At 42.4% G+C, this 72,089-nt stretch overlaps 1 long non-coding RNA gene across 1 annotated transcript; it reads right to left on the reverse strand.

Annotated features, from left to right (window-relative positions):
* Positions 1 to 19,375: 19,375 nt before the first annotated feature.
* On the reverse strand, positions 19,376 to 47,052 carry 4930401O12Rik (RIKEN cDNA 4930401O12 gene). The gene is made up of 3 exons (NR_045957.1): positions 46,966 to 47,052; positions 27,856 to 28,062; positions 19,376 to 19,922 (listed from the first exon to the last, which is right to left on the reverse strand). It is a non-coding gene; the product is annotated as an RIKEN cDNA 4930401O12 gene (long non-coding RNA).
* Between the last annotated feature and the right edge of the window lie 25,037 nt (positions 47,053 to 72,089).

Consider the following 72,089-nt stretch of genomic DNA (forward strand, 5'->3'; position numbering starts at 1 on the left):
GGAAACAAAATATGTTGCATGAAAATACACATTAAAAACTTAAAACAAGAGAAAAATGTGTGAAGCATTTGAGGTTTCTTCTGTTATGGGAGAAGAACAGCTCACAGACATACAATGGTAGCAATCATTTTGGTGGATCCTTGGACTCTGACACTCTTCTCTCTCTCTCTCTCTCTCTCTCTCTCTCTCTCTCTCTCTCTCTCTCTCTCTCCCTCCCTCCCCCCCTCTCTCTCCCACACATAGAGAGAGAGAACACTACAAGAGCTTTAATCAAAATCCTATTACTGTAATGAAACTCACTCAAGGTCTACCCGACCCAGAGTGTTACACTTGCAGTGATCATACTTGGATGAGAAGTAAGGCCAGTACCGAGTGGGTGGTCCACCCGCTGGGATGCCCCTCTCTGCTCTTCAAAGAACGAGAGCTGCCTTCAGATCTTGGCTGGAGCCATGGAGGAAGTTTGGAGGGTGAAGATGAAAGCCGTTGTGCTGAATATTAGACAGGTTTGAGTTCTACCGTGCTCAGTCTACTTTACATCTTTCCTCACCTGCTTTCTAGGGGGCCTCTCATGCTATCCCCCATCCCAAACCCCTCCACCCTCATCATAGAGGGGACTGGGTTGTACTTTCTTGGGGGACACAGAAAACACAAATGCTGACTGTCACTTTTTCTCTTGGGGCAGGCATTTTGTGGGCGAATAGTCTAGCCATGGATGTTTCTGCATTTCGGAATTTCTCTGCAAAGATGTTTGGAGGTGTTTATGGCGAGTTGTCTGAGGAAAGCACTTGGGGGCCGCACTGCCGGAATCTGGTGTTATTTTACTCTAATGTATGTCCTGGCAAAGGATGTGGTGACGTGAGCTGGCCTAGGCCTACTTCATTTCCTCCCAGATCACATGATTTTACTATGCCATGCTTCCCTTCTTTGCACCCCAAGACTCACTCGTCCTGGTTGGGGCATATGGCTGAGGCATGGGGGTTGCATTTCTAGTCTCTGACCTTTCTCCTCACATCAATTCCCAACAGCCCACTCTGAAGTGTGCTGGGAACTGACCTTCCTGGGCTACCTTGTTCCCAGGGTGTCAGGTGACTATCAGGTAGCCGGTATGCAGGAGCAGGGCAGAGCAGAGCCATGATGCCTAGCCACCAGCTGCATAGGTTCGGCTCCACCCCCTTCATGTAAATCCTTCTGTGGTGGTGTTCTTGCAATCCCCAGCTCCTGGAGTCTGGAAGACTACTGCCCCTCCAGTCTCAGGGCTGGTGGCAACTTCCAGCTTTTGGCATATGGTTAGTTTCATCACTCCAATTTTGAATTAAAAAAAATATTTGCTTATTTGTGGGGTGGTCTGTAGACCAGCTGCATGTGTGAGAGTCATAAGACAGCTTTCTGAAGTTCCCTTCCTTCTACCATGGATATCCCAGGGATTGACCCAAGGTGGTAAGACCCAGTGTCGAACACCTTTGCTGGTTCTGGCATGACATTATTATTATTATTATTATTATTATTATTATTATTATTATTATTATTATTACTCCTACCAACTTTACCCCAATTTTACGTTTTTCTAAATTGGAGCCTCACAAGGCACAAGGGTTTGTTTTACTGGCTTCCTTTCCTGACAATATCTCCTGCATTTGAGAGTGCCACCCACGACAGAGGTCTATCATATGACTCTTGCTTGGAGATTGGATAGCCTTAACTAGACTGTCAGACAGTGTCTTTGCCAAGCATCTGGGGCTGGTAGCACTTTCATCTAGTAAGTGCTACACGTGTTAATGAGAGGTGGGACCTGAAGGCAGCTGATATATAGCAGGCTTGTTACATCAGCCATTAGCTTTCCTCCCACACCTGTCCCCAAACTGGTCCAATCTGTTCCCTTTTCACCTAGAGGTAGAAAAGAAAGAAAAGACCACATAAAAGATCAGGATGGCCATAGATGTGCAGAAACAGGACCTTACCTTCCCCCACAGGGCAGATGCACACGGGACCAAGGGCAAGGGCCCATTAGCTACTGCTCAGGTCAGATGGCACGAGCAGGTGACCTGAGCAGGTGGCTCCTGGCATCTGGGTGTGGTGCAGAGATCCACAGAGGAGAGTGTATTTAAAAAAAAAACAAACAAACCAATTTATCTTTCTCTACTTGCCCCATTTTGATCTCTGCAATTTTATTTCTTCTTTAAATGATATACAGTTATTGCAAGAACATTTATATTTTCCCTAAAAAGCTATCCCTGGTATGACTTACAACCCAATACCATTTAGAATCAGGAGCAACCCCCGACCCCTACCATGTATCATGCAAGTAGATAGTGCACACCCAGAAGATGTCATCATCTATGCCCCTTACCCCCACTCCTAATGATCTCTTTTCTTTTCACAGTGAAGTCTGAATAGGGGCTGTACATTCTGTTGCATTAAGAACATTCTAGCTGTGCCCCAAGCAAGCAATCAGAGATGATGACTTTTAGGATGTGAGCTGGGGCCTTTCATGGCTCTAGCACAAATCTTTTTAGGCGTGAGTCTGCTGAGCTTTATCCAGTTGTTTGGATCTTGAGACTCTGGTAGCCTCTATACCCATGAACGTATATTTAATCCTTGTTTAGGGAATTTGAAAAGTTTTGCTACTTGTGTTAATGCTTGTAGACTACAAACTATGTAAATAGAACCTTGGACTCAAACAGAGACCAGCAATTGAGCCTGGAATTAGGAGTCTGATCAATGGACCAAGCCAACCCCAGCAGTGAGCTGGAGAGTGGGAAGGGAAGCTGACTGGGCACTAACAGAGATGTAAGACCTGGGTGTCTCTGTCATGATAGAATGCTGACATTTTGCAGGTCTAAAGCCAGCATCATTAGTGAACCTGTGGCTGGGAGCTTTCTATTATAACAAGGCCCCAAGAGAGATCCACTTGAGGTGCGAACAGCTTTATTTTGATTCCCAGATTTAAAGGCTCTGGTTATCACCCTTGTTCCTTTGGGACTATGGTGGCATCGTGGGAAGTGTTTAGGACAGAGAAAACCTACCAAAGTCTTGACTGGGCATGCAAGAGAGGAAAGGAAGAGACCTCTAATCAGGTTATTTCCCCAACGGTCTCTGACCCCAGTAGTACTGTGCTTAGGAACCAAATCTTCAAAACATGCATTCTTGGAGAACATTACAGATCCAAATCATAGCATCCCCCAAATCCTTCCCCTGGTTGGATTTTAGTAAGAATTTATTGAAGAACTACCATGTTCTAGGCAATGTACCAGGTACTTGAGATTATGCTGGAACAACACACAAGGTACCTACTCCCAGGGAAGGAGAGGAGTGTGTGTGTGAGTGTGTGTGTATGAGAGAGAGATAGATAGAGAGAGAGAGAGAGAGAGAGAGAGAGAGAGAGAGAGAGAGAGAGAACAACCTGGATCCATAGGCCTTTCCTGAGGGACATCTAGTAAACACTTAAGACTTTGTAACCAACCTACACATCTCTTCCATGTAGCAGGGGCTGTAAGCACCTATGGTGGCTCCCAGTGGTCCTTTGCTTGAAGTGCCAGCTTAAGTTGGATGAATTTTCAGGTTACCTGTGGTGATGAGATCTTTATTTCAAAATCATGACAGGCTATCAGCTTTGCAAAATGTAGTACAATGAGTTACTGGAAATCAACTGAAGATCCATAGCAGAAACATCACCATTTACTGTGAGACTCAAGGCATGAACCCACTGTGTTCAGTCACTGTATGCAAGTAGCACTTGCCCTCCTTGCCCTCTCATCCCACCTTTACCCTTCTTATCTTCCTCACCCTCATCCCGTTTGTTTGTTCTTCGTGAATCATCATTGGGCTAGGAAGAAATCATTGGTATGTGAGCCTAGCTTTAGTCATTTCAATTGAGACTGGTTCTGGACATAAAATGGTGAATATAGTATAGAAGGAAGTAAAAGAAGGTGTAAGTATTTTCTGACAACATAAGGAAGGAAGGAAGAAAGGAAGGAAGGGAGGGAGGGAGGACTCAGAGTCACAGGGGATGTCAGTTCACTATGGCAAAGAAGTCCTAGGGGAGATTCTGCTCCTGGTGGTGAACATGGCCAAATGACTTCTTCAAATCTTAGTGAACCAGGAAGCAGAGAGTTCAAGACTGAGTTTAGTTGTTGGCATGTCTTTTAAGGCCCATCTGTCATGGCCTTTTTTTTTTTTTTTTTTAACCAGCTAGGTCCCTTGTCCCAAAGGTTCCATAGCCTCTCTAAAAATCCCACTAGCTGGGGAGCAAGGTTTGAATCCCATGCTGTGGGGGGGGGGGCATTTTACACTTAATAGCATTCATGAACACATCTAGTTTCTGACTATGGCCTGGACAGGTCTAGAAACCATGGTGCCCTAATGACAGTGAACAGCTCCCGTTCCTGTAGTTTGAGTCTTAGATGCTACACCTAAAACTTACAGGAACCAAGGTGTTCCTTGGAGGCATGACTGACTCCAAGAATGGATGGAGAAATACAAGATCAATCTGGAATATTAAATTTGGTTTAGAAATTATAGAGTTCTCAAAATATAAAAAGCTAGTTCAAAGGCATTCGCCTGGCCATATGGACCATTCTGCTTTGTAACCTTTTGAACACCATAGGTGCCCATACATTTATTCAGTGGAAGAGACCTATCTGCTCTCTGGCAGAGGTTCTTTTGCAAATATTCACTAATTACTTAACAATAAATAAAAATAGGGTATGAAGTGATCAGGGGTGAAACTTTGCAGCTTGTATCTTAATCAAATGACAAAGTTAATATTGCTAGTTTCAGGACTATTTAACATTGGGTTCCATGGACACAGGACATGGCACACTTGAGAATAGTCTTATTTATGAGATGTTTCTGTCCTTGGTGCCCAAATGACAAGGAAGTATAGAGCAAGACCAACCCAGGGGGCATTTGAATCAAGTACAAATTTGTTGTTCTTGGCATAGCCATTGCATGCAGTACATTGAGCTCCATAGACACAGAGGCAGGATAAGAGAGAGTCAGATGGGTACTGGGGGGAGGGGCAACTCTGAAGAAAAACACAGCTGGAGGTGAGCAAAAGAGACCCTAAGAACCGAAGAGCAAAAATGATATATTTCTTTGTGCAAACCTGCTTGGAAAAAAAAAAAACTTCTCAGTTTTCTGCAATGTTCTCAGAGAGATGGAAAACCTTGCCTGTAAAGAAAAAGGGGAATTAGAAGACATGGCAACAGTGGATGGGATTCACTATGAACAAGAAGTGGAAACCTAGATCAGTCTAAAAGAGGAAGCCAAAAAGGTATCAAAGGCATCAAAGAATCCCCGTGCTCCCTAAAGGCCTCTCCTGGCCTTCTGTCCTGAGCGCAGTTCCCATCCCTGCTTATCCACTGGTGGAGTTGCAAAGAAGCTGGGAGAGATGCAGACTGACCCTGCTGTGGATGATGAGAAGCCCCAGGAGAGGAAGGATGCAGAGCAGAAGGAAAAATACAAACAGAATGCTGCAGCCTTCAGAGCCAAAGGCAAGTCTGATGTGATGAAAGAGGAAGCTGTCAGAAGTGAGGGTCTGGGAGAGGGAAAGAAGGGGGAAATGATGTATACTATATATTAAGGCTGAAAGAGCAAGAAAAAGAAAGAAGGAAGAGGAAGACAATGGATATGTTGGCTCAGTTTCTTTCTGTCTATAACGCATTTAACCCTTCAGAGTACAACTTACTTGTTTTAAAGGAAAAAAAAAAGAAATGTAAGGTTCTGGTCTTTTTTTTTATAGTTTATAAACCACCAACTATGTCTTTAGATAGCCTCTCTTGGTGATATTTTCTTTCTTTTAAAAATTATCATCTACAGAAGTGGATGCTCATAGTCATCTATTGGATGGAACACAGGGCCCCTAGTGATGGAGCTAGAGAGAGAAAGAACCCAAGGAGCTAAAGGGGTCTGCAACCCTATAGGAGGAACAACAATATGAACTAGCCAATACCCCCACAGAGCTGTGTCTCTAGTTGCATATGTAGCAGAGGATGGCCCAGTTGGCCATCAATGGGAGGAGAGGCCCTTGGTCTTGCAAAGATCGTATGTCCCAGTGCAGGGGAATGCCAGGGCCAGGAAGCGGGAGTGGGTGGGTTGGGGAGCAGGGCAAGGGAGGGTATAGGGGACTTTGGGTTTAGCATTTGAAATGTAGGTGAAGAAAATAGCTAATAAAATAAATTTAAAAATTATCATCTAGGGACTGGAGAGATGACTCAGTGGTTAAGAGCACTGACTGCACTTCCGAAGGTCCCGAGTTCAAATCCCAGCAACCACATGGTGACTCACAACCATCTGTAATGACATTTGACGCCCTCTTCTGGTATGTCTAAAGACAGCTACAGTGTACTTACAAACAACAATAAGAAAATCTTTTTTTTAAATCCTAAAAATATTATCGATCTATCTATCTATCTATCTATCTATCTATCTATCTATCTATCTATCTATCTATCATCTATCACTTCACCTATCTATCTTCTGTCTATTTAATGTGAATGGTTATTTGGTTACATGTATGTCTATGCACATTGGATGCACACGTTACCCACAGAGGTCAGAAGAGCAGATTGGAGCTCCTGGGACTGGAGAGCTTGTAAGCCTCCAAGAGGGTGTTTGGAATCAAACCCCAGGTTCTCTGGAAGAACAAGCTGTGCTCCTAACCACTGAGCCATCTCTCCAGCTCCAGAAGTTTCAGTGGTCACTAATCTTGCCTGACATAGCATGGGGACTATAAACCAGAGTGGAAACTGAAAGCAAGCATTTGTTGGTGTAAAGCGCAGGTTTGTTATACATAGGGAAGACCAACTTTTGTCTTAGTTAGGGTTTTACTGCTATGAACAGACATCATGACCAAGGCAAGTCTTATATATATATATATATATAAAGCATTTAATTGGGGCTGGCTTACAGGTTCAGAGATTCTGTCCATTATCATCAAGGTGGGAGCATGGCAACATCCAAGCAAGCATGGCACAGGCAGAGCTGAGAGTTCTATGTCTTCATCCAAAGGCTGCTAGTGGAAGGCTGACTTCCAGGCAACTAGGTGAGGTTTTTCATCTTCAGTTGTTTCTGCTGTAGCTTATACAGAAATAATTTTTGTTCTGTTAACTAAAACCTATTCTGCAGGTGCAAACAAATGAAGCTGCTTTGTTGACATTCTGAATACTTCTAAATAAATACACTTTTATTCTATTAAGTCTGACTGTTTTCTTCTCGATGGGGAAACTAGTCTTGTGCTTCTGCCTGTTTGGGTCACGTAGATTACTGTAGTATTTACTTTTTCTTGTAGTTAACTACCACAGTGTGTTTCTTATACTCTCTGCATATTGTTATGTGGGAAATAAAGGTCCAGGCCATTTTCACTCCTAATCGAAACTCTAAAATCTTCATCAGTTGGATAAGAGATTTCACACAGGCCACTGACATTTGTGAAAGCATTAATAACTCGTTTTGTTTACAGAATGGAATTAATCAGAATCAAGCAATTTGAAGTCTCTCCTTGAAGGAGCAAAAAAAAAAAATCTTTGTTCTAATCTTTACATCCTGACTATGTGATCTTTCACTATTATTACCATGTAATGGCACTCACATTCTGTAGTTGCCTTCTTAAAGAAGACCTGAGAATGTGTTCCCCTAGGAGTGACCTTAAAATGGAAGACTGCTGTATTAAACTTTTGTTGACATCATTGCCAGAGAAGGCTAGCATAATGCCTTTGCCCATTAACCTAAACATATATTGCTCAGGAAACTCAGGAGTTTGTTGAGAAACATTCCCAGTTTGTCAGGCCAGCTTTTATTAAAATTGTATCACATTAGAGTACATTTTCTTGTATTGTGATTTGTCCCTCTATAAATAAGACACGAGGAAAGAAGATAAACTTTGCATCGTGGTACCACTTGCCAACTTATTTCTCTTTATAAAATCTAAATCCATTGATTATATTAGTGTTTACTTGCTTAGCAGTTTAGAGAAACATTTGCCTATTCTCTAAGTGTGAGACTATCACTCTCTTTAAGGGCCAGTGTTTTAAAATAGGGATCTTGTAACTTCATGTGGGTTTGTGATAGAGCAATGTTTTGTTATATAATTTTAACTAGAATTTTTTCATTTGCATTTGTCTATGCAATTTGAGGAGGAATACTGAACATATGATTCCTGTACAATACTTATAAACTAATAATTACAATTTTTTATAAATATCTTGTTTTCCACATCAAGTTTATGAAAGGAATAGAAAGGCTTAGTAAGTGTTTAAAATGGAAGGAGGCGCTTCTTCCTTCTCCTTCTCCTCCTCCCCTTCCTCCTCCTCCTCATTTCTCCTCCTCCTCCTCCTCCTCCTCCTCCTCCTCCTCCTCCTCCTTCTTCTTCTTCTTCTTCTTCTCCCTCTTTCCTTCTCTCTCTCTGTGCACACACTTTGTCTCCCTCTCTCCCATCTGTCTTCTGTCTTTGTCCCCATGGAAGCTTCACTGGCCACCTTCCTAGGGGCTAGTAAATCTGCCTGCCTGAGAGCAGCTTGCCAATAAACCTGTGTGTACATAAATATGTATGTATGTATGTATGTATGTATGTATGTATGTATATGTATATGTATATGTATATATGTGTATGTGTATGTGTATGTGTATGTGTATGTGTATGTATATATGTATATGATGTATATGTATATGTATATAAGCACGAGCTTCCATACACAGTCACACTCACTCACACACACACACACACACACACACACACACACACACACATATATATATATATATATATATATATATAGAGAGAGAGAGAGAGAGAGAGAGAGAGGCTGAGAAACTACAGTTGGCTTGAGACTAAGCCTCTTGGAGGAGATTGTTCTCGAGACAAGGAATTACAGGTGACCTTTGGTGCTAAATTGAACTGCATGGAAATGAACTGAGAAATTTGGTGGTACTAAGATCATCCTGGAAATCTTGGGTTTATGGTTATGTGCTAGCTATGTAGGTAGATGATGAAGAACTGTAAGCTAAATGAGCACTTTCCTCCCCAACATACTTTGATCGTGGTGTTTCATCACAGTAATAAAAAGCCTATGACTCACATATAAGAACATATCAATACATATACCATAAACTCTACATAGCACACACACCATATACACCAATACACCCCACATATACACACCACACATAGGCATACCACACACACACACACACACACACACCATAAACACATCACACATACTGCATACATAACATGCATACACTGCTCACATACCATATACTTGTTATAGACACCATACATATACACACTCCCCACATATCCCACACATATACATACACATTATACATACAACACACCCATACCATATGCACCAAACATCACATATATCATATATACCAAACATACAATATAGCATATATTCTTTATACACACACACATACTGTATAAATGCAACATGTATCACGCACACACACAAGCACACACCACACACCACCACACACATACAAAGAGTAGTTTCACTCTGTGATAAAATGTTAGCAAATCTGGAGTCTAGGTGAGGAATATTCAGAAGAACACCTTTTGTATACTTTTGGCAATTTGCCTATCAATTTGCCACTGTTTGAAACAAAATGTTAAAGTCATGTTAGCTAAATTTTTATATATTTACATTCAGTTTCTTTTCAAATGCTGCTGGACAGGTGGTTCATGATTTGTGGGAAGCAATGCCCATGTACCCTCCTCAATGAACGGCATCAGCATGTTTGTAACACACAGACCAATCTAGCCAGAGTACAGACTCCGCCAGCATCAGGATGGAGACCTGTGTGAGGCAGGAGAGCTTGCCCTGTCCCTCAGTCCTGCAGCTGAAGAAAACCCAGCAACACAGAGGGAATGAGAGCCAAAGACAGCTCCGTAGGAGCCCTGCGTGAGTGAGAGAGCCTAACCTCATGGGAGTGGAGAAACCTGACTGCCAGTGGAGGATGCCCTGGGCGGAGCCTAACCACATCAGGTACCTGCTCATAAAAGGCAAAAGGCAAATTGAAAAAAAAAAAAGCCTATTGTTCAAGTTGTAAGCAACCCCTTTGTTTCATTACCTGCATTCAATTTAAAGTGTTTTATGGAGTTCAGCACGGGATCCCTCTTATTACATTCTTTAGAAGGCAACTTTGCTTTATGCTGGGACACCTGTCCACATGAAAGTCCAACATCCCCCTCCCCTTTTTAACAGTCTTCAAACAACCTAGGGCACACAGCTGGCTGGCCATAGCCCGCTGGAGGGACAGCTGTGTGGCTGACAGAACTGGCACCCGCACAAGACATGTGCACGGCTGTAAACAGGAACGGATCCCCTAACCTTTATGAGTCAAATATTTATTTTTAGAATATTAACAGAATCAAAAGAATTGCAGAGGTCTTTTAATTTTAAGTCAAAACACACTGGCATGCGGCTTTTAAGGCATTTTATTTAACGGGGTAATCTTAAATTGAGGCCGAAACAAATTCAGGAACATTAAGGATTTCTTGCCCAGTATATACAGCACTGAAGGAACATTTTAAAGAAATCGTTAATGCTCTATAAAAGATGTAACAAAATCCTTCTTGCCATAAAATGTCCTCCAGATATTGATGAGTACAGTAAAAACTCTCAAGTATGTGTATGTCAAAAGCTCTGGATGTATGGTATTCTCCTCCCCCATCTCTCTGTCTCTCTGTCTCTCTGTCTCTGTCTCTCTCTGTCTGTCTTCTTTCCCCCTCTCTCCCCCTCCCTCTGTGAGCTTGTGTACATGTATAGTTTGAGTCTATAAGCCTCCTTGCATCTCCATTCCTTTCTCCCTCTCTGTCTTCCTCATCCTCCCCCTTCCCTCCTTTCCTTCTTTTCCTTCCTGTGTGGGTAGAACATATGAGCTGCTATGGCTCAGTTGGTAAGGGTACTTGCCCCCAGCTAAGTTTGGTAGCTTGTGTTCAATCCCTAAATCCACATGGTAGAGGAGAAAACCAAGTCCTCCAAGTTGTCCTCTGATCTCCATATATACACCATGGGTCAAATATGTGTCACTCTGGTCCCTACTCTCCTATCTGTAAGGTATGTGTTCTTCTGTTATGGTCACAAGGTGGGCTTGGCATTCAAGCCATCCTATCTGTGTCTCCTCATGGAAGGGATGATATTGATAGTACATGGGATAACTTAGATACGTCTGTCCACTTCACAAGAGCTTTTCTGTTTAGATCCGCTTGCCCACAAACACCCAAATGCTCACTGTGCACTGCAAGAGAGGATGAGAAAGGAAATTGGGGTTTTGCTAAGCAACAGGATAATGGATAATAGGTGATTCACAGTTGCTTCCAGGCCAATTAATTGTTTCTCAATAAGAAAGCTGAAATGCAGAGTTGATTCTGAGAAATTCAGGATTCTAATAATGAATACAGTGCCGCTGTGGTAGAACGGACAAATCTCACCACCAAGACAGACGGAGAAAGGATTCTCTCCGTCATAAGCTCCTGCACTTTAAAACCCATCTCTTTCATTTTTATGTATTTGCTGGCTTTTGACACAGCTCTTGCTATGTAGTCTGACTGCACTTGAACTTCCTGACTCTCCCTGCCCAGCTGCCTAAATGCTGGTATCACAAGAGTGTGTGGCCGTGCCTGACTGTTTTTACTTCTAAGTCACTGTTATTACAACATTACATTAACTATATTTAATCTAATCTACATCGAATATATCTGAGCTACATTCTATATTCAAGAACATCTCAATGACATGAACTATATTTGATGAGTTATCTATTATGGTTAGAATCAGCTCCTATTTATCCAGAATCAAAATGATCAAAAATCATGGCACTATTTTTATTTCTAGTCATATACCTATCTGTTATATGCTTATTGCTTTTCAATAAGAGCTCCACACATGCACCACAAGTCACGTCTGTGTCACTCTTTATTTATTTATTTACTTACTTAATTATTTATATCTCATTGGTTGCTGTATAGTTACCACACAGCTTGGGTAAATCAGAGCACTTCTTCAGAACAAGTTGCCTGGCATCTTATTGCTATGCTTGCCTTTTGTGGACTATCTTAAAAATGAGACCAGCACTGACTTCTGTTATTGAAAGCACCACAGTCCCTCCTCTTTTGGGTTCATTTGGAAGTATACAGAAAAGAATTCATAAGGAGATAATAGTTTTTCCTCTCATGAATTAGTAAAGAAAGGCTTCTTGTATCAGGAAGGGAAACAGAATTCTTACCCTTCAGGATTACTTCACAAAAGCTGGCAAATCAAAACTCCCTGGGCAATGCTGGGAATTGCACTGCAAGGTAAACAAAGATCTAACACATACCCCCTGCTGCTGGAAATGAATTCTTTCAGAAGGAAACAGACTATGCCCGTCACAATGACATCAGCTTATTGTAACCTTCCCTCGGTGTAGACAAAATAACCCATAGGCCTCTCAGATCTGCCCGTGAGTCACCTTTTCTGTACCCAGTGACTTCCTTCAGGACATCACACAGCGCTGCCTTTGAATGGTGCCTTTCAAATAGATTGTCCCCTAACTTTAGGTTCATGGGAGTGTCTCCCTGATGGGCAGCGACTGGTGGGTAGGGAACACCTGCAGTTCCCTGTGCTACCCTAGGGGTGGGGTCCAGGCCTCTGGTCTATACAAACATATGATTGTATCTATGATCTTTCTGGATATTCTTACAGTTCTTTGAAAATCTCATGTATTTCTCCTACTGATTCTACTTTTTACATATTCTTGTGGAGTCTTCAAATGGGGTTCTTATGGCATGGAGAGCATCAGCGTGTTTGTTGGATCTATCCTTCATGAGCTGCTTGCCAGGCAGACAGGACCTTGAAGCAAGGAGTTCTCTGTGGCACAAAAGACTTTGCTGTTAGACCCAGAGTTAGGCAAGTAAGCTTGCTCCCTGGATTAGAAAATGCAGAACATTTAGCTTGCTCTGTGCGCAGCACTCATTACAAGAAACTCCCCAACTGGAGTTTTTGAAACTAGAAATTAGCATCACTAAGATGACACAAATGGAAAATTCCATACTTTACCTCAAGTGATAGATGACTGTCAGACACGGGCACATTGGAAATGTTATATAAATTACCTCGGGCTGTGACACATGAATGAATTTCATATTGAAAGATGGGTCCCAACTCTGATATCTAACAACACAAGCCCTAACTCTAAGAGTGCAGGGTGGTCCTATATGATGAGTCCCTGAGGCAACCTGCATATGATTGGTACTTGATGCTGTTTGTTAAGTGAATGCATGACAAAATAAGTACATCTTTATTAAACTCAGTATAAGGGACTCACAGTCAGACAGGGTAGACTATTAGCTGCTCTGTAGTTCTGAGTTTAGAAGAAGGAAGTTTGGATCTAGACTGGTTCAGCTACTTGTTTCTATTCCATGAGATGTTAAGGTGAGACACACTATTTTCTCTAGCTTGTTCACTGACCAACAATGCCCATTACTCCCTAGTGAATACACCAGTATACACTGTGCTGTGCAAAAGGACTGAACTTAGTGCTAGTTCTACTAGCACTAAGAGGTGGGGAAATTCCACTCAAAGATGCAGCCGCCTTCCTTCTCAGGAACGGTTCTTTCCATCCACCCGTGCCCAGTCTGGGCAAGAAATACCTGCTGGGCAGTGTTCCATGCATAGATATTCTTCACTCTCAGCCCTTTGGGAAAAGAAGCCCCATTTCTTTTTCTTTTTCTTTTTTTTTTTTGAAGCCCCATTTCTAAGGCAGCTTTCTGGGCTCCAGGGAGGCCGGCGGCTTCTGGTTTCTTGAGTGGATTTGAGAGCACAGCATCTGGCAGGCCACAAGAGGACAGCAGTGTCTTGAGCTCTGGCTGCTGCTCCCTCCTCTGGCTTCTCTCCAGGAACAGAGAGAGACCTGGGTGACTTAAGACTTGGTTTCATCACTTTACTCCAGCCTAGGAATGGGGAGAGATTTTTACTGATGAACGAGTTGGAAAAAAACCAGGCGGTTTCTGCATGCCAAGTTGTTATTTTCCCTTTCTTCCAGACTGCTCTGACGTAGTTATCTCTGATATCACAGAGCCTCACTGGGGACCTAAAGGGAAGAAGCAGGCTCTACTATCTCAGAGCCTGTCTTGCTGGAAATGGGGTGATTTTTAAGACTCTTACTTTTAATGTGTTTCAGACTGCAGAGTTGTCACCTCCATGTTATAAGCTACCCCAACCTCTTTAATTCACTAAGCTCATGAAACTTTGGTTTACCCCCTCCCCTTAGATATTTTATTTGTAAAACATTTCCTGAACGCCTGATTGGAATGTGTATCATAACCGGGGAACAGAAATATAAACAAGTATCCTCTGGGTTGAAACATAGGTGAGAAGGAAACATGTGAACCAATAAATAATAATTCAATTTTTTAGCATCTAATTTCATGTCACTCAGACAGGCAAGGACTAAGCTGGGGCTTCAAAGTAGAACCCAAGTGCGGGCCACTCTAGGACTCACTACAAGTTTTCCTTATGGAAAAAAAAAGTTGTAATAGGCTCTCACTTCATAGACCTGTTCTTCAGTAAGTATATTCAATAGCTCATGGAATGTTTGCATGAGTTGGGAACTGCGTAAACTCCTTTCTATGCGTGGGACCCTTCTGTCCACTCTGATTCAAATATTTACTCTAATTAGGAAAGATTAAATCTATTTTTTATTTTTATTTTTTTAGCTGATGAATGTACTGGAAAAACCCCAGGACAGTTTCTACATGTTTTCTTATTCTCCCAGCTTCTGTTATCGCTGTGTTCTCTGTTACTGCAGAGCTTTACTGAGAGTAGTGGCCTGGTTCCTGTTCCCCACCGAGGCTCCTCCTAGGACCAGAGGGACCATCTAGCTTCCTAAGTAAGAGCACATAGATACTTGGGAAACAGATACAGTTTGAGAAAACAAACTAAGTCACCTGAAACCTCACAACTAGGCTGTAGATCCCAAAGCCAGAATATTGGTCCTGATGCTCAATGCCATGACTTTCCCCCACCATCAGACTCTTGTATGGCTTCCTGCATTTCCATCTGGACAATCTTGGACCCACGGGTCCACTTCGTCTGTGCTTTTCCTAGGCCAGACTCTGGAAACTTTCAACAGTGAAACCTTAGGAAGCCACACAATCAGGAAGCCACATAGTAGCTTCAGGGATATGGGAGGATGGGAGCATTGTCAGCCTCTGGATCTACAGCTCTGAATGAATCAAAGCCCTTTCACCAGCTTATCAATGGCCGTGGCTCCTTTGGCTCCACAACAGCTCTTATCACACAGGCTACTCTAAACAAAGCCAGAGTCTGCATTGCTGGTTGCAATAGTATTGTGCCTAGTCATAGACCTGTCCAGTAGAATTCATTATAAGTAAAAGCATAAGTGTTCACTGAAGAGTAAAGCTGCTGACTGCCACTGCCTTCCTTACCACTATGTAGTGAACAATCCTGGTGCCCACCAGAGCTGGAGCTTTATAAACATAGATGCCCTTCATAGAGCCTTAATGCCCTTGATTGCATGGACCCACAGAAATGGGCCTCATTCCTTGACCCAAAGCAGCAGCTTTAGCATTCCTTTTCCTCCTCCTTCCCCCTTTTCCTTTTCCCTTTCTGCTCTCCCTCTACCATTTCTTTTTATTCCCTTCCTCTCTACTTCTCTTCCTTTAGCCCTTCATCTCTTCCTTGTGATTCCAAGGAAGACTGATCAAACACCAGTCTTGCACAGGCTAGCTAAGATAAGGGGTCTGCCATTGACTTGTCCTCAGCCTTTCTTTTGTTCTTTATTCTTTAACTTCCACTGTCTGGACAATAAACCACAGATAGAGGCCACAGATACTATTTTATGGCTATCTTGTCTTGAAGCCATTGTTTTTCATGTGTACTTTTGAAAGAACAAAGTTCTAAGTACAAATTAAAAATACATGCACAATGACAGGTGGGTGAGTAGAATCTGGCATTTAAAATTCCAAGGCAGAATGTCTACCTGAGCCCTGAATGATGTCACGTGCCAGCCCATGGGGGTGGGGGCAGACTGGACTTCTTCTCCTCCGCACATTCCACTTGGGCAATACACCTGACTCTACTGCTTTGGGACCCATCTGTTACGCCATTAGACATTGGGAAGGGGACTCAATAGATGTCAAGGCTCTCTTACTTCTGTGTAATTCCTTTGTGTTGATAGACAAGCTAATTCTTTGGTGCAAAAGTTCTAGAAGGGGCTCAAATGGTTCGGGTTGCTGTTGTGTGTGCACTAGTGCCTCCAAATTGAGTGACCTTGCAGGAACTACATCTGTGGGTTCCCTCAAGAAGACACACTAGCCTGGATTGGATATAGAAGACCTTGCCAGTTGACTGGCTTACCCTGAGTTTTCTTGGTAACATGTATCCCTGGAAGGTTCCTTATTTGAAATTTCCACATTCCTGGCTCTCCTGAGGTCATAGTTGTGACAATTATTTTGGGGCTTTAAAGGCATAGGTAACTTGTCAGATTTGTAATTGAGCATCTGTGTGTGTTAGTCAAGAATGCTACACATCAAGAGACAGACAAGTACTCTTCTCCTCACCAAGAGATATTGACAAAGCCACTGAGGGAATGCATTAAGGTCACCTCCTAGGAGCTGGTGAGAACAACCTACCCAGGAGAGGCAGGCCAGGGGGAGCATTGTGAAGAAACAAGACTTGGTTCTTTAAACAACAACAAAACAACAACAAAACAGATGTTGTTTGAGTGGTTTACCTTCATACATGTCTATGAATCATGTATGTGCAGTGCCTGTCCAGAATGGGGCATCCGATCCACTGGAGCTGGAATCACAGACAGCTATAAGCCTCTGTATGGTTGTGCTGAGAATCAAACCTGAGTCCTCTGGACGAACAAGTGCTCTTAACCTCTGAGCCGTGCTTTTAAGCCCTGAGCCATCTCTCGAGTACCAAGTTGATTCTTTTTTTTTTTTTTCCTCGACAGTATAGCCCTGGCTGTCCTGGAACTCACTTTGTAGACCAGGCTGGCCTCGAACTCAGAAATCCGCCTGCCTCTGACTCCCAAGTGCTGGGATTAAAGGCACGCGCCACCACGCCCAGCTCCAAGTTGATTCTTGAAAGATGGTTAAAGTTCTTGAAAAATGGTTAAAATTAGGTAACTAAAGAGGAGGCAGATGTACCCTCTGGCAGAAGAAAAGCCTGGATGGTCTGAAAATTGGGGTGCTCAGCAGACAGGTCTAGGCATGCCTTGCTATGCCTTGAGAAGCAAGAATAAGTAGTGGTTGTGTAAAGTGTTGTAGGCATGAGACATAGGAGGCAGAGTGGGGAAAGAAAGAAAGAAAGAAAGAAAGAAAGAAAGAAAGAAAGAAAGAAAGAAAGAAAGAGAAAGAAAGGAAGAAGGAAAGAAAGAAAGAAAGAGAAAGAAAGGAAGAAGGAAGGAAAGAAAGAAAGAAAGAAAGAAAGAAAGAAAGAAAGAAAGAGAAAAAGAGAGAAAGAGAGAAAGGTAGGTAGGTAGGTATACCAAAACAGCCAGAGTCACAGCCTGATGGGCACAACGGGGAAAGGGGGTGGGGTATGAGAGAAGGAAAGGAAAGAAAGCAGAGACCCAAGCCAGCGGCTCTGTTATACATCCTTCAGTGGGCTGCTCTCCCCAGAAGCTTTCCTTTCAGCTTCAACAGAGATTAGGATTTCAAGATATGGTTTTGATTGCAGATTAGATGGCAAAATTTTCCCCTTTGGGTTTATCCTAGTTAAGATTTCTATTGCTGTGATAAAATACTATGGCTAAAAGCAGCTTGGGAAGGAAAGGGTTTATTCCCCTTTCTGTTCCACACCACAGTCCATCACTGAGGGAAGTCAGGCTAGGAACTCAAACAGTGAGGAAAGCTGGAGACAGGAGCTGATGCAGAGGCCATGGAAGGATGCTGCTTACTGGCTTGCTCCTCATGGCTTGCTCAGCCTGCTTTCTTATAGCCTCCAGGACCACCAGCCCAGGGATGGTAATATCTACAATGCCCAGGGTCTTCCCATTTCAGCCATTAATCAAGAAATTAACCCATACACTTGCCCACAGGCCAATATTAGGAGACATTTCTCAATAAAAACTCTCTTCTGGGGAAGGGGGGAGGGTATGGGGGGCTTTTGGGATAGCATTTGAAATGTAAATGAAGAAAATACCTAATTAAAAAAAGTTCACATGAGCACCCTGACAATAAAAACAAAAAACAAAACAAAACAAAAAAAAAAACAAACAAAAAAACCCTCTCTTCCCAGATATGTGTCACATTGGCAAAAAGCAACCAGTATAAGACTTCTGGAAAAGTTTCTGATTTTGTGAGTTTTTGGTTTTGTTTGTTTGTTTGTTTGTTTTTTAATGGAGTACTCAGGGAAATTGGAAAAGGATTCAAGCAATCCAGAGCCATCACAAGCTATATTTGCCACTTAAAAGACTATGTGGCTGTCTCCTCCCAGGGCCCTCTCTGAAGAATCTGAAAGGTTAGTCATGGGTGGGCCTAGTTAACTATGTGATAAAGTTGGTGAAGTAAGAAAAATTGCAATTGCAGAGGTTTTAGACAGAAGCTTTCTTATCTTAATTGTTGACACTTATTTATTTGTTTATTTATTTGCCTTTTGAGAGGGTTTTCCTGTGCTTCCCAGGCTGGCCTTGAACTCCTTTTATTGCTGACTCACTCTGCCAAGTGCTTGGACTGACTTTTGAACCCAAGAGCTGAAAGAAATCACTTTCAGGCCCGACTTCTAAGCATTGAGCCTCACTGATTCACTTCATGCAGGCTCTACTCACATTGTTCTAGATGGCTTTCTGCTATCTAATGACAGCCAGTGTAAGAGAAACAGTCCTCCTTGTCTGTGTGTATTCTAGCCATTTCAGGATTCATATTATCTTACATGGCTATGGTGGGATTAAATTATGCATTGGCAATGGGCAGCCTTTGACAACCTGGCAGTGGCCTTAGCAGGTTAGCCATGATCCAAGAGAGCTAGAGGTGAAGGCACACAGCCTAAGCAGGGATAATTCACATTGCTTACTGGGGCTTCCTACAGAGGCATAGGAAACTTTTTTTGTTGTTTTCCCAGAAGAGAAATCAGAAATGGGTGTAGCATTACACTCTCATCTCAGATGCAAGGGGAAGTGTCTGGCAAATCAGGATACAGTTCAGAATGAAGATGGACGTTCAGGTGGCCAAGTTCCTTGGTACCTGGAAACAACAAGGTTCTCATCATGCTGGGAGCAATGAGCTGAATAAGGGCACCTTCAAGCTGATGTTTTTTCATTATTACATCAATAAAGTTGGGGTGTGTTGGAGAGCCCCACTCACTTTCACTGGAATTAGTGACTGACTTAAAACCAGAAAACCTGCATACTGCTTTATTGTCCTTCTTAGATTATTTATTAAATTTAATTAATAGAATACGAGACTGGAGGAAGATATTCACACCCACAGAATGACTCTAGGATCAGGAGGAGGAGAAAGGTCTTGAAGCAAGCTGAAAACCAGAGGGAAAGGTTGGGGGGGGGGGTTCTGACTTTACCAGCTTTTCACAGGTGGGCAGCTTTCAAGAGCTCTTCTTTCTCTTTAAAGCAAGTTTTCTCATATGCGATGCATTTCTGTTGCACTCTGAGAAGTTCTTGACACAAAGTAAGATACAACATTGCATGGGTTGCAATAGTTTTTACACGACATTGGGTGATAATTTCTTTTCCTGAAATAGTCTGTTGACATCATGAGATTCAGAAAACTTCAGAACTTGTAGAGTTGAGCCGCTTCTCTTCTGGGGTCCCTTGCTTGCCTCTGAAGAAAACTCATAGGCTCACTGATCTGCAGAGATCAGATGTTGTAAAGAAAATAGCAAATGGCCCTGTGTTCCTGAGATCTCCTTCTTCAGCAGCTTGACCTCTTATCTTTTCTGTAGAAATGATCACTGCCAAGAAATTTTGCAAGGTAATCAACAAATGAAAATAATAGCTAAGATATTTCTAAATCTTAAATTCTAGAAAGCAGTTGCAATATTAACAAGAGTCAAAAGGACCAAACGGTGGAGATATAAAGTTTATTTTTATGTCTTATGATGGATAAAAGCAATCTTGTAAACACGGAACACATTCTGTAAAGCATTTTCTGTGGCACATTTTTGTACCTTAATGACTTAAGGACCATTACATGGTTATAGAATTACTTTCAGAGCCCCTGGCTAGACGTTTTAGAATGCACACTCATGAACAAACTTTCACTATGATGAAGCTATTTAAATGTTATCAGCTGCTTCGAGGCCACAAGTCTCAATGGAAAATTTCCAAGTATTTACTAATAATTTCCACTTCAATTGTTTCCTCAAAGGGAGGTCCAGAACTGACTGATAGTTTTAAGTTAAAGATAGAATCACCCGAAAGAGGATGATTAGTCAGAAGAAAGTGAGGTACACTGGAGTTCTCAAGACAGAATTACATAGATTACAAACGTTGGCAAAACGGCTTTGTCTGATGATGGTGACAGAGTTGGAAAACCTTCCTAATTTGTCTTCCCTTATTTTCCATATATTCCACATCTTTGTTTGGAGTCATGACAAGGGCAGGACCAGAGAGATAGAGGCAAGCTTGGAGAAGTTCTTTTACTGACTATAGGAACAGCTTTGTCCCTCTCACTGTGTTATGGTCCCAGGAGCACCAGCCTGGGCAGTGGATAGATGCTGGCCTCAGACTCTTTTCTCTCCTTCTCCAGAATCAGACTGCTTTCTTAGTGTCTAGCATAAGAGATAACTAGTGAATGTGCACAGTAGTGTGGAGTCTGAGGCAGATCAATAATCGGCACATGATCAGGATCGAGAAAGTTCTCCTATTGACTGGAGAAAGACTAGAAAAATCTCCATTATAAATGCTAGATTTATTTATTAGGACTAGGAGGCAGGGTCTCAATCTGTTGTTTAAGGTGGCAATCCTGCAACCACAGCCTCCTAAGTACGATGACTGCAAGTGTGAGCAACTGTTCTGAGAAACTAACTTCAACTGCAGAATGTATTGTGGCTCGGTGATGGAGGGCAGAGGCAATAGTGATGCTTCACCTTGGCAGCACAGTTTGATGATGTGGGCATAGCACACAGTCACAGCACACAGTAATAGCACACAGTCACAGCACACAGTCATAGCACACAGACACAGCACACAGTCACAGCACACAGTCACAGCACACAGTCACAGCACACAGTCACAGCACACAGTAATAGCACACAGTCACAGCACAAAGTCATAGCACACAGACTCAGCACAGTCATAGCACACAGTCACATCACACAGTCACAGGACACAGTCACAGCACACAGTCACAGCACACAGACACAGCACACAGTCACAGCACACAGACACAGCACAGTCACAGCACACAGTCACAGCACAGTCAGAGCACACAGTCACAGCACACAATCACAGCACACAGTCACAGCACACAATCACAGCACACAGCCACAGCACACAGCCACAGCACACAGTCACAGCACACAGTCACAGCACACAGTCACAGCACACAGACACAGCACAGTCAGAGCACACAGTCACAGCACACAATCACAGCACAGTCAGAGCACACAGTCAGAGCACACAATCACAGCACACAGTCACAGCACACAGTAATAGCACACAGTCATAGCACACAGTCACAGCACACAATCACAGCACACAGTCATAGCACATAGTCACAGCACACAGCCACAGCACACAGTCACAGCACACAGTCACAGCACACAGCCACAACACACAATCACAGCACACAGTCACGGCACACAGTCACAGCACACATCACAGCACACAGTCACAGCACACACTCACAGCACATAGACACAACACAGTCACAGCACACAGTCACAGCACATAGACACAGCACAATCATAGCACACAGTCACAGCACACACTCACAGCACACACTCACAGTCACAGCACACAGTTACAGCACACAGTCACAGTACACAGTCACAGCACACAATCTCAGCACACAGTCACAGCACACAGTCACAGCACACAATCTCAGCACACAGTCACAGCACACAATCACAGCACAGTGTAATGATATGATCACAGCACACAGCCACAGCACACAGCCACAGCACACAGTCACAGCACACAGTCACAGCACACAGCCACAGCACACAATCACAGCACACAGTCACAGCACACAGCCACAGCACACAATCACAGCACACAGTCACATCACACAGTCACAGCACACAGTCACAGCACACAATCACAGCACAGTGTAATGATATGGTGACAGCACACAGTCACAGCACATAGCCACAGCACAGTGTAATGATATCATCACAGCACACAATCACAGCACAGTGTAATGATATGATCACAGCACACAGCCACAGCACACAGCCACAGCACACAGTCACAGCACACAGCCACAGTACACAGTCACAGCACACAATCACAGCACACAATCTCAGCACACAGTCACAGCACACAGTCACAGCACACAGCCACAGTACACAGTCACAGCACACAGTCACAGCACACAATCTCAGCACACAGTCATGGCACACAGTCACAGAACAGTGTAATGATATGATCACAGCACACAGTCACAGCACACAGTCACAGCACACAATCACAGCACAGTGTAATGATATGGTGACAGCACACAGTCACAGCACACAGCCACAGCACAGTGTGATGATATATGCACTTCACCCCCTAAGATCACAAAAACCTGATCTAGTTATTGGGAACCCAGCAAACTACAGCAGCGAAGTGACAACACCTCTACCTGAGAGACATTCTACAAAGTTCTCAGAGCAGGCAATCTCAGAACTGCCCAAAGAATCTAAACTAAGAGAGGTCTGAGAAACTGCCATAGCCAAGCAAGCTTAACTTTTAACCAAGTGGGACCCTGATTGGCACCCTGGTGAAGAGTGGGCTGGGTACAGGCTAAGGAAATATGTATAAAGCATGGTCACTATCTGATGGTCACATCAACATCAGATGCTAATAGCAGCCAAGAAGCCACCCTCAACCGGAAGCCGATACAAGTGGAGAAGGGGTATGAAATACAGAAAACTCCACACTGTTTTAAAAATTCTTCTGTAACTCTCAAACTATTCTAAAGTAAACATAAAAATCAGAGTGAAAACAGATGAATTTGGACAAGATGACACAAAGCAGCATACTTGACAACAACTAATATTTGTGAAGAAGAAAAGGGATGCAGCCCTTCTTCCAAGAATGAATGTGTCTGATTCCCATGGCAATCTTATGAGGCAGATGTGTTTCTCTAGCCCAAGAAACAGAGTCTTGGCTGATACAGTGACTGAACCAGAGACACTGGTGGTAGAGCAGGCTAAGAAGGAGGTGGAGGCACTCTGCCACTGCTTGCTCTGCTTCTCAGCATGGGACTAAGTGCTTCGTGAACAGCCCAGATAAATAAGTAGGGGGATGGAATCAGACTATAGTATGGTGTGAAACCCAGGCTCAGTACACCCAGCCTTGCTCAAGTCACTGGGAACAGCCAGTCATGTACTTAGAAACTACAAAACTGGGCTAAACGTGTGAGCTGCCAAGCAGAAGGTAGGTAATGGCAGCGACCCTTAAAACAAGGTTACATGCATTGGGAGGTATGATTACCTTGGCATTCCATGTCAATTTGGTTCACATTTCTACTGCAAAATACCTGTGGTAGCGGACTTTCTCACAGATCTATCTAACTCACAGATTTGAAAACTCTAGTCAGATCAAATGGTAATAGTCAAAGTATGTCAGTTAGTGGTCACACCCTTAATAAAAGCACACACAGAGGAAGAGATGATGGGGGTACACTAGGGATGTCCCATGAACCCCACTTCCTGGGTAGCCAAGGAAGAAAGTGATTTAGAAGAGGGCCCCTTGGGGAGTGTGAACTCTAAGCTTTTGTGCTGCCTGGGTCTTTTGGAGCTTTTTCAGTTGGGAGGCAGAGACATGGATGTACAGTGTACTGTTAAACCAGTTCAGGAAGAGCTACTAGAGAGGAGGACCATGTAAAAAGGACTCAGAGGTCAGTGTGGAGGTCGCCTGCATGCCCATGGCTCAGGCTTGTTCTGTGGTTTCCAGATGATACCCCACAAGGCCTGCGAACTCTGAGAGCAAATGAAGAGCTGGTAGGATGCTGAAGTTTGTGCAATGGAGAGAAAGAAAAGGGCTTTGACCTGGATGGAAGACAGAGAGTATATGGAGCACATTGGATGCTGAAGCGAGAGCTCTGCATCAAGGACCACACCTCATAGAGAGGTTTACAGCCAGATTGAGCACACACAACAGATACATACAGCCAAGGAATAAACAAAGCATGACAAAGTCATGAGAGCTTGCGAGAAGTTTGTATTCTCTGTCAGGGTGCTTTGACACCCACCAAAGAAAGGTATCATTATCCACAATTGCCCCAGTGTATTGTCAGCTAGAGCTGTATATGCAGACAGATATTAGAACAAGAATGAAATTCCCAGAACATAAAGTACATCTGACATTTATAACACACTGAACCATTTCAGCAAACATGGACAGGATAGACAGGGGTTTAAAGTGTACATAAAGACAACCTGTGAATGTCTTCATGCAAGGCAGAAAGGATAGTGATAGAGAACACAGGAAGCCATTTCTAATGCTGGCAGTCTATCACAAATAGAGTGTGTATGCGACAGATTCACGAAAGACAGATAAGAAAGTACTTGAAGAAGTAACCTCTCAAATTGCCCCAAATGTGTGTATAGTTCAATCTTCAAAGATGCTATTTGGGATAGACCAAGTCATGAAGTATACATAAGTAAAAGAGTTGTAGATTCTTTGACACTGGTTTCAGAGAGCTGTTGAAACCAGGTGTGTGGCAGGGGAGTCCCTACATGGAGTCCCTGCATGGGGGACCTGAAAGACCATTGTGAAGATGTGAAAGTGAAGCCAGAATTGCACTGGATACCCAAAATTTTGGAGATGGCAGAGCTGTGAGCCCATCTGCCAAAGAGAGCTGCACACAAGTTGAACCAGTCCATGAGTGATGTATTTTGCAGGCAGCAAGCTGGAGGAGCAGGACCATCTAAGCCCTTTGATATCAAACATGGAGCTATAGGATTTGGAGTTTGTCTTCTGAGTTTGGGTCCTGCTTTGGTCTAGTATTTCCTCACTATGTACCCATCCCTTCCTCTTGCAATGGTAATATATATTGTGTCATTGTATGTTGGAATTGTGTAATTTGCTTTTTCATTTAAAGAAGCTTGCAATTAACAATTTGCCTTGCATCTCAGAAGAGACTTTGGACTTTTAAGCAGTGTTGTAACTGTGAAAGAGTGTATGAGCTTTTGAAGTTGTACTAAAGACATTTGCCACCAGGCAAATGCTATCATATGCTATCATATGGCCACCAGGGGATTGAACATGGTTGTTTATCTCCCATGCAATATCTCCATTAATCTTGGGCAGTTGTATGTGGTCCCAGTTGATGTTATTGTTGAAGTGGCTTAGGCTGTGTAGTTTTACTGGAGGAAGTATATCACCTGCAAAGCCACGTTCTTTCCCCAGTTCCTTCTCTGCATCCTGGTTGTGTTTCAAGACGTGAGCTCTCAGTTGCTGCTCTAGCCACCATACCTGCCTACTGCCATACTGCCTCACTATGATGGTGATGGACACTTGTCCTTCTGGAACCATAAACCCAAATAAACCTCTCATTCTTTAAATTTCCTAGGTCACAGTGTTTTATCACAGTCACAGAAAGGTAACTAACACATGGAGTTTCTCTCTTCAGTCCCTTTAAAATTTATGTAAATTGGGCTGGAGAGATGACTTAGCAGAAAAGAGGACTTGTTACTCTGGAAGAGGAACCACATTTGGTTCCCAGAATCCACATCACCTGATGGCTCATAACTATGAATAATTCCTGTTCCAGGGGAATTGACCTATCTCTTGTGAACATTGTAGACACAAGGTACGAATGTATACACACATACACATAAATATACACACAAAACATACATACATACATACATACATACATACATACAATCATGTAAAGAATAAAATAAATATTAAAATATACACATTATATTTTTGATTTGGTTACAGGACCATAGGTTTCCACACAGCTCCTCATACTCCCTTCATTTTGATCGACTCTCAACCCCTCATCTTCCCTCCTCTATTCTTCCATTCCCTTCTTGCTTAAACATTTCCATCCCCAGGATTTGCTCCTCTGTTTTCATATTATCTACATTCTAGTATCATCACCCTTTCTTAACCCATCGTCTTCCCAGTGCTTCTTTATAATTTCTTTGAAAGAGAAGCTTCATTCCTCTTGGTGGTTGCTCACCAAAGCTAGATGATGAGGCCCTACTGCTGAAGACACCACACAGCTTAGATGCATAGCATAGAGAAATGAAGCTGGGGAGGAGTAGGATGCCTAGCAGCCTGCTAACATCCACAGCCTCAGAAAGTGTTACACAGGCTTTTGCGGGGGAAAAAACATCCGTGGTCTCATCCATCTGTGAGTCTCACAGTCTTTGAGACAGACCTGTGACATAAGAAGTGTCTTACTTGTACAACAGTGGAACTCCTGCAAAGCTGCAACCAACCACTCACCTTTTGTATTTGAAACCAGCTCCACACAAGGAAATCAATGTCTGGTATATAAACAAGGTCAAAAACCCATGGCCGGAGAAATCACAGGCCTTATGGTAGAATAAGGCTGTTGTTTATTGAAATTGTCACTTTGTCAAGCTGCTTTCTGAATGCATATGTTTATATCCAGTGTCTTAGCAAAAAGTTCAGTTTGCTTCTGTTGCTGTGGTAAATAAAAGTAACTGAGAAAGAAAGGGATTATTTGGCTTACAATTCCACATCATTGTCCATGACTGAGTGAAGTCAGAGCAGAAACTCAAGAAGGAACCTGGAACAGGAATTAAATCAAGAGACCATGGAAGATTTCTGCTTTCTGCCTTGTTATCCTTGGCTTGCTCAGCCTACTTTCTTACGTACCCAAGGGCTATCAGCCCATTACTCAAGTAAATGCCCTAGAGACCATCTGATGGAGGCAATTCTTCAACAGGGGTTCCTTTTTCCCAGGGTACTGATTTTGTTAGCAAAAAGTAACTGGCATATAGGCAAACATCACTCTCAGCTTTACTTAGAAAAGTCCTCTTTCCAGGGATCAGCAGTGAATGCAGAGGCTGCACAGAGCACTGAGACGAAGTGTTCAATGTGTGCTCAGCCTCAATCAAGACATTTATACCATCTCCTCTAGGGATCAGAGGAAATTGTAGAAGATGAGGCAGAAAGAGTGAGAAAGCTGGATTATTAGGAGAAAGGCTGCTAATGTCATCTCCTCTGTAAGGCACAACTCTTGCAACCATGAACTCATAGCAGCCTTGGACCCTCCACTTGTGTCTGCATGGGAATGGGCCCTCAGCAGTCAGGAATGGATAAGGATGAGTTCAGGTGGCCTATTCCCCCCCACACACACTGAATGATTTGCTACTGACAGATTTGGAGAGAGGGAGAATCATTGCCTGCCAGCTCCCAGACCTCACCAGACTCTGATGAAAATCCCAATCCAGCCGTCACACATTAAACTAAATGAGTTGTAAAACCAAACCAGAAGACATGAAACTGAGAAAGGATGGGCAGGGATGCGGAGTGCTGATAAGAACGAGAGAGATAAGAGAAAGCTTAGGGAGTAGAATTGAAATACATTATATATGTGCATGGAACTGTCAATTAAAATTAATTTTTAGAAAGATGAACTAGAAAGAAACAAGGAGCTTGAGACTTAGTAAAGAATACACACACACACACACACACACACACACACCCACATACACATATACATCAATGTCTGGTTTATAAACTTACTTCCTCTTTGCGAGAAGCTCCTTGGTTCTACTCCTTCCCTTTTGGTGTCTCAGGGTCTTTGTGTACAGCATGAGTCCTTAGATGGCTTTGTTCATAACCTTCTTCCATCTTCCTTCCATCCTTGACTCTGATTCAGGCCAAATAATTCTTTAGTCACATTGCTATTCGGTATGCACCATCATTCTCCCAATCTCACAGATGAGGAACCTGAAAGAGAAGATTAAAGAAACGCTCTCAGGGTCACATGCCCAGAGAGAAACCAGTCAGGATCCAGTGTGTGCTCATCTTTGCTAGTGTCTGTAGATTATCCATTAAGCAAAGCCAAATAAGAAAAGGACAGTCAGGACTTACTGATTTCCAAGGCTCTAGCTTCCTCACTCTGAGCAGGATACACATTCACAGTTTCAACTCTATTAGATGTAGATTTCTTTCTACTTTCTTCCTCATCATTGGCTCAAAAAATATAAGCACAAAGGGTATTTGTGTATGTGATTTCTTTCTTTCTATCTATCTATCTAATCTATCTCTATATATACACATATGTGTGTATATGTATGTATGTATGTGTATATATACATATATATAGAGAGAGAGATAAAGAGAGACAGACAGACAGACAGAGAGACAGACAGACAGAGACAGAGAGAGACAGAGAGACAGAGACAGAGAGAGACAGAGAGACAGAGACAGAGAGAGACAGAGACAGATAAGATCATCAAGAAAGACAGAGTGAGCATGGAGTGTTAGCAATTGATGGAATATCATAGTCATGATTCCTTTCTAGATGTATCTTAGAATCATGAAAAGAAGGCTCCAGAGAAAAAAATCTGAGTTGAGCAGTTTGGGATAGAATGTAATGGCAGCACAGCTCTATGAAACTATAACAATGTATGTTGAACATACAACTTGCAAGTCAACTCTGGCTCTTTCCAAGTATGTTGGTTAAACGGAGTCCTTTAAAGCATTAGTATTGGTTCCCAGAATGAACTCATGGAGGCCCAGGAGCTGAAGCAGTGGTCCAGGAGCAACACTGGTGCCCAACATGACCCGTCTGTTCCCTACAACGTAAAAATACCAAATCTGTTTGTTTGCACTTAAAGAAACTCTAACAGGTGTCTCGTGCTTTCTCTTTTGTGTTTGCAGTTTCTGAGGACATGTCCCTAATGAGGCAACATTATACTATCACAATATCTTTGCTTACAATAATAAAATACTGTATAATACAAAAATAAATATGGTATCAAAACTCTACTTCTGTTTCACAATCAGGGTTACTCAACCCCGGGACCTGTCAGTGTCAGACTCTTCTGGGATGTTGTAAGCTTTGCTTGGCACAGTGTACTGATGGCCTTTCCAAAGATGCCCTGGGGCATCTAAGACTAACTCATCCATTAGGCTCTGCAGAAGTAGGTGTGAACGTGAAAATTGGAGCTGTCAATCATACTGAGAGAGATTACCTCAGGTAGGGCTAATGGGTGGGGCTCAAAAGATATTTATGTGCTTTGATGCCAAGGGCTCAAGCTGAAGGTTCCCATCCACAGAGCACCAGGACCCACCCATCTATACTGAGTGTCTAACTGGTACAATGTTGTCTTTGGCAATGGTGCTTCAAATGGCTGCTTGTTCAAAGGAAAACAAATATCTCAGGACCAAGGGGATTTTAGTGTATTCAGAGATAAGTTGGCTCATAACTTGTATAAAAGTATCCATTATTTAAGGATAGCTATCATGTCACCATAATGTCACTGGTTTTATATGGGCTTTCTTCCAAGTGGTTGTCACCATGGCACCATTTTGACATTTGAATTTAATCAAAACTTTTGGAGCAGGGGCATGAAATTTCTCACAATTTTTTAAAAGAGAATTTTTTTATTTTAAATTCAACAATAAGGAAAAGGTATCCTTTAGGCATAAATAATGCTTTAATATAACATTTGTATTAAAAACACATTGTTAAGCCGGTTGTGGTGGCACACGCCTTTAATCCCAGCACTCAGGTGTCAAAGGCAGGCAGCTTTCTGAGTTCGAGCCCAGCCTGGTCTACAAAGTGAGTTCCAGGACAGCCAGGGCTATACAGAGAAACCCTGTCTCAAAAAACCAAAAACCAGAAACCAACCAAACAAAAAAACATTGTTAAACCTGTTTATAGCATAAAGCATCAAGAGGTCATGTAGTGATGTGTCCAGTCTTGAGGAAAAAAAGAATTATAACCCAAAGATTCTGACCTCCATTATCACACACACACACACACACACACACACACACACACACACACACACACACACACTGCACAAAAACTAGAGTCAAACAAATGACAATCACTGTATCTTCATGCTGGAAACACATGAAGTTATTTGAAGAATGCATGTGAGAATTCAAGATCAGGAAAAGCAACATCATAAAATAAAAATAAATGACAGTGCGGGGTGAGGTGAATCAATCAAAATATATTTAATAAACACCTTTTCTAGGGTTGTTGTTATGGTTAGATTCTCAAAATTAAAAATTATACATATCATTACTGTGAGCATGTATAGGCTTATGTTCAGCGGCACCTGTAGGGACCTTGGAGGCCAACTATGTGAAGTCTGTTCTCTCCTACCACCTTTCTGTGGGTTCTGTCATCAGGCTTGTGACATCAGTGTCTTATGTACTAAGCAGTCCTGACAGCCCCTAATGTTAAAAGTTTTAAATTAATTTTTAAATCAGGGTTAAAAAAATCATGTATTTCATTATGACATTTTCGTACATGTTTATCAATATACTGTACTCATATTTAGCCAAAATTACCTCTCTTGTTCTCTTCCTACCTCTTGTTCATTCTGTTTCCCAAATATCCCCTCCTGTATTATGCTACACACACACACACACACACACACACACACACACACACACACACACCAGAGTCTACATATAAGTAAAAGCACACAATATTTGTGTTTTAGTTTGGCTTACTTTACTTGGTATAATGATTTCCAATTTGGGGTGGTGTTTTTTGTTTGTTTGTTTTTGTTTTTTGTTTTTTGTTTTTTGTTTTGGAAATGACATAATTTCTCTCTCTGGTATGACTAAACAGGACCCTGTTGTGGCTGTGTCCCACTTTTCTTTATGTAATCACCTGCTGATGAACACTTAAGCTGATTCCATACCTACTGTGAGCGATGCAGCTGTAATCATGGAGGCTCAGGCATCTGTCTGGTGCGCTGACTTAACTTCCTTAGGTAGAGGCCCATGGATCACAAAACTCGACCAGATAGTCGCTCTATTTTTAGCTTTTCGGAGGAACCTCGTATTGAGTCTACAGTGGTTGGGCTAGTTTTACCATCCCACCAGCAATGTCCGAGGGAGGGCCCTGAGGGAGGACCCCTCCCACACTTCATCACCAGTGTTTGTCCTTGTCTTTCTGGTGACAGCCATTCTGACAGGGGCGAGATGGAAAGGAATCTCAAGCAGCCTTAATTCGAGTTATCTCCGATGGCTAAGGATATCGAACACTTTTTTTTCCATATATTTACTGGCTGTTTATTTTCCTTCTGAAAATCGGCCCTTTAATTGAGGGATTGCTTCACTGTTTAGGTATTTTACATTATTCGGGAGTCTAGATCTTAACTCACCATCAGATGTACAGCTGTGAAGTGACTCCCTCTCTGCAGGTTCTTTTCGCTTAGCTGGTTTGTTTCGTTTCTGGATAGAAACGTCTATATTCATGTGACCCTGGTTGTCACTTCTTGCTGTCCTTCCCTGTGCTCTTGGAGTCTTCTTCAGAAAATCCTTGCTTACATCTGTAACTCTGAGTGCTTTTCCTATGTTTCCTCTAGAAGTCTCAAACTAAGGTACTGGTTTATTTTGATTTTTTTTTCCCAGAGTGAGAGAAAAGCGCCTAGCTTCCTTCTTCTGCACGTGGCTAGATTGAGTCAATCTTCCCTCTCTGATTTTCATTATTACTTATCTTAATTGGCCTCTTGACACCTTGTAGCCAGGTCTCATCTGTTAGAACTGCCAGCCTCAGGTTTTGACTCCAAGTTCTCCGGGATCAATGTGGGAGGAGTCATTGCACAGTGAGGAGGGCTGCAGGTTTCTTTTCACCAGGACTGGCTGGCTGGTCTGCCTTGTGGCTTAAGTATTTGCTTCCCCGCCATTGCTGGGAACTGCCTGGTGCTTCCTTTCATAGGGTGGTGCTTCTTTATATTTTCTGACACTTCCCTGATCAGTCTTTGGGTCAGAGTCTATATATGAGCTATAATCCACAGTAGCTGAGTGAGACATGAGTGGCCAAGAACCTCCAACCTCATTATTTTCATGGCGAATTTTTAATACTGTCAAAATCCTCCACTTTGTTTTTTTTTTTCAAAGCAAACAAAAAGAATAAAAAAAGCGATGCCCACTCAGTGAGGCTGATACCAGGGGCACCGTGCTTTTACGACCCCAGGCACGCTTGCGCACGGGACGCACAGCGCTTTTTATCTCGAGGTCACCAGGTCTCTTCACCACAAGCTTCTAGCCTTATACTGCTGTGAGGGAATCACAGCTCATAAAATCTGAGCTCCCAGAGTCACAGTCACCAGTTAGAAGTGTTATTAGTAATTGATAGTTTTAAAGAAATGCAAGTTGGGGACTCAAGGTCTTCTAAAAAAACAAAACCAAAAACATATTAGCATTAAAAAAGAAACTAACCAATCCAGGGCACTCTAAGCTGTGATGATTTGAAACCAGCACATTTACACACTACCCTAGGCATTCACTTTTATTCAGTCATCCATTCATAGTCTCCTGTAGTATAAAACCCATTCAGTGCCAGCCTGGAAGCACCGAAGCCACACTCCTACTAGCTCCGTAATGTCTCCTCCTGATGATGAAACTAGTCATTGCCTAGGTTTCTTCCTGCTCCTGGTGTTGCCCCTCATCCACGTGAGACTGTTCTAGGCTCTGCTGTCTCTACCCCAGGTTTAGAGCTAAGTCTTTGTCCTCTTTCCTTATACCCACCACTGGGTTATATAATACAACCTACTTTCTCAAAACTCTTCTTTTTAGAGTCTTACTTCCTCAAGGAAGAACTTCCTGTGGTTCCCTGGCTGCCTTCCTCCCAGGGCTCAGAGTCCCTGTTTCCCAGTCTAGAACCCTTTAAAGTTCATCTGCCTGATGTTCAGCAAAGAGCTCCTGCCAGCTGCTAAAGGAAGAACACCACCTCTCTCTTCTATCCCCCATCTCCTCTCTCTTTCATTGCTTTTATGCGACAGTAACTCAGACTCATGGTCCTCCCTAAAGCCAAGAAGAGTACAGGCATGCATGTTCACACCTGGCTGAATTTTACATTACTTTTGATTGACACAAACCGTTTGTGTATATTTAAGAGTTACAGTAGGTTTTTTTTTTTAAGTTTGTTTTTAACTGATAACGAGGTACCATCGCAGCAGCATGGAGGTATCATAATGATCAACTCAGGGTAGTTAGCATACTCATCATCTAAAACTCATAACACTTCTTTATGCTAAGACTTTCCAAATACTTGTCCATATTCTGATACACAACGTCCATTAGTTTTGTTCTCTCTGCTGTGCCTCAGATCTCCAGAAATTATTCCTCCTATATTAACTGAAGTATTCCCATCAATCAACTTTACCCTGTCTCCCACTGCCCTCTACTCCCCTAAGTTTTTGGTGACTATTACTCAACTCTCACCTGGTATGACATCCTCCTTTTTAGATGCCACACATGAGCGCAATAATGTGGTCTCTGCATTTGTCTGGCTTGTTTTGTTCTGTGTCATCTATCATCTCACATGATTCCCTGACTTTTCAGATCTTCCCCAAATACTTACCTTCTATTGTTAGATACGCCTCTCGTTCTAGTGACCTTTCCTAATCTGTCCACAGAATTCCTACGGTCTCTGTCATATCCTTTGATAGTGCCTTCATTTATTTCTTCTATAGAGCTTAATAAACAAGCCTCCAGTGGAGGAGGAGAGTTTTTCTAAGTCTTCTATGAAGCTTATGTTTCATTATTCTTTAGTTTCCTAGTTTCTAGTACGTCCTGGTTAACTAGCCTTTAAAGTCTTGTAATAAGTGTAGGTTACATAGTTAGCTACTTGTTGGATTATAAAGAAACAATAAACTGAAAGAGGAAAGCAATTGCACATTAAGTAACAAAGAGGAGATACAATATCAAAGAATCCTTGGACATGTGACTGTGAAATGTAACAAAGCTGTCAGCAAAACCAAATCACTTCCTTCATTGTACTGGTTCAGTTCCTTCTAATGTAGCCTGGCGCCACTGATAATCAAAACAATCAGATTTGTTTTAAAGTGGGGAGGGGAGACTACTCGAATCTTAATGTTAAATTTCCACAGACCATTTCATTTTATGATACTTAGGCACCAGTATATTATCAACTGATTGAACAAATAGTGAACGGGATGGTTTGTCAACACACAGCCAGCGAACAGTCACTGGTCTTACAATCAATACCAGTTAACAAATGAGCAGACACCACTAGAGTTTTCCAGCAATCTGTTAACTGGTTTTGCCTTAGGCTCAGTAAGGATGCTTTACTCTGTGTCTTTTGGGGTTTATCCTAAAATGGGAACTCATAATTATATATGAGATATAACTGACAGAGAGTGGGCAGGGTACACACATCACTCCTGTGTCAAGCTGGGTTAGCAGAGCAGAGGTGGTTTTCCTCTACTACAAAAACTTATACTTTTTTAAAGTGGAGAAACCTCAGAGAAGAAACTAGATCTCTATTCTGGTAGTGGCTCAGTTTTGATCTGTGGCCTGTTCAGATTTGGTGGTGGCTCTTCAGTATCTACATTTTTTTCTAAATATCTTTGCTTCTCTCCTTTCTGCATCTACAGTATGTATGAATATGTTTATAAAATTGTTCTTTTTATAAAAATAATTGCATACTTTGGAAACTGTATGGCTAAAATGTAAATATTAAAGAGATTAAAATCATCTGCTAAAATATTAAAGAGATTAAAATTATTCTGCCTTCTAATGATGTTTCTAGGCTTGCAAATTCTATGAAAAGTTAATGGCATCATGTCAGACCTTTATAATAAGAGGATTTTTCCCTATGGCATTAACTATCAAAATTTATAATAATTATTTTTAGCTGTGATATAATATTATCCTATGTGAAAGTATCTCACTTTTAACATTCCTTTTGTTGACTTCTGCATGACTTCTGCTATTCGCCTTAGAAAATATTTGTGGTAACTTCTTGTTTATGTTTCCAATTAGTTATTGGGACAACTCTTAAAAGCAAAATTTTAGGAGACTTTTGATGTCTCTTGAAAATTTGCTTTTAAGAAACATGTAACAAGTTCCTCACTGAAGGAACTTCTAAGTGTCCTAAGTCAATGTGGCTTTCTCTGCTTTGTTCTAGTGCTAGATTAAAGTGTATGGAGTTCTCATCATTTTTGAATGTGCTTTCTTTTCCTGTGGTGAGAACTACCTCTGTAAAGCCATTGTGTCCTTGTCATATTTCCTGTCCTTTTCCTCAAGTACCCTCATATACCAGAGCCACCACTGCTCCCAGGAGAGTCATCTCTGCCTTTAAACTGTTTTCTTCCTGCCCGGCATATCGGTCCTGACAAACCTACTTCTTCTTCTCTGAAAAAGATGATAAGGAGGCCAGAGGAGGATCTTGAACCTCCTGCCTGGAAGTGGAATTCCACATGGTTGTGAACCACTGTTGAGGATGTTAGCACCTGAACCTCCATCCTCTGAAACATGGAGCCATCTCTCCAGACCCCATATTTACTTTTACACACTTGACACAAGCTCTGGTCATATGGAAAGAGGGAGACTCAGTTGAGAAAAAAACCCTTCATTGAGTTGCCTACAGGCAAGCCTATGGAGCACTTTCTTGGTTAATGATTGATGGGGATGGGGTGGAGCTTAGATCACTGAGGGATGTGCCACCCATGGCTAGGTCGTTTGGGCTGTATAATAAAGCAGGCTGAGCAAGCAATGGCCAGCAAGAGAGCAAACAGAATTCCTCCATGGCCTCTGTTTCAGTTACTGCCTCTGAGTTCTTGCCTTCAGTTCCTACATGGACTTCCCTTCATGATGGCTATAAGATAATCTAAACCTCTCCAGCAAAGTTGCTTTAGTCACGGTGTTTATCACAGCAGTAGAAACCCTAACTAACATAGTTTCTGACTATTCAGGGTTAGTGGATTCGGTATTTTATTTCTTCATTTAAAATATTCCACCTATCAAAACTAAGCACAACGTACAAGGCTCAAGGAACACAGCAAAAGAGGGAGCAGAAAGAACACAGTAGCCAGAGGATGAGCAGATATGCAGTAACTCTGGATACGACACAGCCGCTGCTTCCTGAATGTATGCAGCTGTGGTTCCTTGCAGAATTCTGGCACAAGATTGGGTCTCTCAACATTTTGTCATGGATAGAAAAGGGGCTCCAGGAGGCCCCAGGCTTCCTGAATGTACTGGTAGTTAATGGTTGGTGTAATACAGGGCATCATTTTCTTCAGTGGTATAGCCACTGATAAGTTGCCCACACTCTGGTGCTCTTGGAGCCAACCCATGATCATTCAAGGACATTTCATTTAAATTCATTAGATCACATGCAGAAAGAAGGCACGATAGTAGAAGAGTGATTTATTGGGAAGAAAAGAGTCTTAGCAGGACGTGTGGGGGGTGGTGGTGGTGTGAAAGGGTTATAGTATGGAAATGACAGAAATTAACTATATATATGAAATTGTCAGTGAGCAAAAAAAGGAGATTAAAGACTAGTCAAATGATAGGTTCTTTGGAGAAACGAGAAGTATTGAGAGCTGGTCAAAAGTACCATGACCTAGATTGCACTGAAGACTAGCAACCAGCCCAGGGTGCCTTTCACTATGCTGAGAGGATGCTGTTGGTCTGGGAGAAGGATCATCTGTGACACATTCACAGCATCATCCTGGATGAGCTGGTTGTGATTTTGCTGTCATGTTCAAGCCTAGTTGGTGCATGCTGACCATAGAGCGTCTTCTTTATTCTTTTTTCTTTCAGACCATAGACATAGTTCTATAGCATGCATAAGTGACTATAAACCATCTTGATGATAGTTATGAAACAGAAATCCCAGCTTAGAATACCCATCTAGCCAGAGCATTTCCTTCTTACCAGCTACAGCAGGTTTCTCATGTCAAAGTGTGGTTTCATGTATAGAGTTGCTAATGTTTTATCCACTTTAATTCTAGTGAACACATCAATGGCTTCCTGGATACCAATAGCCCTTTGTAGGTTAATAGTCTAAATGTAGACACATGTCTTATCAGATGACTAAGCAGGCAGTCTCCTTTATTAATTACTATTGAGAATTAATGTTATTTATATAATGAAGTCAATATAATCTCCATTGCTCATTAACTGAGATGTTCTGGGCTCACCTCTGTTTTATTTTCCAATTAGGTTCTATTATTTTTCCTTATTGACTCTTGAGAAAAATAGTTGTGGAAAGAAACTTAATGGCTCTGAAAATGTCAGAACAACTTTTATGACAGGAAATATCCTGTAATTCATAAATGTAAACAGGCATAGTGTTCACTCATTGGACAGTATCAGATCATTTACTATCATGCACCTGCCCTATATCTTACTCCTTTTCTTGAGTGACTTAGAATTTATAGATGTGATGAGTGTTCCTTTCTTACACTCATTTCTCTGTCTGAATTGACTTCAGGAATTCTAATGCTTTGACAGGAGTTATCCATGTGGGATAAGTGAGCAAGTAAGCCCTCCAGAGGTTGGAATGGTACCCTTCCAGACACCCTCACTGCTGAAGCTACCCAGATAGGAGATCTATCCATGGAATAACCATAAGCCTTTGCCTTCAACCCTCTGGTCAGATTAGGAATGACTTCCAGAGATATCCATGTCATGATCCTTGGAACCAGTGTCTATGCCACCTTAGATGACAAAAAAGAGCTTTCATAGATGTGGCTAAGGTTTTTACAGTGGTGAGATGATCCTGTAGGATTCTACCTAATACTGGGTCCTTATCAAGGAAAGCAGAAGGACCACAGACCAAAGGTGTGACAGAAATAGATGAAAAAGGAGATCATGTTCATGACATATGGGTAGCTTCTAGCTTGAAAAGGCTGTAGTCGAGCCAATTTTAGCTTATCTCCAGTAATTGGCTGCAACATTTTTATTTAATCAATAGTTTAAAATTAAGGAACAAGGTTTGCACAACAAAAGTTGGTAACCATGAGAACTTACTCCTAGGCAACTAGACCTTCCTGTACAGAATTTAGCATTGCAGTACACAGCAACAGACCAAACAGCAACAAAAGACAAAGAAATGGATCTCTCCACCTCCACCAGGATCCCTGGACACCTATTGACCCTTACATTTTAACCTGGTGAGACCTGTATTGAACTCCTAGACCCTGGGACTGGGAGCTAATGTAACTGCAGTGTTTTGGCATCAGTTTATACTCAATCAATCAAGTAGCAACAGGAACCCAATGCAGGGTAGAAAGACTTGGGCACTGTGCCACAAGGTTTGGAAATGGACAGGAAATTTGGACAGACTATTTCTCTGAGTACCAGGAGCTGCCAATCCAGTCTCTTGGAAGAAGAGGTTGGTGAAGAGGGTGAGGGTTTTACTTCCAATGGGCACTTTTTATAACTTGACTCACAATTTCTTAGAAACCCAGAGCTCCAGATCTGCCCAGATAAACATGTAGAACTTTCCTACCTTCATATCTATATTATGATTCTCTAGAGGATCAGAACCCATGGGGGAGTGTCAAAACAGATTTATTATATAGGGTTATGTGATAGGGTTAGAGTTGTCTAACAGTAACTATCTTACACCAGATGCTGAGAACCCGGCATTTAACTATGTTAAAAGGCCCCAAAAAACTGGCTCCAATATTGGACCTCATAGCAATGAGATAGATGAATTTGCTAGCACAGTGGCAGCAAGCAGAAAAAGACCAAAGCTCCCTTCTTCCATGTCCTTTTATCAAGGTGGGGTACCACCAGGAGGTACTACTCACAGTTAGGGTGGGTCTTCCCACTCCAAATAATCTTCTCAAGACAGTCCCTTGCACTGGTGCACAATGGCTCATCTCTTTATTTGATTCCAGATCTATCCAGAGAAGTTGAAAACCAAGCTTTGCCATCATGATGTGCTTATAAACTTCACATAAAGAGTAGGTAAGCATGCTCAAGGGTTAGAATTAAGTTTGTATCGTCTCTTATGAGGGTGATTGATTTTGAGGGAGCACCTTTGACTTTGGGATGGTTTCATTTAAGTGGGAATGATAACGGCTGCCTTTATTAGGACTTTTCTACCCAGCATTTTCGTATATGTCAAGTCAAAGGAAATGAACAAACTGCAGATGTGGCTCCTTAGCTGCTTCAACATCTAAACAGCCCTCTCCCATCTAACACCAACACTTTGTATAACACAAGATGGTAGATCTCCTGCCTCTTGACTCTGAGACCAATTGTGTTATTAGACGCGTTCTCACGCCCGGCCAGGAAGAACACAGCAAACCAGAATCTTCTGCGGCAAAACTTTATTGCTTACATCTTCAGGAGCAAGAGTGCAAGAAGCAAGAGAGAGAGAAAACGAAACCCCGTCCCTATTAAGGAGAATTATCCTTCGCCTAGGACGTGTCACTCCCTGATTGGCTGCAGCCCATCGGCCGAGTTGACGTCACGGGGAAGGCAGAGCACATGGAGTGGAGAACCACCCTCGGCACATGCGCAGATTATTTGTTTACCACTTAGAACACAGCTGTCAGCGCCATCTTGTAACGGCGAATGTGGGCGCGGCTCCCAACATCTCCCCCTTTCCTTTTAATAAGAGCAAATAGGCCACCCATATTAATGAGAGTGGAGATAGAGGTCAAATCCCCAGTGTGTAGGTAAAGGAGCCATGTACAGGATTAGCTCTTAGGCTCACAGGCTTTTACCCAGAGCAACCCTGACCTGCTCCCGTGTCGTTTTGCCTGGAGAGAAGGACACTTGGACACTCAACCTTCTTGAAAGATGACATGTCTCCCTAGAATAGGCTCATATATGCCGCAGAGCCTTTCTACTGCAGTGCTTAGCCGTGCAACTCTCTCGGGCTGCTGAAGCACACTCACTCTATCCCGTGCAATGAGACTAGCCTCGTGAGATGTAAGAGCTGAGTGGCCAGCGACCTATTGCCTAAGCATAGATAACCATATATCAGGGGGAGCTCCATGTTCTAGTCCTGCAAGCGCCTGGGCAATAACCACCTTGTCTCTCCTAGTTTGGGCCTTAAGCTTACAGACCAATCAAAGAAGCAACACTAATCCACAGCAAAGTGTATCTCCAAATAATATTAATCCCACCCATTCTTTAAAGAAAGAAAATGCTGAGGAGATCCAATTGGGTAATCCTTTGGTCAGGGACAGGTCCAAGCGCGTGGAGTTGACCTGAAGTCTCAATTCCTGAAGGATCTGTTCAAATTCAGCCATCCAATTCTGTAACATATACTGAAAAAGACTTTTTGACAAATTAGCTGCCCTAGTAAATTTAACATACTGAATGGAAATAACACACAATCCCGGAAACTTTTGTTCACATCCCTGCTGAGTTATTTGTCATAATACATCTAGTTGTATCTGGACAAGATCTATGAGTTGATTAACCAGCATGAGACCTCTCTGTATCTTGACATTAGCTGAGGCCTGTTCATCTATGACTGTAGTCACTGAGGCTGACAAAGTGTTAATGGTGTCAGTCGTCTGGACCTGTCCAGACAGAGCCAAGGCTGTCTGAATTAAGGCCAAACCCAGTTCCCAGTTAGTGGTAAAAAAGCAGGAGAATACTTGAGCATTATACATCACCGTCATTGGGAGTGGAAATATCGACATTATCCCCCAACGCTGCTCTCTCTTTATTATTGACGCCCTGGACATCACCAAGACGAGGGACATTAGTATTCCCTTGGTCAGTCTGGATTTTTCGGGTGAGTCTTTCTGGTATCCAAAATGGGTTGTCTTCATTCTGTGGGAAAACACAGATAGCTCCCCTGGATCTTATCAAAATAGGATCCGGGCCATACCATTTATTATCAAGGACATTTTTCCATTTAACCATCTCATTGGGCCTATCTGGCTCTGTACAATGACGTTCAGCCGCAGTATGGCCATGAGCATCAATATTTAAAAAATTGAGTGTAAAGAGTGCCATAGACACAGACACTCTTGGTGCTCGGGGTAAAATCTCTTCAATTCCCCTCTTTTGTTTTATAAGATAGGTTTTGAGGGTGCGATGCGCACGCTCAACAATACCCTGTCCTTGAGGGTTGTATGGAAGTCCAGTCAGGTGGGTTACGTCCATCTGACGGCAGAACTGCTGAAATTTTTGAGATGTATAAGCTGATCCATTATCAGTCTTAAGGAGTTTGGGTTTCCCCCAAGCACTCCATGCCTCAAGGCAATGTTGAATCACATGTGAGGCTTTTTCTCCGGTTAACGGAGAAGCAAACATGATGCCAGAACATGTGTCAATGGACACATGGAGATATTGAAGTTTTCCAAAGGAAGAAACATGTGTAACATCCATTTGCCAGACCTGTAGAGGTCGAATACCACGTGGGTTAATTCCCACATGAGGAACTGGCAAGAACTCACAGCAGCTTTGACATTGAGTAACAATGTCACGGGCTTCTTTTCTTGTCAGGGAGAAACGACTGCGTAATGTTTCAGCCGTCACATGAAAATTGTTATGAAAATTTCTTGCAGCCTCTACCGGGGATGATAGGGCAGCAGCCACCACTTTAGTGGCCTTATCTGCCAAATCATTTCCCAGAGCCATGGGGCCAGGTAGGTCTGAATGGGCTCTAACATGAGTAATATAAACAGGAAATCTTCTAGATAACAAAACTAATTGTATTTGCTGAAAAATATTGGCAACTCTACTGGAAGGCTTAATCACTCCAGCCACTTCTAAAAGATTTACTGCATTCACCACATAACAGGAATCTGACACAATATTAAGGGGTTCTAAAAAGGTTTTTAAAACTTCTAAGACCACTAAACATTCTACCACTTGAGGTGAATTTTCATTATATTGTTTGGATACCACTTTACCATTAGCCACATAGGCACCTATGCCAGTTTTTGATCCATCAGTATATACCACAATCCCATTTTTAAGTGGGTTTCTTACTGTTATTTGTGGAAACACAACAGATTGATTTTGGGCAAACTGTAAGATTGGATGCTTTGGATAATGGTTATCTATTTTTCCTGAAAAGGAGGTAACTAAAACTGCCCAATCATTAGATGTGGCTGCCAAGGTTTGAACCTGTGCAGCGGTATAAGGTACAATTAAAAGATATGGACTTCGCCCAAAGTGGGTGATTGCTGCTTTTAGACCTTTAAGGGCAAGCTGTGCAATTGCATCAGGATACCAATCTATTATTTTAGCTGGGGATACGTTTGGATGGATCCACAACAATGGCCCATTCTGCCACAAAACTGCAGTTGGCAATTGTGCTGTCTTAAAGACACACAAACTGAAAGGCTGCGAATCCTCAATACGTTGTAATTGTGCATTTTGTAAGGCATTTTCCACTTTTTGTAAGGCCTGGTTAGCAGCTAGAGTAAGAGTCCTAGGGGAGGAGATATGAGGATCTCCTTCTAAAATACCAAACAAAGGCCTTAACTCAGCAGAAGGAATCTTTAAAAAAGGTCTGAGCCAATTAATATCTCCCAACAGCTTTTGAAAATCATTTAAGGTATGGAGGTGATCTCTTCTTATCTCTACCTTTTGGGGCACAATCTTATCTGGGGACACCACAGAGCCCAAGAATTGTCCTGTATCAGAAATTTGGACCTTTTCTGTGGCTATCTGTAAACCCCACTGACTTAAAGTTTTAAGTAGAAAAGGATATGCCTTTTGTAGCATGGTAAGGTCTTTATGGCACAGGAGGATGTCATCCATGTAAAGGAGCAAAATTAAAGAGGGGAATTGTTCCCTCACTGGCAAAAGAGCTTCTTGCACATAAAGTTGGCACATTGTAGGACTATTGGACATTCCCTGTGGTAAGACCTTCCATTGATACCTCTTATCAGGTTCCATGTGATTAATAGAGGGGATGGTAAAGGCAAATCTGGGCCTATCTCTTGGACACAAAGGTATAGAAAAGAAACAATCTTTAATATCTATAATAATTAAATTCCAGCCACGTGGTAAGGCGGAAAGTACAGGGAGACCCCTCTGTACTGGGCCAAATAAGTTCATTTGCTCATTAATGGCTCTGAGGTCATGGAGCAGTCTCCACTTTCCTGACTTTTTCTTAATTACAAAAATTGGAGTATTCCAAGGTGAGGTAGATGGCTCAATATGGCCTAGTTTTAATTGTTCCTCTACCAGTTGAATCACAGCTTCCAGTTTTTCAGAGGATAGGTGCCATTGAGGAACCCACACTGGGTCCCCTGTTTTCCATGGTATGGGTCGTGCTGCCCCAATGGCCACTAAGGAAAAACCCAGACCCTGTCTGTCTTGGTTTCCATTAGGTGAGATGGGCTCTATCCTTCCCTGTTCTTGATGTCCTAACCCTTTTCCTTCTTTATAACCCATCTTTGCCATGATATTTTTTGCTTTAGCTGAATACCCTCCCGATGGGGCGTTTTCATTGGACAAAATAAGGCCCAAATGCTGCATAATATCCCTTCCCCAGAGGTTAACCGGGAGTGGGAGCACATAAGGTATGAATTTCCCTTGCTGTCCTTCAGAGGATTCCCACGTCAAGGCAATGGAGCTTATAGTGGGACATGATTGATAACCTAGGCCCTGTAATGAATGAGATGACTCTGTGGTGGGCCACGCTTTGGGCCACCAATGTGTAGAGATTATACTTTTATCTGCTCCGGTATCAAGGATGCCTTCAAACTCTTTTCCATTAATCTTAAGGCGGAGCTTAGGTCTATCATTTAAAGATACAACCAAATAGGCAGAATCATTTCCTGAGGAGCCCATTTTCTTTATCTCAGGTCCTGCAGATTTTTCCCTGGTATTATCAGGGAGGAGCAGCAGCTGAGCTATCCTATCTCCTTTACTAATAGAAAAAACGCCCTTAGGGCTTGAGCACAGGACCTGTATTTCAGGGGAATGTTGACAATCCATAACTCCAGGGTGGACTACTAAGCCCTGCAAGGTGAGTGAACCCCGGCCGAGAATAAGGCCCATGGTTCCCGGGGGCAAGGATGGTATAGGCTCCACTGGCACCGGCTGAATACTCATTTGAGGCATTAATAGGAAGTCGGAGGCGGCACGCAGGTCCACCCTTGTGGGTCTTCCTGGGTCGCCTCTCTGACTGCTTCCTGGGTCCTGACAAACCGGTTCCCATATCTTTGAGGGCCCTGGGACCGAGGGCCCGATGACCCGTTTTTTGGCACATCAGTTGATTGACTATCAGGTGGGGGAAGGATTCTGCCCTTTATATCCCTCACAGAGCGACACTGGTCAGCTCTATGATAACCCTTGCCACACTTAGAGCAAAGAGTGAGAGTCCCCCCCTGTTTATCTGGAGCTCTGCAATCTTTCTTAAAATGCCCAGGCTTTCCGCAATTAAAACATGTCCTCTGATCATTTCTGCTCATGGAGCGGTTCTGAGATTGGAGGATGGCGGCCGCTAAGCCTGCATTGGTGAGAGGTCCCCCAAGCTCTCGACAGACCCTGAGCCAGTCTTGTAAGCCTTTGTTCTTTCTTGGGGCTATGGCCGCTCGGCACTCCTTTGTGGCTTGCTCATAGATTAGCTGTTCTACCAGAGGCGCGGCTTGCTCTGAATCTCCAAAAATACGCTCTGCTGCCTCTGTCATTCTGGCCACAAAATCTGAGAAGGATTCCTGAGGTCCCTGGACAACTTTTGTTAATTGACCAGTGGTTTCACCTGCTCGGGAGAGCGCCTTCCAGGCCCTAATAGCCGTGGAAGAAATCTGGGCATAAGCTCCCCAATGGTAGTTTGTTTGATCAGCAGAATAAGCTCCCTGACCCGTTAACAAGTCAAAAGTCCAATCTCTCTGCTCTGGAGTCAAAGCAGCTGCGTTTGCTCGGGCCTGCGCTTGTGCAGTTTCATGCCAAAGAGCTCTCCATTCCATATATTTGCCCATACTAGGGAGAGCGGCTTTTACAACCGTTTGCCAGTCAGCAGGAGTTAGTGCCATGCCGGCGAGCCTGTCTAACTGCACCAAGGTAAAATTAGCATTGGTTCCATATTTACGGACCGACTCGGCAAGCTCTTTAATCTGTAAGTATTCTACCGGAGCGTGGACACGCCCACCCTCGGCTCCTTCAAAGACTGGAAATGCCTGTTGTATTTTCCTTTGTTCCTCTCTGGGAATGAATGAGTCTGCGCACTGCCTCTCTGCGCATTGTCTCTCTGCGCACTGCCTCTCTGCGCATCTCTCTGCGCATTGCCTCTCTGCGCATTGCTGACGCACTACGCAGGGCGGGGACTCCGCATAGGGTGGACCTTGAAGCCGACTGCCCTGAGGCCAATCAGCAAACTGGCCTTCGCCAGCCGCTTTTGGCTTCCTTAACTGATTAGCTAGCACTTTACCTGGCTGGTACCCTTTTTTCTCATAATGAGCTGCTTCTTCCTCCCAGTCTGTTTCTTCAGAGGAGAATTCATCATCTGATTCAGAGCTACCAAGAGCTGGCTCCCCGAGCCCATCCAGCGATGAGCACAGGCTCCTTTTCCTAGAGACCTCCGCTAATTGATCTTTCTTCTTTTCCCTTTTTCCTCTTTTTCTTCTAATCTCTCTCCAGGTATTCCTACCTAACCTTAACTTTTCCTCGGGTTCAAGACCCTTGGAAAGGCCTGTATACTTATTTTGTGTACCATATTTTCTCTTTGCTCCTACTCTCTCTCCCCGCTTTACTTCTGATAGATTGCCCTGAATTTCATCCAGAATCCGCCCTGCCTTAACCACTTGATAACATGTGAAAAGGAACAAAAGGGCTTCTAACATTAGAAAAAATTCAAGGCCAAACATATTCCACTTTACTTCTGATAGACTGTCTTGAATTTCCTTAGAAAGTTCAAGGCCAGGCTTACCTCGTAAAGCTATACTCACTGGTACTCTCGTTCCCCAGCTGAAAAGTTCTGAATTCATACAGTTGAATCCTTCTTAACAGTCTGCTTTACGGGAACCTTTATTACCGCGACCCGCAGTTCTGGTTCTGGAATGAGGGATCTTCCTTGCGCCAGTCCCGAGTTTTTTCTCGTCCCGGGTTTCGGCACCAATTGTTATTAGACGCGTTCTCACGCCCGGCCAGGAAGAACACAGCAAACCAGAATCTTCTGCGGCAAAACTTTATTGCTTACATCTTCAGGAGCAAGAGTGCAAGAAGCAAGAGAGAGAGAAAACGAAACCCCGTCCCTATTAAGGAGAATTATCCTTCGCCTAGGACGTGTCACTCCCTGATTGGCTGCAGCCCATCGGCCGAGTTGACGTCACGGGGAAGGCAGAGCACATGGAGTGGAGAACCACCCTCGGCACATGCGCAGATTATTTGTTTACCACTTAGAACACAGCTGTCAGCGCCATCTTGTAACGGCGAATGTGGGCGCGGCTCCCAACACAATTGGGCTGGAGCAATTGCACATGTGTATAGCAATGGGTTCAGGTAAGAAACTCTTATAACTGGAGTCTTTCCTTTGAATATGGAATCTGATGTCTACCGCCAATCTGCTTGGATTTCTTCGATAGCTCCTGGTAATGAGAGCCTGCTTCTCCGATGTCTAATAGAAGAATCCACACTCATCTCCCAGGATTCCTCCAAGACTTTGTCATCACATTATCTGAGACACAATATACTTAACAAAAATTATTGCGCAACCAAACACTAGCAAGTACAGTGACTATTCTAGTAAAATCGACAGTTTTGGCTGATTTTCTGAAATTTATGTTATCATTTTGTTTTAGTATATGCTACTGTGGTTTGGATAAGTGCTTAAAAATTTGGTCCCCAGGGTGTAGCACAATGGTGGCTAGGGGTGGGTATGGTAGAACATTTGAGGGTCAGGATATAACGGGATATTTTCAGAACATTGTCAGCATGATATTAAAGTGAATTATAGGATTAAAAACTTGCCTTTTATTCTGAATCAGGAGCTACATCGTTTTCTCTGTGTGCCTTTCAGCCTTACTGTGCTGTCTCCGTGAAGAAATGTAATGTGTCAACCCACTCTGAACTAGAACTAGAACTAGAACTAGAACTAGAACTAGAACTAGAACTAGAACTCCAAAACCATGAGCACAAATACACTTTTCTCTCAGTAAGTTGATTATCTTAGGTATTTATTATAGTGACAAATAACCGACAGTACGAAGCTGAAGATAACCTTTTAAAGCTTACTGAGTTATTGAGTTAATTAATCAATAAGGGTTAATGCCATTTATTGTTTAGTATCTTTACATGCCAGATGGCACGCTCAGTGTTTGGCATATGTCATCTTACCTAGTATTTCTCTGTGACATATCTACTTATAGGATGGAAAAACAAGGGTCAGAACACACTGAAGTGCAAATGTTCAATTACTAAATGAAAGAGGTACTGTTTGACCCTAAGTCCCCCCCACTGTCACAGTATTTGTCAAAAGTGGGTCATTTTGTTTTTTGAAATCAAGAGGTTTAGAGTTTTAGGTAAGACTAATGTCTTCTATTGACCTGCTGTTTGGGACAGTAAGAAGTGGTCATATAGTGGATTGGAGGATTTGGGGGGGGGATTTCTTTGTTTGTTTTTCTTTTCTAGACTCAGTGATCTATGGAAACATAGACATTTACAACGTGCAAAACTAGCCAGGAAATCTAAGCCCAGAATCCCAAAGCCCAGAACCTTTATAACATGTGCAATGAATTCAGGACCAATTTTAAGAGCTTTGACAGAAAAACTTTCTGTAGGAAGCAGAGAATGGGTGAGGAAGAGCCTGCTTGTCCTTATGGAGGTCGGATCTATGTTCTAAAACATCTAAAGCTCGTGGAGCCATCCCTAAGATGAGTCATCCCTAAACCCTAATCCTAATCCTGTGGCCACTTTTCTGTTCAGAGAGGCTCAGGAATCAAGTCCTTCCAATTGACCCTTCAGTATGGTTAATAACAAATGACAGCATTTTGCTAAGGTTCTCCAATGAGTGTTTTACATATTTTCATATATCTCATCTTCTTGGTAGGATATTAAATTGTTTTTCTAGCCTTTCTCAAGGCATCTCATAAGATCTTGCCAATATTTACAGTTTAGAAATTGTTTCCCACCAAGTTGTAGCTACATTAAAAAATAAATTGAAGCTTTAAGAGATTATTATGCACAATTATTTTTGATGAGATGCTTCTCTGTAGAGTCTATTTCTGCATGAAAGAAAGGCAGCAGTAAGTGTTATTGGCAATGAATTAATTCCATTATTAGGATTTCAGTCCTTTGTGGTATTTGCAACTATGACCATTGTTGCAGGTTTCTTCCAGTTTGCTTTCTATTGCTGTGATAAAAAACCCCTGGCAAAAAGCAACTCGGTAAGCATGGAGTCAGTCAGTTCCGGGTCAGAGTTCATCAGCTTGGAGAAGTCAAAGCAGGAACTCAATCCGTTGGTCACATCACACTCACAATCAAGAAGAAAGAGAAAATAAGTGTACCATTCGTGTTTGCCTCCTTAGCTAGCTTTCTCTGCTCTTACATAGTAAAGGGCCTTGCCTATCAAGTGACGCCATCAAATAGGGGCTTGGCATTTGTCTATTAATTAACAGTCAATACAATTCCCCCCAGACATGCATGCAGGCCAACCTGATCTCTACAGTCCCTCATTGAAGCACTTTCCCCTGGAGTCTAAGTTGTGCCAAGTTGATAACTAAAGCTGATGTTTTTACAAAAAGATAAAGACAGAATATGTTCTATGGATGTGTGTGGTGAGGTATGGGGGAAGAGGGTTTCTCACCTGGCCCATGTCAAGGCATCCCTTCACCCTGAGGGACAAGTCACAAGATTGTATAGTATTGAATAGAATAGAGTTCATTCAGGGCATGGGGAGGGGAGTTAAGAGGGTAGTAGAGGCAGAGAAAGGCAGAGAGAAGGAAAGAGTAGAGAAGTAGAGGTCACCCACGACCACGTGGAGAGATAGGGGAAGGGAATGGGAGAAGGGGAGCAGGAGGGAGAGGCAAGAGAGGAAGAGACAAGAGAGCAAAAAGGTAAGAGAGGTAGGAGGGGGGCAAGCAACCCCTTTTATAGTGGGCCAGGCCTACCTGCCTGTTGCCTGGTAACTGTGGGGCGGAGCATCCTGGCTGTTGCCAGGTAACTGTGGGGGTGGAGTTTTTACAGAATGCTAACAAAAGCAACCTTCACAGGGTTTACCATGAAATGTGCCCCTACCAGGTTAATGTTTTGAGCACTTTGTCCTCGGCAGGTGTTGTAATTAGAGAAGGTTGTGGAAACCTTCTTATAAGGTGAGGCCTAGATGCAGGAGATGGGTCACCGCGGGGCGGGGATCCTCAGGTCACTTCCTGCCTCAGTATCCATTTCCTGTCCATCAGAACTTGAACAGCTCTCCACCACACTCAGGCTGTCACGATGGCTCAAACCCATGAAGACAAGCAGCTATGAACCAAAAATTTTCACGTTTAAGTCGTTCCTTTCCAGCACTCTTATCAGAGGGAAGAGAAAGTACTTAATATGGTGATCTTCCAAAGAAGTATTAAAATATTAAATTTAAAACATATTTAATCACACCAACCCTCTTCGTTTGCTTTCTGTTTTTCCTGTAAAATTTTAAAAACAAATCAGTAGTTGAAAGGGTGATATAATCCTGCATTTTGTTTTAAGAGCAGGCTTATGTAGGTCTTTATAATAGCTATTAATCAATACAAAAATCCAGCAGTTACTGCGTATCTTGAGTAGGCCTCAGTCACGGTACAATATCAGACTTTGCACCGTAAAACATCACTATTTTTAGTTGACTGTAAGCTCAAATAATGATATTTTAGATTAAATAAAACATTGTTAAAAATAAATTTTCCCTTTTGTCAAAAAAATGTGGCTAGTGAGATATGGTGTGTCTGTGAGTCTGTGTGTGTCTGTGAGTGTGATGGAGGTCCTATCAAGTGCTGTGTGCATAGTAGGTACAGGATACACTGCCAGTATACTGCAGTGTTTAAAATGGCACACCTTGCTTTCTTATCCTGTTTGCACAAACAGTGCTAATCGAGAGACTTCAGGCAAATCCAAGCACTGTCTGGTTTTTCACTTATCTGAAAAACCAGAGTAACTTTTTCACTCAGTTTGACTTAAGAACTCAGTGCCACTACTTCTTACCAAACTGTATCCTTACTGCAAACAAAACGAAACGAAAAGAGCCCTCCCCAAGTTACTCCATCTTCTAGGTGTGATCTTTTCATAAGTGCAAAGTGAAACTCTTTGGAAACGCTTGGCTTAATATACTTAATTGATAGTAATAAGATTCAATTAAAGGGGAATTAATTCACAATTGGGGCATCCATGGACTAGATAGTGGAACCTTTGAGAAAGTATTTATACATAAGTTTATGTGATGCATAGCGTGCACTACAGCTCAATACTGTACTATTATAATAGAAAAGTACATGATTATATATCTGTCTTCGTGTTCTTAGCGACTGGTAATTGGCAGAGGTTTAAAAATAAAATTAGCTTCTTAACAGCAAGACATAATTAGTTGTGAAATTCTTCTATCAAATCATTAAGACATGAACACATGTAACGACTTGTAAAAGTAATTTATTCTTGTTTGTTTAGATGTTGGTCGGTTACTCCTCTTTTTTCATCTGGTTCCCAGTTTAACCTCAAACAGCAAGTGTTCGTTGAACTGCAGCAAAGCTGGGTCTTTGTTAGCAGAAAGATAACAAAGACTGGAAGGCCCCATTCCCAAGCACCTGTCCTGATGCCCAGAGGGCCTGTTTCTCCATTGCGGCGAATCATCCTTATTCTCGTATGATGCTTATTTTTATTCTACAACTAATGGGTTGTTTTCCTGCTTCAGTGTTTCACCAGTGATCTTGGCGGCGACTCTTGATATTCTTTTGTTATTTGCACACATCTATCCCCACACCACCTCTCCTTTCACTTCTTTTCCTCCATGAAACCAAACGTTTTCAACGCCATGTTCTGTCCTTCCAGACAACATTCAATCAAGACAAAGTCAAGAAGGGAAAGCTAGGATCAGTTTAGTAAATGTGATTAGTTTAAAAAAAAATAAAAAGAAAGACTAAATAGCAATCAGAAGACATCCCCTGGTCTGTTGGAAGGTTGTTTCCTGAAATAACATGCTTTACGGATTAAAACAACTATAAATGCTCCATTAAGCAGTAGCCATTCTCAGTATAGACCAGAAACATTACAGCAATGGATTGGGCTTATTTACAAGCAAAGACTTCTTCCTCCTTAAAGAAGTCATGTTTGAAGCAGCTGGAGTGCTGCCCATGTGATTTCCATGGGCCAGGGTATGCCAGGCAGGTGCCATACTCTACGGTCTGCAGGCTTAGCTGATGAAGTTGTATGGCTCTCTCCCTGGGAAGGGACAGATGTAGGACTTCCCCAGATACGAAATCAATGATGGCTGTGTTTCAGAAGGCTGTTAGCCTGTACCCAAGCCTCTTTGAAATAAATAGTTCACTGGATTACAAGCCTCCAAACATCTTACTAAAATGGTATAGAACGTCTAAGCCCATTTTAGGGAGGAAAACATCAAGGTTTTTCTTCATTTTGGCTTGGTTTTTAAAACACGATATCATTATATAGGTCATGTGGGCTTCAAACACAGGGTCCGCCTGGTTTGGCTTCCCCAGTGCCAGCCTGTGTTTGGCTAGTGGTGTCTTTATCACCAGTGGTCTTGCCAGAAGCTCTGACCCTGCCACTGTCTTCAGGTTTGCCGTCTTAGGCTGGGTGCTCCATGCTTCTTCACTTCCACTGGGAGAAGCTGCCCCAAAACTGGACTCAACAGTAAGCAACGTCACCTCTTTCAGAACTTCCCCAGGTTGCCAGACTGTAAGCACCCCAGGTAGTCCCTACCCCTCACTGCCTGGGTCATAGCCCCTGAGGCAGCATCTGGATTTTGTAGCATCAACTTTGTTTTCTGAGAAGCCGCCTTCTTGCAGTAGTGGGTATCTGAGTTTGTTTTTTTCTATTCATCTGATAAAACACTGTGACCAAAAGCAAACTTGGACAGGAGAGGGTTTATTTCATCTTACAGCTTTCAGGTTGCTCTCCATTACTGAGGGAAGTCAGGGCAGAAACTCAAGTCAGGAAACACATTGGCAGGCACTGAGACAGGGATCATGGAGGAATGGTGCTTACTGGCTTGCTCCCCATGGCTAGATCAGCCTGCTTTCTTATACAACCCAGGTCCATCTCTCCAGGGGTGGAGCTACTCACAAGAAGCCAGGTCCTCCCATATCAATCATTAATGAAGAAAATGCCCCATAGCTTTGCATACAGGTCAACCCGATGGAGGTATTTTCTCAGTTGAGACTCCTTTCAAAATGATCCTAGCTTATGTCAAATTGACAAGAAACAAAACAAACAAACAAACCAACAACAAAATCTCTGCCAACACAAAGGGTTTTTTAAATATAGATGGAAAGTTCCAGCAGACAATCTCCAGGTTGGCATGACTCATTCAGGAAAAATAGGCAAAGAAGCTGCTAAGATGTGTGCTTGAGAGTCGCCAACCTGGCTTGGAATTTCCTAACTCTGGCACCTTTGTTTCCAATAGTCAAGGCCCCCTTCAAGTGCTGTGGGTTTTGATTTTTTTATTTGGTTTTTGTTTTAGGTGGGGTTTTTTTTTTGTATTTTTTTTTTGTTACTTGATTCATTTCATTCCTTTCTAAAATGAACCCCACCAAAAAATACTTTTAAATGAACAGATTACTAGCATAATATTCTAATAAAATAATAAAAGCATTCTATTATTTTGTTTTCTATGTAAGGGTGTCTCTTTTTTGTTTGTTTGTTTTTGTTTTTTGGGGTTTTTTTTTCTAAATCATTTTTTCCCCTCTTCTTTGGTCCAAATGCTTTTCTAAAGAAAGCATGACCCATTAGGAAGGGTGAGATGCTTCTGGACATCTTTAAGGAATTTTGTTCCTAATCTTGTGGTTAGGAATTTAGGAAGCAGATTGCTGTGTATGAGGTGGAGGAGATGAGGGAAAGAGAACAGCCTCAAAGAACAGGATCAAAGGAAGATGGAAGGGTCAGCTGTAAGCTACGAGACAGAATTTGGGGGAAACTGCACAGCAAGGCTTATCAGACCCTTGGATTTGGCATGCATAGCTCACCTTCATCTCTCTGATGAGGATGCTGTGAGGCTGACAGTTTTGTACCGCTGTGAGTGAGATGTTTGGAAGACAGAACGGGATCTATGTCTACACGTGGGTCAAGAGAGTACAAAGGCCGGGAGGCTCACTCTTTGCCATGCATCTCATCTAAAACCTCTCAGTGCTGATTCCCAAGAATCTGCCAGCCCTTCAGCAGAATGACAGGAACCCCAGATGACATACGCACAGCCCCTCCCAGCACTCAATGTGCTCATCCAATAGCAACTCCAGACAGCAAGTGACGTGTGTGCTATTAAGTCCATACTGAAAGCTCAGAGCAGCCAAGCTCCATGCCCTACAGAACAGTCTAGTGCAGTGCTTCTCAACCTGTGCGATGTGACCTGAGGGTGGGGGTTGTAGGGACCATGACAAACGACAGTTTTACAGGAAGCACTTATCAGATGTCCTGCATATCAGCTATTTACATTATAATTCGTAACAGTAGCAAAACTAGTTATGAAGTAGCAATAAAAATAATTTTATGGTTTAAGGGTTACCTCATCATGAGGGACAACTGCATCAAAGGGTTGCAGCATTAGGAACATTGAAACTACTGGTCTAGTCTTCTCTCAATGGTCTCCACCCTCCTCCCCCTCCTCCCCCTCCTCCCCCTCCTCCCCCTCCTCCTCCTCCTCCTCCTCCTCCTCCTCTGCCCTTCTCTTAACCCAGGGCCATGCATGCAGCTCTTTCAAGAATTCAGAGGCTTGTGTTTGGGTTTCTTGTCAGCTCACCTTCTGGAAAATATTTCACCTAATTTTCTATTGCATAACTTCCATCTCTTTTTCAGTCATTACAGCTTTGGGCTACCCATTAGGGTTATATTATCAAATTTTGAATTGTCCCTGTAAATTGTTCAACAGAACAGTTCACATTCAGCCAGAGTTGACTCTTATCCTCTGATCTCTCATTACTCTTTCATTCTCTAATCATCGTTTGTATCTTGTTAAATGTACCTTTAATAAATCACTGTAATATCACCACCATCATCATCATCATTAGCTCTCTAAATTCCACCCATCATATTGGTAGATGGATTAATGCTTGTTTGTCTTTGTTTTATCATTTGCCTTGATAGATTTATTGAATTTTCTCTGTCTCATATGCCCATGCTATGTTATTTCTACCTCAGCCTTGAAATGTATTAATAGACCAAAATGTTCATTCAGTTGTACATGATTTGTCTCTTTTGGCTACTCTCAATGAATAATTTTTCATTGTCTTCTCAAGCTATCTTTCTACCTCAGCACGATGTTTAATGACAATGACAATCCTGAAGAATGTGCACTTGGTGATTTTCCATCTCATGGGCTCTTCAGTGCACACAGCAACACAAGTCTGGGTGACGCAGTCTAGACACACTGAGGTCATGAGCTCCATCATGTGTAGGGTGACTGAAATCTAAGTGGCACATTTCTTTTGTTTGTTCTTCAAGTATCCCAAAGAAAATCAGAAGATAGCTCTGTAGTAATCTAGTCTCTACAGTTAAATAAAATAGATACGCTTTAAAATTTATGTCCTCGGCATTTTCTTGCTCGTAGGAGAGAAATCTATGAGGACTAAACATACAAGTTTCTGGAGAACTGTTGATACGTTACACAAGTGTGTATTATGATGACTGTAAGTCAGGCATAAGTGTTTCTGTAGTGTTTCCAAACTTTCATCTAGCAAGCCCTGTTCCAAGAATCTGTCCTAAGGAAACCATCAGAGTTGGGCTTCTTACCTAGAAAGGATTTCTGAGTATGATTTATGAAGATAATAATGAAGATTAAAGGATAACTATTTCATTATATGCTATATATAGTCTCAAAATATTTTTTTAAACTAAGCTTAGTGAAAGTGATCATGAAAAGGTTGCAGGTTATACAGTGCATGTGCATATGTATGTGTGTGTGCACGCGTGTGCACATGCATGCATACTCACACACACACACTCACCCACACTCTTATAACAACATTTCCAATAAGTTTACTTAATCTGATATGAAACAAACTGCTTCCCCTTGCAGATGGTACTTAAGTAAGTAGCATGGTGTCACTTTGTTTTTGCTGTTCATATTTAGTATCGTAATATAAACAGCCCATATTTTAGAGCATTTATCAAAACTATAGGCAAGAATATAGAAAGGAAATACTGTGGGTGCCACCCTGAAGTAAATACCTTGAACCAAACAGAATAAATCAAAATGGGGGGGGGAAAGAGGGTGATTCGGATCAAGAATTAATTCTTGCTGAGGATGCTGGCTCTCTGGGTCTTTCCTAAGGACCAGGGCTAAAAAGACCTTGATCCTGTGAGTAGTTTCATTACGAGGTGCTTCAGAGAAGGGTGTGGAAGGCTGAGGCTGGGATTGAAACGATTTTTTGCATTCTGTTTCTACCAAGGAGAACGTTAAGTAGTGAAGCAGAAACAGATGGCTCAAATTTTCTTTGAAACACAGACAGATTGAAGAAGAAGAAGTTTGGCAAAAATACATCTGGGGTTTAGCCAAACTGAAAACATTTGAGAAACAGTCTGAAATGCTGGAAGAACATTAAGGCGCCCACAACACTCACATTAAGTGTAATGTGATAGATGCACAGAATGAAATGGAGTTTTAAAGACAGAGCCCAGTTTCCGGTGAGCTCTAGCATCTGAGTCAGGAGGAATAAAGATGTTGATGACTAGTCAGGCCACCTCAGCAATGACTGACCTGAAACCATGTGACCATAATACATTTGAGACTGGAACACCATAAGACTTTGAGTAGCCGTGCAGCTGAAATGCCCAGCAAAGGGTAATCATGTCACTGTAACTTCTCCTTGCAGAAGTCACCATGCAAGACTGATGAGACCGATATGGCTGAAATGACAAATGGCATTGTAATCTGCTAAACCCAAAATTGAACGTAGAACCTGCCTGTTAGACTTAAAGGTGTGCCTCAAACTACCTGTGGTGCTGCAATGAAGTGTAGTTGAAATATCCGGTGCAGTTGTCACTTTTTGTGTGACTAGAACAACCAATGTGGCTGCAGCAACTTAAGCTTGCTGGCCTTCCTTCTCTTTACTTCATAGGCATTTGAGTAGATGACGTAACACTCTTCAGCAGAAGTAGCCACTCTATCGCCATGTCATTGAAGTATTTAAACCTCCTGTTGCAACGAGATAGGAACATTTCCAGAAGGTATAGTTACCTGAGAACTTCAGCATCCTTTGGCGCAGGTGAGTACCCAGGTTTCAACGAGCCTTGTCTGAGCATCCTTGCGTACAGGACTGTGTGTGGTTATGCCAATAGGCAGCTAAGGAGGAGTCGGTGTGTGAGTGGAGAGACATGGAAGCACACATTTCTCAGAATTTAGAGAGATTCATATATGGAGATTGGAAAGTCCAAGTGGCAGCATGTGAGTGGGTTCCAAACCTGAGAGAAGAAATAGACAAATGAGCCAACTAAGTGTGCTGCAATTGGACAAAATGATGACGCAACATCCTCAGGAAAATGGGAAGACATGGAACACAATGAGAGAAAAGAGGCTCCCATGATTTAAATTGGGGTCATTGCCTTCAAATTTATCAGGTTTTAGACTAAGGGGTGGGAAACAAAACATGATATGTATGAGCAGTCAGTTCAGAGTCAGCAGGTGGCTAATCTGCTCTTCCACTTTTAACAACCCACAGAAAAGAGGGAGGAACACTTGGGGCAGTCAACACAAGGAGGGATGATAGAGGGAGGGTCCTGTAACCTGGACAGCTGGTGGAGAACAGTGCATTCTGTTATCCTGAAACAGGAAAGAGTCGCAGTGATGTGGGACACCTTGGGTAGCAGTGGCTACCAGAGAGAAGAAAACCTCCAGGGGGGTGGGGTGGTGGAAGTGGGCTACTACCAGAAGATGAAAAGCTGACAGAACTTGAGTGAATTAAGATAGAGATGAGAAAGTTGTGACCAAAATAAAAATGGGCTTTGGAACCTTATGAAGTCTATAACTAGACAGCATTTTGGAGGGGTTTTGTCATCTATGGTGCTAACAATAGACTTCTTGGGTTACAGACCCAGTTGGTTTACACCCCACCCCCAAAAGGAAATTAACTGGAACCCATTGCTTTCAAATGGTCACACTTCTTAGTTATAACTATGTACCAAAGTTTTCTTTCCAAATTTCTCTAAGGAGAAAGGCCAGTAGAGAGCTACCAATTAATTATTAACTCTTGACTATAGTTAAAAAAAGAAAACAATCGAAAATAAAGCAAAGCATAAAAATCTCAAGAGACCTGTTACTTTTTTTTTTTTGTAATTATTTGGGCAAGAAAACAGTCTAGAATCATAAATGTTCTTGGCCAAACATGGTCCCAAATGCACCACCCCAACTGCTGAGATATTTTTCTCTAGCTGGAAAAGAGACAGTGACACTGCGATCTCCTGGTAGTGTAGCCCCGCACATTCCATAATTGGACTTCATCTAGGAGCTTTAAGAGTAGGGTCGGCTTTGGGTTTGGTTGGTATGACTGGCTGGGATTCTGTGCTAGATACAAGGTTTTGGATTAGGCTTCAGAGTATTTATACATCAAGCTAGAGTCCAGTTCACTAAGTACAGAAGCCACTTTGGACCAAGTATTGTCATCAAAGTATGGAAAGAAATTTAGGCCAAACTTAATTCAATTTAACAGTAGGAACACTTTCGAGACAAGCAAGAGTTATACAGAACTGTCTGTGACTGTAAGGAAAGGTTATTTGTCGAGACGTCCTTAGCGTTAAGGTTCATGACAGAGGTAGAGATAAGAAGTTCCTGTTCCAGCAGAGATTTTCATTCCATTGAACTTCGTCAGCTAACTGCTTAAACACTGGCCAGGGATTGGAACTTCCTCGGGGAAGGTATGAATCACATTGCGCAAAAAGTTCTGTCCCAGACTAGATTTGAGGTGGCTTTTATCTGTCTGGATGGAATTCCACATAATGAGATGCCAACTTCTTTTTCAACTTATCCTCAGAAGTCTGGTGAGATTTCAGCCCAACACTCCCATCCCCATAGGCCATTTTTCTTCAGAACCTGACCAGTCAACCTGTTCAAGACACACAAGCAGGTAATTCCCAGCAGCACTGCCTTAAAAGCAGCTCAGACACTGGATCTGGGCTAGGAGTATAGCATTACTCAGCTTCAGGATGGCCCAAGTTCGAGCCCCACAAAGATAAAGAATGTTGATGTGATGAAAGAAAGGAATTCTCTTTAGAATAAAATATGATCTTAAAGACTATGAACAAGGTACAAGACACAACGTGAAAATAAACCATACTGATGGCTGAGTAGTAAGTTGTTATATAAATTTTTAAATCCCAACCCGGGGTTTCTACCCTGCCTTGATCATTTAGTTCCTGGCTAAAAGACATACAACTTTTATTTTTATAATAAGCCTGAAACATCACAAGAGCTAGGCAGATATCTACCCTCAGCAGGGTTTAGTGTTCCCGGGCTTGAGGGGTTAAAAAAAAACACAACAAATAAATAAATAAATAAATAACCACCATGGGTTAGGTAAGCCATAAAACATGCCCTGAGGGCTAGCCAATTAAAATTAAAAACAGCCCAAATAAAACACAACAAGTAATAACTCAGGGCTATCAATAAAAATAAATTCTAATAAAATAGAGGATAGATATCGCCCAGGCTTTTATGCTATTTAAAGCGTACTATAAATATAAAGTTATATATGTCTTTTACCCAAAACCTAAATAATCCCAGATTGAGATTAAATACATTCTACATCAGTCAGTGCTAAGAATCTGTCCTTCCAAACAACTGCAGTGCGCTGTCTGTCCCATGTTTACTCATCCTGGATACTAGCATCTAGCAAAGGCTTCCATTTTCCACAGGAAGGTCAGCTAATTCATTCCTTGGATTGGTAGCAGCTCCAGGTCCTCACCCACCTCTTGGTATCACAGCAGCAGTCACAGCGCCACCCCCAGCTGCCACGGCACACCGCAGGCAGTCACATCTAAATATGCTGCCATTTTCTTACTGTTTCTCTCCTGATCCGCCATGTCCTTGCCTTCTGCTGTTTTGCTCTTCATTTCATTTTTAAGTTTTCTATTATGTTTTGTACAGCTCAACCTTGTGTCCTCATACCCTATACCCTTGGGACTCTAAAGTCTTGAGACCCAGCCTCTTGGTACCTGATCCCTGGTGCTCCCTGGTGTTCTGTGAGACACAAGAATCAAGCCAGTTTTGTCAGAGAAGTATACTGACCACTTCTGTTTGTTTTGAGTTTCCTTTATTTCTTACTCTTCTGTTTTTCAAGAATGCAGTTTGTTTGATCTTTTACTGTTATAATTCCAAGTAAAAGTCATCCTAAAAGACGGAGAGTGGAGAGTATCTTAGCACAGCTTCCTCCAATCACGCCGCTCCTCTTCTCCCCAGGGTAGCAGCATCTGATGAATTTTCCCACCAATCAACGCTCCCAAATTACAGTCCCTCCCACTTCCAACTTGAACCTCATGGTCATGCAAATCTACACAACCATTCTATTCGTTGCTGTCAGTGCCATATTCGGTAACCTCGGGAGGTAGTCAATACTCATAATAGAGCAGGCTAAAGCAGTGTTCTGAGTAGAGTGGAGGAGGGGCACTAGGCTGAGCAGATATTCAGTGGATGAGATGTAGTCAGCACATCTTTGATTTACTGTTGCTTTCAACTTACATAGATTCTTATAGATATGTCCCCAGTTGTGGGCATCTGTATGTGTGAACATTGTTGAAACTCTTGTAAGCAGGAGAAAGACATCAGATGTCCAGGGAACTGCATAGACCAGGAATAAATAAACTTTCGTATTTCCACTTGACCTCAGTCATGCATCATTTTCTTCATGAGCATCACCAGGCGAATAGATGTCTCTACTGACTTTCCCATGTCATGCTCTTTAGCCTCTAAGGGGGTTAACAATGAAGAGTCAGCTTATCTGCTGCCAGCTGCAGGTCTGCTCGTCTGGACACCCACTCCTCATCTCTGCTGCAGAGCAGCCACTGGCAGATCTCCAGCCACTGTAGTCTTGGGACTGTGTTCTGCATTCTTTCTCAATCCAGCTTTTGAGTCAGTTATTTGTCTTCATTGGGTTTTGGGCCTTAGCTTCTGGAATACATCTCCATCACCATTAATTTCCACTACGTTCTTAAGAAAGAGTATGAATCAGTGTTGTACTTTTCTAGTTGATAGTTTGGCTGGGAATAGTTTCTTTCTGAGAATAATTTTCCTTTATAATAATTCCTGTGTTCCCACCTCCTGCCAATCCTGGGTTCCCACCTCCTGCCTGTCCTGGGTTCCCATCTCCTGTCCACCCTGGGTTCCCATCTCCTGCCTGTCCTGGGTTCCCATCTCCTGTCCACCCTGGGTTCCCATCTCCTGCCTGTCCTGGGTTCCCAACTCCTGCCCATCCTGGGTTCCCATCTCCTGTCCACCCTGGGTTCCCATCTCCTGCCAATCCTGTGTTCCCATCTCCTGCCCACTCTGGGTTCCCATCTCCTGCCAATCCTGTGTTCCCATCTCCTGCCCACTCTGGGTTCCCATCTCCTGCCAATCCTGTGTTCCCATCTCCTGTCCACCCTCGGTTCCCATCTCCTGCCTGTCCTGGGTTCCTTCTAATGTTGCTTCTGTTGTCCTTTGGGTTTTTTTTCTTTCAAAAGCTTTCATAATCATTTCTGTCCTTGTTTGTTTGGAGTTTCAAAATGACTCAGTCTGAAACTCTTTGCATTAACCGTGTTGGGTGTAGTGACTACTTCAATCTAGAAATTCACATGGTCAGCGAAATCAGCAAGTTGAATGTGGCACTTCAGAGGTTTTCTATATTTAAAAGCATGGTACTGAGGACTGCACCTAGGAATTGGGAGACAATTTTATTGTTTTGATAAAAGGATGTTGCTTTCATTGGGAATTTGTGTGGAATTCTAGTTTAATGTCATACACACAGTGAAAATTTCCTGGGGGCAACCAAAGTCAGTACTCTTTAAAAGGGTTTTATAGTTAAGAAACCATGTGGATAAAACAAGCCAGATAAATTGTAATTAAATGAGTGACATGTATAAAATAATTTGTAAACAATCACACAATGCTCCAGGCATACACATGTCCCAACTCAGCACTGAGCTGTTCAATGTGGGCATGGGGATGTGCAGAAAGTGTCTATTTTCATTTCTAATTGACATCACATGGCAGTGAGTATCGGAAATTAGAAAACACAGCCCTGTGTACAGGATAGGTTCTGGAGAATAAAAACCACAAAGAGAGATCTGATTTGTCTTGAGGGAATCATGTTCCAGGAATACGCTCATCAATGCCGAGAGGAATTAGGTATCCCTCCATCAAATTTCTGCTATTTTTGGAAGCACTAAATAAATCCTCATTTAAAGTCTATTAGTTTCTAGAGGAATGTATAACAGGTTGTTAGGGAGGCTATTGTGTAAGGATCACAGATTGGGCAACTTCAGCAACACAGGTGTTAATTGAAGCTCAAGGCTGGTTTCTCCCAAGTCCTGTCTGCTTGATTTGAAGATGACATTGTGTCCCTAGGGCGTCCCTCTGCATGTGTCCTCATATCCCCTTCAGACAGGAACAGCAGTTGGACTGGTTTAGAGATCATTCTGGTGACCCATTTTAACTTAGTTACTGTGTCAATGACAGTCACATTTTGAGGCACTGGAAGTTGGGACACTTACACATGGATTTGGGAAGAAATAGTTTGCCCCCACAGATAGTCAATGAATGGTAAAGACATGGGGAACTAGGGCCAAGAATCCCACCCTGAGGAAGCTAGTAACAGAGCTGGCATGTCTGATAAAGGTGGCTGTGGACTTGTAGTTTGAAGAGAATGAGGAAATGTGCTCAGCGTATGGCTGGTTGGAGAGTCTGGGAACATACTTACCTACCCTTGAATGGCATCTTACAAGGTCCTCCTGGCTATGCAAACCATGATAGGCATGTACCTCATCCAAGCAAATTCAGTAGACTCACATATATGACCCCACAAACACTATCTTTCTTTAGGTGACAGAAACACCTCTCCTCTCACAGTTATGTGTCACATGAGATGACATCTCCTTCTGATTCTGTTATTTCAGTTACCATCAGCTATGCCCTCTGACCCATGAAATGTTCCCAAGCCCAGCTGTGTCATGGAACACCAGCTGGGTGTTCAGAATTCCTGCTTGCTGGTGTCCTGCCCCAGTTAGTGGATAGCATGGGCTGGGCACTGGGATAGTTTAAAGCTCTAGAAAATATCTAGCATGTTTAAGAAGCTGGATTTCTGCCATGTATTTACGACAATCACCACTGCATCATACCTAAGGGGCTTAATGACTATTGTCCTCATCCTGTGGTGAGCTCTTCAGAAGAGGGACCAAGTCTGTGTCCCTTCCTCTTGGGTGCCTGAGCCTCAATGTGATGCCCATCCCGTGTAAGATACAGGATGATTACGATGGTGATACTTCTTGTCAACCTCCTGACTCCATAGTTAAAATTCCTCTTACCACTTTACCTCACATCTTCAAAACACTAATTTGTAGAAATGGAAAGTTGGATAACCACTGTTTTGGTTTGGCTTAAGTAGAATGACCTAAAACTAAGCCAGTTTTAAATTCTCAAGTACTTGGTGAAAAAATATTTTTGAGAAGTTCTCATCATGTGACACTAGCTGGCTTCAAACTAGCAGTTTCCCTATGTCTGTTTCTCAAGTGCAGAAAACAGGCATTCTGGAGAAAGAGTAAGACAAGAAGTTCTCATTGTCAAGTGAAAGCCAAGGGGAAGAAAGTTCTCCAGTATTTCTAGGATACAGGGAACTAAGGCTCATCTTGAAAGAAGAGAAATTGGCCTGTGGTTCTTAAACTGAGGAGGGACAGATGAACAACTCTCTCTCTCTCTCTCTCTCTCTCTCTCTCTCTCTCTCTCATACACACACACACACACAGACACACACACAATGGCCTTCAATTCTAATAAAGTAGACTAATATTGACCTTGTCTTGTGTATGAGCAGCATGGGAGGGGGTTCAGGTGGTAGTAGTAGCAGGGGATTGGGAAACACTGGATGTTACCATATAGGGCTTGAGTTTGTCTATTTGGTCAATTAAAGAATTAAAGACAATAGAGAATATTGTTCCAACGCAAAAGTAAGACTTATTAGCAAGCAGTACAAGCCCTTCAAAGAAGAACAGGCCTTCTTTTCTGTATAATCTAGCATCTTTCATCAGCTAGGGAGAAAATAATAGTTTAGAATCCCAAGTGAGGTTCTCAGTGACCCTTTCTAGAGAGTATCAATAGCTCTAATACCATTGCCTAAGACCTGGCTGGTCACCATTGTATCGTTCTGTTCTAGTTGGCCCAGCTAGTGAGGCAAAGTCCAACATGGCATCTTGCTGAAAGAGAAAGAAAGAAAGAAAGAAAGAAAGAAAGAAAGAAAGAAAGAAAGAAAGAAAGAAGAAAGAAAGACCCTCCAAAATCTTGACAGAGTGAACCACCCTAACACGGAGTCGGCCTCCATTTGAGGATAGCGGGAGGAGACTGGAGCCAGAGCATAGCGTGACACGAAGTGCAGGAGATGTGACAGGGAGGAATCCAGCATGACCTGGAGAAGGGCCCGAGGCAGCAGATGAGCAGAAGTGATGTAATGATAGCCTGACTCAGCATCTACTCAGGGTAAACATGTTAACCAATGTTCCTGACTCTACCCCCAGCCTTCAACCACAGGTTCTTGGGAGCAAGCAGGGTACCAAACTCCAAGCAGTTATGGTAACAGATGGAATGATGGTCTCAGCTTGGGTAGATCTTCTTTTGATATGTATAGTGGATACAGGAAGAATGAGCAAGAGCTGTCCTTCACTCATTCCTTAGGAATGCTACAAACCAGTGTCACATTATTATTATACAGCCAGGGCTATGCCATTTAATAAAGCTCCATTTCAGTCACATGGTAATAACCCCTGAAAGTACAGTGGTTTGAGAAAGTATAATGGTCCCCCCATGAATGAACTTTTTTTTCTTCCATTTACTGGCTGCTTTGATCAGGTTGCCAATTTAAGTGCAGCTTAAATAAATTCTTAAAGTTCAGCTTCTAGATTAGTTTCATTTCCTGGTGCTGTGATAAAATACCCAGACAAAGCAGCTTTGGAGAGAATCAGCTCATTTTAGCTCACAATACCTGGTCACTGTGCAACATGGCTGAGAAGACACAGTATCGGGAGCAGAACACAATGAGCTACAGCCTGATCACTCCACACAGCCCAGGACCCAAAGCCGCAGACAGGTGATGTGCACGGATCTTCCCACATTTTCATGTAACCAAGACAATTGCCCACAAACATCCCTGTAGGTCAACCTAAGCCAGCGGGTTCCACATCTATGTTCCATCGCTGTGTCAAGTTTAGTATTACAAATAACCGTCATAGAACCTACCTCAGAATGTCACTCCACTGCAATGAACACTAAGAAGGAATGGTACTGGCAAAGAATGGAGAGGGAAAAAATGGAAAAGAAAAGAGAAATATCCCAGCACAAACAGACTTGCAGAGGTCCTCTTTATTATTGGTAGATACATTAGTGGGACTTCCACCAAACATAGTGCTAGGGACTCATCCTCAGTAGAACCCATGTTTCATCTGGATTTTGATCTATTCTATGCTTCCAGCATCTGGCTAATACATGCTCTTAAACATCTCTTTGCAGTTTTTAATTTCACTGATTACACTTACTTTGGAACCCTAGAAAAAAATAACCTGTGTTTTGCAAGTTTCCAGTTTCCTTGTAAGTGGTATTTTAAGTCATTGGGTTGTATTCAGAATATATTTTTTTAGTTTTCTTGGACAGGCTCTCCCTATGCATCCAGATTGGCTTCCAACTTGGGTTCCTCCTCCCACAGCTTCCTGAGTGCAATGGCTCCAGCATGAACCAATACATCCAATGTCTGTTGTTCATTCCTCATGAGGTTGGTAATCACAAAGCAACTGCATGCTTGCGTCACCCTGCAAAACTGTCATGTGTCACATTAGTTTCTAAATACTTACCCAAACCTGTTCCTCAAAGAAATCTGCTCTTCGGAGAGCTTCGTACTTAAAGACTGAATCTCATATGGAGACTCAGGGACATTAAAGAAGTGGAGATGCAGAGTTTTCAGTTAAACATAATTACATTCGAGCTGTTCAGCTTGACCTAGCACTTCAAGTTCACAGAAACCAAAGCCCTTCCATGTTATATAACATTTTGGGGCTATGATCTAAATTTTAATTTTGCTCCATTAGGTAAACTGCTAAATGGGGTATCAGGAAAAGGTACCTGAAGGACACGTGACCATGAGCTGGGCATTCAGGTTAAATAACCAAGAGCAGCAGGCTCACATGCTTCTTAGCATGGGTTTTAAAACATCCAAATGTTACTTAAATGAGAATACCATTGAAGAAAAGGATTTTTAAAGTGAGATTTGTAACTAGCATGGTGGAGATAATGTTTTTGTTTTAAATAAAATGTTGACCAAATACTTAAAGAAAGACTTACAACTGAAGGGAGAAGATAAAATGATAAGCCTGGAAGAATGATGCCCTAAAAGAATGTCCCTTGGCATTACTGAGTGCTAAGATATGTTTTCTGCTTATGAATCCTTGGGGCACACTTATGTAATAAGTTCATCTGACTCAGAGATTCCATATTTTTCATCCAGGAGATTTAGAGTCAAAGGCTTAAATGGTAATTAGTTTGAATTAATGCAGTTTAATGAATCCCAACTGAAGGAGAGGAATTGGAGACATCGGCAATAAAGGATTAGAAGGACTAGCAAATGGCTCATCATTTGGACCAAGTCTTGGAAGTTGTATGGAAATTCTTTCCTATATCAACACTTTCATGAGTTACTTGATTATTCGAGTAATATGTCTTTCAAGTTCTTAGAAGCTTTTTGGCCTCTGTGTTTTATAGCTTGCTTAGTCATTTACTGACGTGTTCTCTAACAAATTGGAAAATGACACACATTGATTTTTCTTTTTGAGTCTTTAAAACGTTATAGAGAACAATTTTAGAGATAATCTTGCTTACTATTGTGTGGAGTTGTGGTGATGAGTTTCTTGGTGCATATTCTAATTCTTTTCTAGAAAGTGCTCTGCCGTGTGGCTAAAGGAAGAAATAAAGCAAACAAATACAGAGGACTGAATATTTTCTGCATTATTCTCAAACAAGGAAAATTTCCAACTTGTAGAAGAAGTTTATGAAGTGTTTCCCACCTGTGATCCTTATGGAAATACATGTTCCAACACCTCTTGAAAAATATAAATTTGAAAAAGAGTTGCCTGCAGATCAGGTTCACAAATCACAAAACTCATACTTTTTTTCCCCCTATGACATTTTGGCACCAAAAGAAAGTCTTCACAGCTCCATATGTGAAGTACCTAGTTAAAAATTTTAATAATGTATGTTTTTATTACATTTGTATAATTTGAAAAGTTATTGGGGAACAAAGCAAGGGACTGCCTCTCTCACATCCCAGTCTCTCAGCCGGTACCCACTGTGTGTATGCAACTGCTCACGGGTCCTTGAAGCCTACAGAAACTCCACAGAAAGAAGAGCATCATGAGAGCCACCAAGGCTCCAAGCTACTCTTAGAAGTGGCTTCTTACATTTATCATTCATTGCCAGGCTGCTTACCCAAACACCTTATGTATCCTTTAAAAGGCAGATAAACGGTCTCTATCAGATAGACTGGGACAGGCCTGGGTGTGTCACAAACAGCCTTAGCTGGAAAACATAGATAACATCTCAAAAACCAATCGGTGTTGGCCTTGATCCACTGCAAAAGCCCATTCTCAGAGGGGTTCCTGGTGTGTTCAGAGAGCAGCCATTTAGAGGACACATTGGTGAGCAGCTGGCCAAGACCTTGGTGACACAAACTGTATGTCAAAAAGCATGTTGAAGACTTTGTGGCTCGTTATAAACATCCCTGGCAACTCCTAAGCGTGACTGTACTTTGAAGCCCATGAGGTGTGTACTCAAGTTTGTCTCTGTGTAATTTTAATCCTCAAAATTAGACACTGACATTATTTTTAGAAATGAAGACATGAGGCCAAAGGAGGGTGTAGCTCAGTGTAAGAGCCTGTACCTCAGTGGGAGGCACAAGACTCTGGGTTCCAGCCCAGAGACCATTTCCCAGATAATTTCAGATTCTTTCAAGTTGACAATTAACAATAATGGCACAATAACATTATACTTTTCTTTCCTCATATCCCGTTTAGGGGGAAAAAATCAAGGAAAATATCCAAAAGGATTTTCTCCTTTAGCGTTTAAAGTAAAATCGACTTTGACACATGGTAGGTAGGAAGTAGGCTAGTAAGGTAGGTAGGGTCCAGTGGCTGCAGCCAGCCCTCTGTATCCATGGCATTTGCATCTCCAATGAACTGGTTAGTGTTTGGCAACCTGACACAAACTAGAAGATGGACCCTCGGTTGAGAAATTGCCTCCATTAGATCGGCTTGTAGGAAAGACACTTGATTAAAGATGGATGTGGGGGGGGGTTAGGTGGGGAACAGTCCATTGTGGGTGGTGCCACCCATGAGCAGGTGGTCACAGGCTGTATGAACAAGCCATGGAGACAAGAGAGTATGTAGCAGTCCTCTGGTCTCTGCTTTAGTTTGTACTTCCTTCTAGGTCCCGGTCTCAAGTTCCTGCCCTGGCCTTTCTGGATGATGAACAGTAAGGTGTAAGATGAAGAAAACTCTTTCCTCCTCAATTTGCTCTTGGTCATGGTGTTTATCACAGCACTAAAAAGTCAACCTGGACACTAGGGTTTAACTGACCCCCATGGTGGGGGATTGCTAAAATGTGCCTCAGCACAGTGTGTTGCTTTTCCCTTGCCTTTATTCCTAACACAAGGTGGCATATCAACGATCTCCCTGGCAGGGACAGAGCAATATCATCAGAAGTTGTCTAGAGGTGAGTCAAATCACACACCGGGATGTGTACAGATCTATGGCAATGCCACCACTGAGCATATGAGAACTTGGGTGTCTGTGGGGGGCCTGGAATATGCCTCCTGTGTGCATAGAAGGGTAACACAAGACTATAACATTTCTCTAGGTCTCTGGTTCTCTTCTTAAAGAGCTTGCTCTGAGATCACATGCAGAGAGAATCACACTTTGAGCCAAAAATAAACCTCCTAAAAATGTATGTAAAGAATACAAAGAAAGGCAGAAAGGACAGCTTATACAAAGTGGCTGATAAAAAGAGAACCTGCCACTTGAAGACCCATGGAAACACATGCAGCTACCTCAAGCCATAGATGCCACAGGCCACCCACAAGGGTGTTACACAGAACCAGGTGACCTGGAGCAAAGCGCAGGGCTTGGTACTCTCCCTCCCACCCCCCCCAATGCCCTCACCTCCGTGCCAGGTGCCAGTGAGCCTGAGCGTGGCTTTTGAAGTGTTGCTCCCTATCTTGATCTCTTCTGCCTCTTCCCAAGCTACGGTCTCCCTAGTAACTTTACTTGATTCAATATTTTGGTGGTTTTTAAACACACGGAACAAGTTCTAACAGTGAAAAATCTCATGATTCAGTAACTGCCCCAAAGCCTTAGGCTAACCCACACTGCAACACAGCTTAGGGAGCTGTTGCTTGAGATCACTTGCGAGATGAGATGTAATTAGCTGTCCTGTTGAGTAGCTCCATGTTGTTTATGGGCAGGGGTTTCGGCCAGATGATAATGACGGCACTCTATTTAACATGTGCCGAAAGTATTTCAGGTGACATTAATCAACCTGCGGTGTTTGGCCAATGATTGTCTGTATAGACATGATCCTTAGTTGAAGTTCTATGCTATACTTCCATTCGCATCCAAACACAGTCGGTACTCTGCCTAAGTGAATGAGGCCATGTCTCTACCATATGAGCGAACGTATCTATTGCCAAGAGCTTGTTGGTGTGGCCCAGGGCTTTGACAGATTCACTCTATGTAGTATTGTGTGGAGGCAGATCATCACTGTAGAGCTAACCACTGCCATCCTAGCCCTCAGTGTCATGGCCACTGGCCCCAGAATTTTGCAAGAAGCTGTGCGAGTGTTCTGCCTAGAACAGTTCTAAGTTCCTTGGTGAAATATGAAAAGCACACCCTTTGCTACCTGGCTTGGAGTACTACCCATACCTGATCACTGAGGAAACAGAACTCAAGCCAGCCGCCGCTGTTTTCAGTCCCTGAAAGTCTTCCACATTTATTGCTTCCCAGGAATTTATTCATCAGTAATATTTTAAAGGATTCTTTCAAGTTTTCCCCATTCCCCTTTAAAATGACCTATGTGCTTTCCACAGCATGTGGGGGTCTGTGTGGCAGGCTTCTGGGTGATAGCATGTTCTGCAGGAAGCAGAGATGAAAAGATGGCAGCTGTGAACTCTTCCTCTAATGACCCAAAACTCTTCCAGAAGACACCACTCTTAAAGGTCCCACTAACCGGGAGCCAAGCCTTCACTGAATGGTTGTTGTTATTGTTGTTTTGTTTTTTTGTTTTTGTTTTATTAACTATTACCATACTATTTATGAATTGCTATAGACAGATTCATGTATGGACCCTCGGTTCTACTGCACTGACTGGAGTGTCTGCTCTATGCCAGTGCCATGCTGTTTTTAACCACTATAACTGCAGAAAGTTCTGAAACTCTGGAGCTGTGTCTCTTCTTACTTTGTTCTGAATTTTAACAATTTTTGTTTGTTTGTTTGTTTTAGAATGGGTATGAGTCAGTGTCCCTTGAAATTGAATATAAACTTGACTACAGTGTGGTCATTTCAATCCAGAACTGAGAAGTGACTCTGATAGGTACACCCTGACTCTGTAGATCAGTGTGGGCTATGCTGACTTCTTGACAACCTTGGGTGCTCTCATCTATTGACACACTGTTTTGACAGTCTAGATAAAGTTTAATTTCTTTTGGCAGTGGTTTAGGAATTTTGGTTTGCAGCTCGTTACTTTTGTCAAATCGTTTAGTAAGTATTTCAAGTATATTAAGCATCTTCTAAAAGACAACACTGCTGAAACCATTCTTGATTGGAAGCTGGATATTCAGGGTTCTGAGTGACTGGTGCTGAACTTTGTTTTAAGACCTATGTTCTGTGGTTGCTGTAGAATACTGTTGTATTCCTCAGCACCGCTTTGAGTTCACTCAGAATTTATATCCACTGAGTTGGTCTGGAGTGCCTTTAGAGTTGTACCCGGTGAGAGTCTCTCCAGCCAGTGTGAGTATGACTGACCCTAGTCTGTTCTGAGACCTGAGGCCCTGACCTGCTTCAGTTGCTTCCCAGTTCTGCTGCTTGCTGTGTGTAGAGAATTATCCCATCTGGCTCAAGGAACATATTTTTCACGCCAGTAGCCACTCATAATCTCTCTTCAGCTTCCTGAATCTATCTTAGCATTCAGCTTCATGAATTCTCATTGCTTAAGGCAGAAGAGTAAATCCCAGTCTTTGTTACTCTATCATAGTTGAAAATAGAAACATCTGAAGTAAGGCTTGACTCTCCCTTGGAAGGTTGTCAGGCTCTGAAAGATGAAAGAGGTCGCTCTCAGCAGTACTAATAACAGTATCCAAGTCTAGTGTTCATTGTAAAAACAAAAGAAGTGATATGAAAAGAAGGAGGGAGAAGGGGAAGAGGAAGAGGAGGAGGAGGAGGAGGAGGAGTCGTCGTTGGAGCCGAGCAAAGCAGGAAACCATGAATCCACTTTCTTATCTTCTTACGTGTGTCTCTAATCAGGGGTTGTTGCTCGGTATGTGGAGGAGATGTGTTGTCGGCAGGGTGAAACATTTTATACAATTTGATATTGCTTTGTCCTCGATCCATGTGAGCTCATAATTTAAAAACATAAAAATGGATATTGCTGGCTATTTAAATTACTAACTGAATTTCTGTACCATACCATTCCTGTATTTGATCTATCAGTTCCAGATAGATTTTTAAAAGTGAGACAAACTAACAAAACATTTAGATTATACAAGAAAAGTAACATCAGAATTCAGAGCAAGAATAAACATATACCAGACAAAAGAAAAAAAACAGACAAAAGATTTAAAGGAAATGTTTATAAATTAGGTGGGCTTTACTATAGCATCTTTTCAGCTCACACACTAGCCTAAAGTTTTAATTAAAATAAAAAAGAATTAAATGCTATAATTTAAAGTCACCCACCACTTCCTGCATTTTGCTTAGGTAGAAAATTGTCAGTAAGATCTCCTCTAGTCTGTTCTCAGTAGTCAAGTTGACTTTTCTTGAGGCTGTGCTCTGGGCTGTTTCGCATTGCCACACTGCCTTATGGGAAGCATGGACGATGCCATTGCCTGACTGTGATGCTCACATATCCCTAACAATGTGGTCTTCCCTGTAAGCAATGGGAATTTTGTTCAGCATCTGCTAAATAGAAATCTAAAGGATAGCACAAACCTGGGTAACACTTGGGTCTGCCACCACCTTGCCCTGCAGTTTCCTTCACCTTGAGCTTTGTAAATCCTGGAAAAGAAACACAATGCTTCTATATACAAGATATCCAAAGACAAAGGACTGGCCCTCTAAACTGCTGGGATGCCACCCCTGCTCCCCGTTGTTCTCATCAATTAGCTGGTGTCTTAGTCAGGGTGTCTATTCCTGCATAAACATCATGACCAAGAAGCAAGTTGGGGAGGAAAGGGTTTATTCGGCTTACACTTCCATACTGATGTTCATCACCAAAGGAAGTCAGGACTGGAACTCAAGCAGGTCAGGAAGCAGGAGCTGATGCAGAGGCCATGGAGGGATATTCTTTACTGGCTTGCCTCCCTTGCTCAGCCTGCTCTCTTATAGAACCCAAGACTACCAGCCCAGAGATAGTCCCACCCACAAGGGGCCTTTCCCCCTTGATCACTAATTGAGAAAATACCTTACAGTTGGATCTC

Source organism: Mus musculus, chromosome 13, assembly GCF_000001635.26.
Source record: "Mus musculus strain C57BL/6J chromosome 13, GRCm38.p6 C57BL/6J".
Taxonomy (NCBI): domain Eukaryota; kingdom Metazoa; phylum Chordata; class Mammalia; order Rodentia; family Muridae; genus Mus; species Mus musculus.